The 72,089-nt window shown below is 40.7% G+C and overlaps 1 protein-coding gene and 5 non-coding genes across 6 annotated transcripts; 3 read left to right on the top strand and 3 right to left on the bottom strand.

Moving 5' to 3' along the window:
- Positions 1–3,643: 3,643 nt before the first annotated feature.
- On the bottom strand, positions 3,644–19,490 carry SCAND3 (SCAN domain containing 3). Its single transcript, XM_007973341.3, has 4 exons — positions 18,480–19,490; positions 11,434–11,581; positions 6,951–8,443; positions 3,644–5,842 (listed from the first exon to the last, which is right to left on the bottom strand). The coding sequence occupies exons 1-4, from the start codon at positions 18,897–18,899 to the stop codon at positions 3,926–3,928; spliced, it is 3,978 nt and encodes a 1,325-aa protein (XP_007971532.2). The 5' UTR covers positions 18,900–19,490; the 3' UTR covers positions 3,644–3,925.
- A 2,094-nt stretch (positions 19,491–21,584) lies between these two features.
- Positions 21,585–21,656, top strand: TRNAQ-UUG (transfer RNA glutamine (anticodon UUG)). Its single transcript has one exon. It is a non-coding gene; the product is annotated as a tRNA-Gln (tRNA).
- A 7,972-nt stretch (positions 21,657–29,628) lies between these two features.
- On the bottom strand, positions 29,629–29,710 carry TRNAS-GCU (transfer RNA serine (anticodon GCU)). Its single transcript has one exon. It is a non-coding gene; the product is annotated as a tRNA-Ser (tRNA).
- Positions 29,711–38,788: 9,078 nt separating this feature from the next.
- TRNAA-AGC (transfer RNA alanine (anticodon AGC)) lies at positions 38,789–38,860 on the top strand. The gene has a single exon. It is a non-coding gene; the product is annotated as a tRNA-Ala (tRNA).
- Positions 38,861–60,240: 21,380 nt separating this feature from the next.
- Positions 60,241–60,312, bottom strand: TRNAA-UGC (transfer RNA alanine (anticodon UGC)). The gene has a single exon. It is a non-coding gene; the product is annotated as a tRNA-Ala (tRNA).
- Positions 60,313–71,234: 10,922 nt separating this feature from the next.
- On the top strand, positions 71,235–71,306 carry TRNAA-UGC (transfer RNA alanine (anticodon UGC)). Its single transcript has one exon. It is a non-coding gene; the product is annotated as a tRNA-Ala (tRNA).
- The last annotated feature ends 783 nt before the right edge of the window (positions 71,307–72,089 follow it).

Genomic DNA, 72,089 nt, shown 5'->3' on the forward strand with positions numbered 1-72,089 from the left:
AAAATACAAAAATTAGCCTGGCATAGTGGCACATGCCTGTAGTCCCTGCTACTCCGGAGGCTGAGGCAAGAGAATCGCTTGAACCCGGGAGGTGGAGGTTGCAGTGAGCCGAGATTGTGCCAGTGCACTCCAGCCTGGGTAACAGAGTGAGACTCTATCTCAAAAAAAAAGTCATGCAATCCTTAACAACCTCAGGCTTTTCCCCTTTTTATAATTGTAATAAGCCCAAGGTTTGATTATTAAAACAACTTACTCCTAAAACTCTATCAATCATAACAAATTGATCATAAATTCAATTTAACACACATGTCAGAATACAAAGCACATAGTATGTTCTTTGAACCAGTAAATAAATGTCTTATTCTTTATCATAATAATTTCTAATTGTATAATGTTTGAAACTTTTGCAATCTTTCTATCTTGGTGAACACTGGCAAAGACATCCTGGGAGTTATTCAGGAGAGATCCACTGCAGAAAGTACACAGCCATATATCAGAGAAGGGACACTTTCTAACAGGGATCATTTTAGAACCTGACTCAAGATTCTTTTGCCTTTGAAATATCTAAGCAGCCAGCCAAACCAGAAGAACCAAACTCCAAAAGCCCAGAGTTTGACTGCATCACTGAGATCACTCAAGTAATCTCTACCCTTCTCTCTCTGCTATAAAAGCCCCACCTTGGGTTTCCCCTTCACTTTGGTTCTTTCTCAAGTTTCTCACCAGCAGAGCTGAAGGAGAAGTGGTCTTCCACTCAGGTGGCTGGGGCAATACAGAGGAATCTGGACATAAAATTGCACAGGCCATCGGGCCCCTCAGCTGCAATTCCCTCTTGTATCCTGCTTCCTCAAACCAGGGCTAGACCAAAGACTTCAAAACGTGTGTGTGCGCGCACACACACACCCCAAGTGTAAATGTGTAATTTGCCTTCTAAGCCCCGGAATTCAAGCTTTCTCATTCTTTCATGAGGAGCATGTGAGAATTCTCCAAGGTATTTGTGGGGGCCTTACCCACAAATATATACATAGATAGAGAACTTAATGGCTTTCACCTCCTTCAGCTGTCAATAGCTATAAATGCCCACGGGCTTTGTTGGAGAGTTCTCCAGGCAGGACAGTTTTCCTGAATGTGCCACTAGCTGAGAGGTCAGAATTAATTACATTCCTTGGTGTCACTTGACCCACAGGAAACTTGCATATCTTTGCTACCCCAAATTGTGGGAATACAGACTGAACTACTGCAAGTCTAATCACCTCCCCTCCCCATCCCCACCTTCCCTTTTATTTTCCTGATCAAGTAGGCAGAAAGCAGATGAACAAGTTTGCTGCCTAAATTAACATCCAATCTGGAAATAAAATACAAGTCTCTCCTTCCTGAAGGCATCTTCAATCACTACCAGCGATTCCTTGGCAGAAAGCACTATGTTGGGAGCTAGTTCTACCACTTCTTAATCACCCTTCAAGTTAGGTCTGGGTGCTGTGCATGAGGGCAGTGGGTGGTGAGGCTTTCTGATTCTAGTCATTGTCGAAAAAGTGAAGTACTTAGCATCTTCTTGACCCATCGTTGACTCCTCCCTAGTTGCTTTTCTTTGAGTAATAGGAAAAGCCCAACACAACCTCCTGTTATACATAAATACAATTTTTTTAAAAACCAGCACATATATACATGATAGATGGAAATAAACAGTACTGCATACAGTAGTCATAAGTATACACAAACAAGGTACCTTTGCAGTGTATTCATATACCACATGTTTATAGACATGTGAACTTGCTGCAAAACAAGCAGAAAATAGGAAGAGAAAATCAGGTTATCTACAGAATCACTAGTCATCAAATTCACGTTAATAGGCAGTAAGATTTCACGGTCTCAATAAAGCTGTTGCCCTAAAAAAAATGTACAGTGACACAATAAAACAGGGAGGGAAGGGAGGAAAGACAAATATTCCTATGTCTTGAAAAAAAGGTAAAGCAAGTTAGCCTCCTGGTACTGAATCATTTGCAGAAAAAAATAAAAATAGGTGTTCAAGTATATGAGAAGGCTTTGTACCAATCTCAGATATCCAATACTTTATATTTCTTAGAGAGAACGTGAAGGCTTTGTACCAATCTCAGACATCCAATACCTTATATTTCTTAGAGAGAATGTAAGGGAATTTAGTTCTCTTTTAATATGTAGCCTTAATTCCCTCTTAGTTTATTTCTTCCAGATTACTTTAAGTTTTTATAGAAACAAATATAAAATCACCACGTTGCCTTTTGAAATTAAATATGGGAAACACAATACTTTATTCAATCAATAAAACAAACAGTAAAACATTTTAAAATCCCTTAGTTCCAAAATATGGTTCAAAAGAGGGCATATAATTTGTAAAATCCCTTAGTTCCAAAATATGGTCAGAAAGAGGGCATATAATTTGTCGGTGGGAGAAATTAAACCACTATCTTCTAAATATATCCACCATTATAAGGTTTTTTGTTTTTGAAAAGTTGTAAGATTTTATTAAAACAAACACACGATAAAACATAATCCAATCAAGGTTTCAGGACTAAATATGAACCTTTCCTCTACTTTCAAAGGTTTGGAGGATCCTTGAAACTTTCATTACCAAAAGGTTAAACTATTAGTAACATTCTGAATCACTGAATAGCCTTCCTTTTCTTAACTTTGAACATTACATTTATTTGAAATGAAGCACTTACTGTAAATTGCTACCCTGTCTAGGAAAAGATATTTTCTTCATGGATTCTGTCATGTTTTTATGCTAAAGAACCTGTCTTATCTGATTAATTTGCTTTCAATCATTTTAAGTGAGTTCACAGACACAAGAGCAGATGTTTGTGGCATTTTTCTGAATCATCTCCAAACAAAATAGAGGTTGTTAAATCTAATTCAGGAGCCAATAACGTCTGACTTTGTCCCAGAGCACCTTAAAGGCAATCAGCTCTAGCAAAATCTAGAAACCTTGTCAGTATGGTCCAATCGCCCATCCTTATGAAATCAGAATTTATTGGCCGGGCGCAGCGGGTCACACCTGTAATTCCAGCAGTTTGGGAGGCCGAGGTGGGAGGATCATCTGAGGTCAGGAGTTCGAGACCAGCCTGGCCAACATGGTGAAACCCCCGTCTCTACTATAAGTACAAAAATTAGCCAGGCATGGTGAGGGGTGCCTGTAATCCCAGCTACTCGGAAGACTGAGGCAAGAGAATCACTTGAACCCGGGAGGTGGAGGTTGCAGTCAGCAGAGATTGCACCAGGGCACTCCAGCCTGGGTGACAGAGCAAGACCCTGTCTCAAAAGAAAAAAAGAAAGAACGAAAGAAAGAAAGAAATCAGAATGTATTAATATGAATCCAAGGTCATAACACCATTACAAAATAAGTGTTTCCTTCCATCCCACTCACACACTTTGTCTAAACATGCATCTACAAAACAAACTTAACATCAACTTCCAACCTAACCACTCTGGATCAGCTTAACAAACTTCATATCCTAGTGACCTGTCCCCTGCATTTGAATTCTAAGCCTACCCCCTTGAATTCACTTCCCTTTACTGACCTAGTCTATTTCAAAGAAACCATCCCCCATCCTGAAGTTTTCCTACAATCTTAATGTGCTAATGAAATACAATAAGAAGACACAAGATATATGATCAAATGTTTTAATATTAGAATCAACAGATCTAAAATTATATTTTAATAAATATGACAAATACAACAGGAACAATAAAAGAATTATAAAAACTGTACAGTCTTAATTGAAAATATACATATAGGCAATTTATATAGAAAATTGCTGTTTCACTCATAACTTCATACTTCCATAACTGTAACTAGACAGAAAGTTTAAAGCGAAATAGCAAATTCCTCACACTCAATGCTTATATGCATACTTTGAACAAATACCTTACATATCAATATTTAAAGCTTTTAATGTGATAAGTGAGCTTGCTTCTTGCTTGTTAATTTGTCTAATCTAGGTTGGATTGATGACAATGCTACCCTCAGGGGATAATGTATATTTAAACTGTTTCTATGTTTTGTTTTAATAACACTTAAAGTAGAGAATCCGGTCTCACAGAGGTACGTTGAGGGAAAAAGAAGAAGCGATTTTAAAGCAATCTCAGCAAGCTCAGGATATTCATTTTTAGCTTTTATCCAAAATGAAGGAAGAGATGCTGTATTTTCAAAACTGATTTTCAATCCTTCATCGGTAGCCAGCTTCAACAACTTATCCTGTAGAGTTACAGTTAAATTTAAGTTATCTTTTGATGAAAGAAATGGATTTTGGATCCACAAATTTCCTATGCGTGGATCTTCTTTTGATGGAAAATAAAATTCAAAACATTCTAACAAATTTGTAAGATGTTCACTGATAACCATTCGCAGATGTGCAATATCAAGATCATTACCTACTTCATTGATAATTGTTGTTAAATTATGAAACATGTCATAACAATCTGTAGAAATTCTGTTTTTCCAAGCTTCTAACTTTTGTTTTTGTCCTTCAACTTTATCTGCCATTGAAAAATAAGTTGCATTCTTCCCTTGCATAGAAGTATTAAGATCATTAAAAATACTGAAGATATCAGACAAATAAGCAAGTCTGGCTGTCCAATTCACATCTTTAAAAAGCTGGGACCAAATGGGTTTCTTGCCTTGCAGAAACACTAAGAGTTCATTTCGTATTTCAAACATTCTTGACAGAACTTTTCCCCGTGATAACCACCGTATCTCAGCATGCAGTAACAGTTGCTTATGATCAGCTTCCATATTATCACATAATAAAGAGAATAATCTTGAATTCAATGCATTAGATTTTATGTAATTCACAATTTTTACTATATCATTAAGTACACTATTTAGTTCAGCTGATATTTTTTTCATAGCAAGACTTTCTCGATGAATGAAGCAATGTGTTGTTTTACATTCTGGTGCAAGTTCCTTAATCTGGGTTACCACTTCAGAATGTTTTCCTGTCATTGAAGCTGCACCATCAGAACATACTCCTACACAAAATTTAAATTCCAAACCACATCTGTTAACAATATAATTCTTTACAGCTTCATATAGTTCTGAGCTAGTTGTGTTTGTAGGCAAAGAGGCTGAAAAAAAGAACTCTTCCTTTATATCATCATCATGTTCAAACCTCACATAGACTAAAAGAATTATCATGTTAGCAATATCTCTGCATTCATCAAGTTGCAATGAAAAATACTTTGCTAGTTTTATTTGTTCTATAAGTTGATCTTCCATATCATTAGCCAGTTCCTGAATACGTCGAGCTATGGTGTCATTGGAAAGTGGTACCTGAGCTACCTTCTTCGCTGCAGATTCACCCAACATTTCCAAGCAAACTTCTTTGATGCAGTCTTTCACTAGTGTCTCAGCAATTGTGTATGGTGTTTTAGACTTAGCAACCGGAAGTGCTACTTTATACGAAGCCCGCAAAGCACTAATGTTTATATGAGAAACGTTGAACACCTGCTTTGGTTGGCTTTTCAATTCACTACTCTTTCTTTCAAAGAATTCTTTTGGTTGTGAACTTATTTCTTTATGTTTTGAATATAAATGTCGCTTAAGCTTTGATGGTTTCATTGCTTCATTAGCCAGTACATCTCCACAAATAATACACTGTGGTTTTAGTACTTCACCATCAATTACAGCTACAAAACCAAACTCAATATATGAAGGATCATATTTCCGAGTGAAACTAGCATGAACTCTTTTGGTTCTCCCTTCTTCAGGATAACTTCTATTGTTAGCATTTCTTTTATTACTACTACTGTGTTCAGAAAAGGCATGTCTTTTCTTGACAAAAAAGTCCAGTGAAGCTTGTTTCGCCATCTGAAATTAGGAATAAAGGTAAATAATATGAATTTTACTTTCCTCCTTTAGCTAACAATGTTAAACCACAAGTTAAAAACTAGACTTGATTAAAATAAAAAATTATTTTAAAGTTAAGTTATAAAAATAAATAAATGCCTATATTTTCTCAGTTTTATACATCTTTGGGTTATGGCTGATAAACTAAGCATAAAGTATCACAGGTTGTAATGGGGACCTACTGAGTTTGACTAGAGTGTAACTGCCACCACATGTGACTCACCTTGAGAGTTTAACAATACCTAAATTGGTCTATATTCTATTCAGTAAGTAAGTCCATTAATCATTTGCTTGAATGTTGCAGTAATGTCAATTGCTATGTTTCTAAATACTTATGCTCAAGTTTTATACTTATTTCCTTACAGACTGGAGTTTTTATACCAGTACTGGTCTACTGATCACACTTTGAGTACCACTAGTTTAAGTCATGAGTAATCTCCATATTTCAAAACATTAACCCTACCTCATAAAGCCTACTGATTTTACATTTTTTTGGTTCTATTTCATACTCTCCAATTAAATTCCCAAACTGAAGTATTTCCCAACACAAACCCTTATCTTCCAAGCAAATTTATCATCCCCTACCCCTACAAATACTTCTTCACTTGATTTGAAATGTTTTTTCTTAGCTTACCCCCAACCCAAACTCACAATTGAAACAGAGAAACATTAAATTCATCTGTTACCAAATTCATTCTCTGTAGAAACATACTAGCATACACACTATTTATTCCCTCAATCTTAGCTTCCTCATTCTCCCAAGAAATGCGTGACATCAAAAAGGAGTAAAAGAGATACTATTCATCACCCCCAGAATAATAAAAAACTTAACTTTGTACGGAGATCCTGATAATGCATAATAAAAAAGACAGCATTCAAGGTTACAACTTTACAACTTCCAACTTGGGAAAAAAGAGAAGCATTAAAAGTAATTAGGCCTTCTTTGGGGGAAATATATCCAAGGTAATAAAAATGTGTTTTCATATACCTTGTCACACAACACTTATTCACAGTAAAGTGTAATGAGATTCTTCCCCTGCTTTCATCTATGGCAGATATGCAATCTTACCCAATCTCCTACTTTGTCTGGTGAAATTGGTGTCCCTGATGGCTTTAGCATTTTGGAAGGTTGAACAGGCAAACTTCTTTGAATCTCATCACGTTTCCTTTTCATTGTGCTGGTTTCATAGCAAAGGCTACAAGTTATTTGCCGACCACAGCCCTCAGTCTCATGTTGAGAGGGCACTCCACAAATTGCATGGATATTTCCATCACATGATATACAACTATTAACACCTGTGCATTCTTTTTCACAGACTACACAGGATAAAAATCTTAGTCTCCTCTCAGGGGAGCTTTTTTCAGCCATCTTAGGAGTGACAGAAAGATTCTCTTCAATATCACTACTATCTGTTCCAGTCTCAATGTTTTCTTCATACTGGGCTCTTAAAGTATTTTCTAACTCTTTGTCGGCCTGATCTAATTCATTTTCTGTATGCAAGCTGGCAACAAGTTCTTCAGTTAACTGAGAATGGGACAAGCCCAGTTTAGCTTCAGAGCTAAATGTACTTTCACATGGAGTCTGTTGCATGCTTCTGTGATAGGGTTGATTTTGGGTCATCTGAATGAACCACAAAAATTCAGCCCAGTGTGATGAGTTGTTAGTTTGCATCCAGGAGAAAATCCTCTTTCGGATATCCTCAGTTTGTTCTGCAGAACTCTGGCTTTGGCAGGTCTGAGACTTCCCATGGACAATTTTCAATTCTGGCCAAATATTACTGAGTTCACCGACAACCTGGCTTGAAAATTCCCTCCCACTGTCAGATTGTAGGACACTGGGTGCTCCAATAATTGTAAATATATCTAAAAGAGCATGTGCAACTTCCGTAGGTCTTTTAGACTTTAATGACCGCAAAAAACTTAACTTTGTACGGAGATCCTGATAATGCATAATAAATTTATACTCCCCATCGGGATTCAACTGCATGTCTATAAGATCTACTTGGCATCTTGAACTAACTTCCTTAATTGGTTTTGATGTTAGAACCTTCTTGAGTTTTGAGTTTTTCTGTTGGCATGGTTTACAGAGGGTCAGATATAGCATTATAACTTCTTTTGTGATGTTCTTGTATTTCGCTTGTAACTCTTTCTCCATGCGAGTACGTCCACCATGTCCAATGCTGAGATGTGTATTATGCAGAATGTCGAATAAGTCCTCACTGTGTAAGTAATACCGTATTTTATCTGTTTCCCCATTTACAGCCTCAATTAGCTTCTCATTTCCTTGTACAAGGATAACATCAAACCTAGCCAAGCGACGGTAGTCAACTGATTCCTTTTTCGCCTTAGCTTTAGCTTCTTTCACTTCCTTTATCAACTGACAGTACTTTGCTTTAGAAAATATCTTAGTATTATTACTTTTGTTTTCCAGTAACATTGCTAAGCTTCTGAAGAACTTTTCTCTCATGTTTTCTGGTTCAATTTCTGCTTCATTAGTATCTAAGCTACTGAGGTTATCATCACCCATGCTTTGAGACATCATGGAAAACCACAAAAATGACCCTAAAAACAAAGGAAAAAAATCAATTAGAATATTCAGAAATATAATTTAAAATACATATATTGTCAAAGGAGCCAGTAGTGCTTGAGGTAGAAGTAGGGATTATGGGCACACAAAAGGGGGTACCATTTTCTTTCTTTTTGAGACAGGGTCTCACTCTGTTGCCCAGGCTAGAGTGCAGTGGCACAATCTCAGCTCACTCACTGCTTCCCAGATTCATGCAATTCTCCTGTCTCAGCCTCCTGAGTAGCTGGGATTACAGGCGCACCACAACATTTGACTAATGTTTTTATTTTTAGTAGAGATGGAGTTTCACCATGTTGGCCAGACTGGTCTTGAACTCCTGGTCTCAAGCAATCTGCCTGCCAGCCTCAGCCTCCCAAAGTGTTGTGATTACAGGCATGAGTTACTGCACCAGGCTAGGGGGATACCATTTTGATTAAGGAATCCAATCTTAGTGGAAGGAAGAGCATAAATGACGAACTCCAGCCAGTAATAAAAAGTTTCACACAATAAAGAGTAGAAAGCCAGGACATGACTTTCCAGAGCAGTTTTCAGGATTGAAGCATTGTTTTGCATAAAATAGGATGCAAATTAGCATTTATTTGTTTGTTTACTATGCAAAGACTTTTTTTTTTTTTTTTTTTTTGGAGGAACCTCAGCAAGCCAATAATAGATTTTTTAAAAAATCTCCACACTACACATTTTCTCTTTTATTCAGTCAGGTTAGCTATTACATCAACATTTGAGGAGTAAGTTCCAACCTGATATATTCATATCAGCTCCCTTTCAGGGCTATTAAGTACAAACTCAATAAAAATAGCTTAATTACTAATTTTAATAAGAGTAGTGGATAAGTCTAAATTAGTGAAAAATTTTTGACTTAATAAAGCTTATTAAAAGAAATTTCTAGAATACTCATAATAACAGAAACACTAAGAATGCTTCAAATTTGGCTAAGTGTTAAGAAAAAAACTATTTTGGAAAAAATAAAAAAGAATAATTTAGAATTAGCACAACATCTCTAGATAGTTTTATAGTTGCTTGGAAAAATACTTTCACTCAAGTCAACATTATTTATACTATCAATTTGCATACCAAACAGTGAGACAGAACAGGGACTCCTCTTAGGGGCCTGACAGCCACCCCTAACCCCAAGCATGGTAATAACAGAAAATCTTGAGTTCCTTCAAGGGAAATTCCACACATCTAACTATCTCTAAGAAGTAAACGAGCAACTTGAGAAACAAGAAGGTAATACCTTAAAACAACATCCAAAAAGTTAGTTATGAGATGTTCCCTATATTAACTAAAGATAACATCTTAACATATATCCCTAAGTTGTTTTTCAGAAACCCATACCTCCACCAAATGGATCCACTGGTCTGAAGACCTCAGATAAGGGAGAACTGAGGACTGAACTCCAACTGCTGCTTTGTTCTAAAGTTCTTCCTGTGGGGCCTGGAAGAAGTCACACCCACAAGCCAGAGCTAACCTTCTTTTCTGCTGATCCCAAATTTTTAGACAAAGCTTTGCCTCCTTAACCAATTGCAAATCAGAAAATCTTTGAATCTATCTATGACCTGTAAGCCCCTTGAGATGTCCGTCCTACCTTTTTAGGTCAAACAAATGTACAGTGTCCACATATTGATTTATGACTTTGCTTGTAACCTCTGACTCCCTTCTTTTAAAAAATCCTTACTTGCAAACCATCGGGGAGACCGGGTCTTAATTTTGAGGGGCCCAATTCTCCTTGCTTGACACTCTGCAAATAAATGCCTTCCTTTCTCCTACTGATATGGATGTTTGGCTTTCCTGTGCCAGGCAAGTGAACCATAGTTTGGTTCTGTAGCAGTAATGAACTAGTAAATTTAAATCATCTAAAATGTTTATATTTTCTAAAACTAGGTTAAAATTAATGATATGTTACTGTGTAGTTTGGCCTCATTTAACTCTCAATTGTTCCAGTAAGGCTTCTTTGATCATTAAATTGAAGCTCACAGTGAGTTTTCCTTTCCTGAAAATCATAATCTATTTATAACACAAGTTAGCCCTATAGCACTTTCTTCTTTAACTGTTTTATAGGTAGATGCAAAAAGACTAAGTTTCTAAAGAAACAGAGATCACTTATTTCTCTAGTATCTTTCACATTATCTAACACGTTACTACATCGAGTGTTCAATAGAAAATTGTTGATTAACTTTATAATAAAATAACAATAATGGTAAGTGCTATCTCAAAATGTGATTGAAAAAGACCATCGTATGGATAGCATTTCTTTCCATGCTGATCCATTTTGTGCCATGCTATAGAACTAGAAGCATAGAAGGAAAATAAACAAGAATGAATTAGAAGAAGAAATACAGGGCAACGTCGAGAGAACCAGGAAAATATGAGCCCCATAAGTTTTTGAAACGATATTAATGTCTAAGAAAATTGTTAGGACTGTAAGAGGAGAAAAACATTGTATCCATTTTACCTAACCCTTTTTAAACGGAAAAGATAGCTGTTCCAGAACCAGGCCAGACTCCACCTCTACTACACATTATACCAATAACAGACCTTAGAACACTAATAAACATAGACTTCAGAAATTCCATATTCTAACGTAGAATTTTCAAATAGTATTTCCAATGTATACACAGTCATTACGTGACAAAAATCGTGGTCAGAGGCTACAGCAATGGGACCCAAGACTACACTGCCAAGTGCTCAGTATTTACATACAGAGGTATCTGATTTATCCACAGGTACTTACCAACTTCATTACAAAGTATCCATGAAAAATCTTGGGTTCAAGTATTTTCGACATTATTACCTGACTGCTTTAATTCAACTCCCTTAATAACACTACACTATACGGGTTGACTTTTCCTTCAACTATTAATACATTCAGTAGAAGCTGAAATGGAATGAAGTTTGGTAACTTTCAATACTAGACCCTTCACTCTCCCAAGTCTCATCCTCTTTCTTAGAACTAAATTATTCTCACCATTATCTTGAAGTGGGTGTGGCTCTGGAGATTCACATTCCATTCTATCTTCCATAGACTGAAGCTGGGTGCCTAAAGACTCCTTTGCAGAATCCAGAGGGGCTATTTCTTCTATAGAAACTTCCTGACCATATGTGCCCTGTGAGACCTGTGGACAAATAGGTGCATTTAGTAAACAACATAAATAATTGTAGTTTGTCATAGCTAAACTTGTATTTTTCCATTAAAATAGAATGTAAGAAGAAAAAACATCAGTCTTTACTGAATTCTTAAGTACAAGATAAAATATGAAGAGAAATGAAAAATGCTGGGACTAATAAAGCCAGAGCCATACAACAGAAACTGATGTCTTTATAGAACAAGAGTTAAAATGCATCCCTTTGGTTTATGTTTCTGGGAATAACAATGAAAGCATGTTAAAGAAATATCCTCTAAACTGTGATGACTAAAAAAAATTGTAAATGAGTTTCAGAGTGGTTAATTAAAAGTAAATATTGGGCCGCGCGCAGTGGCTCACACCTGTAATCCCAGCACTTTGGGAGGCCAAGGCAGATGGATCACCCGAGGTCAGGAGTTTTGAGACCAGTTTGCCCAACATGGCGAAACCCTGTCTCTACTAATAATAATGCAGATTCACCAGGCCTAAGAAAATGTTCAAATGGTTAAAGGATTACAAAGTTGTTAATGGTTACACTTACTCTACTACATCCAGTTGGAAAATGTCCAAGGATAGTGAATCCCAAAATTGCACATAAACCAGAATATTCTAAAAGGGAATATCCAATGACATAGGAGGAGATGAAAGCCTACATATTCTTAGAATATCATGTTGCGATTTAAGATTCTGTGTCACGCTCCTTTCCTCCAACTTGGACACCACATTATAAATTTATTTTTGCTGGGCATAGTGGCTCACGCCTGTAATCCCAGCATTTTGAGACTAATAAAAGGAGGCTGAGGTGGGTGGATCACCTGAGGTCAGAAGTTCAGGACCAGCTTAACTAACATAGTGAAACCACATCTCTACTAAAGATACAAAAATTAGCCGGGTGTGGTGGTGCATGCCTGTAGTCCCAGCTACTCAGGAGACTGAGGCAGGAGGATCACTTGAACTCAGGAGGCAGAGGTTGCAGTGAGTCAAGATCGTGCCACTGCATGACAGAGCGAGACTCCACCTCAAAAAATAAAATAAAATAAAGTAAAATAAAATAAAATAAAATAAAATTCTTAAACTGTGCAAAGGACATTTCAAAAAATCAATTTTCTCAAAATTCATAAAATGGTTAAGCCAGTTCCCTTTAGTATGTTTTTCCCTTCTCTGAGCTTAGTAAGGTATCTTATGTAAATTGCTTTGTATAATAAAATAGCATGCATTTCAATTTGCCTAAATCTTTGCATAACTGCCAGAAACAGATTCTGTGAAAGAAGGCCACCTGCTGTTTATAATTAAACAATGTATCAGTTCTGTAATGTTGGTATACACAATCTCAGCTTTTGGAGCAACTAAGAAACAAAATATGGATATGGTTCATTGTGTTGAATTCTTCACTGACTCTCCCCCACCCCCCATACACTCTAAGCACAAACACAAATCTAGCTTCTTGATTCCGTTACTTTTCCACCAGCTGCACTGGACCAAAATGGGCGGGCCTGGTCTTAGAACTGGGAGGAACTCCACCTCTGTCTCTACCACAGAAGTTTGAAGTGTACCCTGGGGGGTGGTAATAAATTACAAAACTGAAGTTACTTCAAACGACAGTCATTAGTCTTTCACTATTCAATTCCTGGGTTTGATTTTTTTTAATGCTGGAAAGAGGTTGAGCGCAGTAGCTGACACCTGTAATCTCAGTACTTTGGGAGGCCAAGGTGGGAGGATTGCTTGAGCTCCGGAGTTCGAGACCAGCCTGGACAACATAGTGAAACCTCATCACTGCCAAAAATACAAAAAATTAGCTGGGCATGGTAGCACATATCTGTGGTCCCAGCTACTCAGGAGGCTGAGTAGGGTGGATCGCTTGAGTCTGGGAGGTGGAGGTTGCAGTGAGCCAAGATCGTGCCACTGCACTCCAGCCTGGGTGACAGAGTGAGATTCCATCTCAAATAAATAAATAAATAAAAATGCTGGAAAGAAACTTTTGGTTGTAATATGGTAAATATTGCTGTGTTCATTAGAAATGCACATATTTCCAATAAGTTAGAACACCTAACTTATAGTGGCACAAATAGGGGTTTATTTTTGTTACATAACAAGAAGTCTAGAAGAAGGTAGTTGCTGGCACCAACTCATTTATCTAACAGTTTTGTTAGGGACCCTAGCTGTCTTCATATTTCTGCTCTGTCACTTTTAACACTAGCATTTGGCCTCAGGTTTACCATCACTTAATGGTCACAAGATGGCCAGATATCACATTAGTGTTCAAGACTGGAAGTGGGAAAAGGTGAAACTAAACTCATCTCCCCTATTTTATCAGGAAAATAAAAGCTTCCCCAGGAACCTCCTCCCCGAAATATGCTTATTTCTCCCTGGCCAGAATTCTGTTGCACAGTTAACTCTAGAACAAGGAAGCCTGGAAAAGAATTTAATCAGATACACTGCCAGTATGAACAAAACCAACATTTTGTCGGGAAGAAAGAAGGGTGGAACAGACACTGGATTGGCAGCTAAACATGTCTGCCACAGTGGTATTTCCCCTGTGGGGGAAATCACACAAAAACAAGAAAAATGAGAAACATTTATACAAACTTGATCTTCAACAAGACTAAGAGATATTTATAACTCTGACCACATTAAAAAAAAACTATCAAATATGATCAGCATATAACCTGAACAATACCCAAGTCCTACCAGCAGCTACAGTTTTCAAAAAAGCTAGAAGGGGAAATTTTAAAGCAAGCTTGTCCACCCTGCAGCCTGCGGGCCACATGCAGCCCAGGACAGTTCTGAATGTGGCCCAACACAATTTTGTAAACTTTCTTAAAACATTGTAAGATTGTTTTGTGATTTTTTTTTTTTTTTTAGCTGATCAGTTATTGTTAGTGTTAGTGTATTTTAGTGTGGCCCAAGACAATTATTCTTCCAATGTGGCCCAGGGAATTCAAAAGATTGGATACCCCTATTCTAAAGTAACAGGCATACCTTAAGGGTGGTGGGGGGAACCCTGTATTTGTTATTTAAAGCAAAAGGAAAAGGGTGTGCTGACTAGACTTGAGAAATTGCTTATATAGGCGTTTGTGCTGCAATGTAATAGATGAATGTATTAAAAAACATGCTTTCTGCAAAACTGCAGAAAAGTGACAGGATTTATGGGGAAAATACGGTTAAAGGGTGGACTATTTTAACACCTACACAACTTTGTCAGCAGAGCACTATTAAAACTATAACAACTCCCGGCTGGCGCGCGGTGGCTCACGCCTGTAATCCCAGCACTTTGGGAGGCCGAGGCTGGCGGATCACGAGGTCAACAGACCGAGATCATCCTGGCCAACATGGTGAAGCCACATCTCTACTAAAACTACAAAAATTAGCTGGGCGTGGTAGCGCATGCCTGCAAATCCCAGCTACTTAGCAGGCTGAGGCAGGAAAATCCCTTGAACGAGGGAGGCAGAGGTTGCAGTGAGCCGAGATCGTGCCACTGCACTCCTGCCTGGCGACAGTGAGATTCCGTCTCAAAAAAATAAAAATAAAATAAAATAAAACAAACACTATAACAATGCTAGTAAAAATATAAGACGTTAATAAATCTTACTTTAAGTATAGGATTTTACCTTAGAAAGGTGATGTTATCTTATTAGAAACAAGTGTGAGGAAAGGGCGAGGCAAGGGTGGAAGGATATAATCATCAAAAATTCAAAGGTGGGCCAGGCGCGGTGGCTCACGCCTGTAATCCCAGCACTTTGGGAGGCCGAGGCGGGAGGATCACGAGGTCAGGAGATTGAGACCATCCTGGCTAACACGGTGAAACCCCGTCTCTACTAAAAATACAAAAATTAGCCAGGAGTGGTGGCGGGCGCCTGTAGTCCCAGCTACTCGGGAGGCTGAGGCAGGAGAATGGCGTGAGCCCCGGAGGCAGAGCTTGGAGTGAGTGAGCCGAGATCACGCCACTGCACTGCAGCCTGGGGGAGACAGCGAGATTCTGCCTCAAAACAAACACACAACAACAACAATAAAAATTCAAAGGTGGAAAGATATAATCATCAAAAGTGAAGTGAAGAGGCTTGAACATTTGATGTTACATCCTTCCACCCTTGGATACAGTGATACTACAAGAAACATGATGTGGGTTCCGGTCCATCATCTTGTTTTTACTTCTTTGACATTGGCTTATAAAAAGATGCCCAGTGTTTGCTGTTTTAACACTCCTTCTTTCATAACGAAGCTGTTTATATGGCTCCAAATAGGACTTTATGTCATAAAGTAAAATCATGCTGCGTTCTGCATTGTAGTCATTATCTTTTATCCACTCCAACTGCTTCTCTATCATACTTGAAACAGAAGATAACTGAGCAGTGAAAAGCTCTTGGGACGCAGCTTGTAGCTTGCGGAACTGCATGTTCTTCTTCTTCCACACCTTCCATTTGTGCCTCAGCAACTAACTTGCAGCTCTTCTATAGAAAGATCCTGTGTGTCAGACTGCAGCGCTCCGCATTATCCTCACTAGCATCTTCTTCAAATCCAGCCCCCTTTGCAAGAGCAACACAGCTTGGGTTGGTTTTGGAGAGCTCTTCTGAAGGCTCAAAGGCTTTGGAATCATAAATTAAATCAGGGAGAATTGTATATCACACCCCATGCAAACAGGCTTTTGTGAAATCATTCCAGGCGTCTACAACAATATCAACCATAAGTTTAATGTTGAACGATTTACATAATTCAAAAACTGTTAGGGGACTGTCACCCCCTGTATAGACAATCAGTACCTTGAATGTTTGCTTTAAATAATAAGCTTTAAAGATTGCAATCACACCGTGATCAAGTGGCTGCAGTAAAGAAGTTGGATTGGGAGGTAAAATGAGAACTGTGATATTTGAAGAAAGCTCAGTAACTACTGGAGGGTGGCTTGGTGTATCACTGAGAATTATAAGAATTTTAAAAGACAATTTTTTTCTCTTGCAATGCTTTTTTTTTTAAATCTACAAAACAATCACCTAAACGATCAGAAAATGTCTGCCCTGTCATCCAGTCTCTCTTGCTAGACATATAGTAGGCACCAAGGCTAGTCTTTACAATTCATTTTAAAGCTTATAGACTGGCAGAATGATAATCAGAGGCTTTAGCTTTAAAATTCCACTGGCATTTGCTCCAAGCATCACCATCTGTTGATGCTTTGTAGCCTTAAACACCACAGTGTGTTTCTAGAGTACTTCCAGTCCTGCTTACTCCATTCTGGATCCATGCACCCAAATTCTCCACATATCCCCTTGAGGGCATCTGCTTCCAATAGAAACTGGTTTCATAAAAACTAAAAATCTGAGCCAGGGGATGGCCTTCTTCATCAATCTAATTTCTTAATGCTGGGGGAAATGTCTTTGCAGCTTCTTCATCTGCACTTACAGCCTCGTCTGCACAGTTTAATACTGTGGAAACTACAGTAGTTCTTGAAGCCACTAAACCAGCCACTACTTCCACTAAATGAAGGCACTTCTGCGGGATTTTCATCTTTTTTTTCTTAATGTCTCCATACATTGTGATGGTATTCTCTTTAACTCTGAGAAACACTGCATTGGATTGCTTCCTTGTTTGGTACTCAATCCACACACTTAACAAATGCTCCATTTCCTCCATTTCCCTTATGCCTTGTTCCAATAGATTTCATAACACTGGCAGTTGTTCCAGCTAGATAATTTTCTTTTATTTTTCCCATCATTGTCTCCAATTGTACATACATTTACTCCTTTATGCCAGTTGCATGACCAATCTCAGTTTCTTTTCTTTCAAAACACTGTACAGTTTCAAACTTGTCTTCAATTGTTAAAGTTTTTCTTCTTTAATACTCACTAGCAGAAATTGTATCACAAGCACACTTCTATGGCACTTGCAAAACCCTCTGCTTGCTCCTTTTCTGGAATACAATACAAAAAAGTTTAGCAAAAAATACACAAAGATGGGAGGGAACAACGTAAATAGGCGCTTCCGAGACAGCCAAGGAAGGATGGGGGGGCAAATGGGAATTATATACAGTATTGTATGTACTCAGTACTTGCTGTGCTCAGCTAAATCAGATACTCTGAATTCAGCCACTCCCACTTGGTGGCCCCAAACATCAACTTGCTGGGAAAACTCATACATGAGCCCTCACAATTTCAGCTTTATAGTGACTCACTTATGGCATACTGACCTCATTTTAAAAGATTTTGCATTCCAGAAACATGCATTTTTAACAGATCAGACTGTATACATAAGGGTTCATATTCTGAAACAGTTCAGATAAATGTAGGAACAGTATCACTAAAAAATATAAGAATGGCAATATCCATAATGTTCTAAAATTACTGTCAAAGAAGGTAAATGTACTCCTTTAGAAACAACTTCATTGTAATGGCAAAAAGCTTTTAAAATTCTTCTAAAAATAATTTTGAGCTCAAAACATTTTACATACCAATAACTCTAGATACTGAAAAGAACCAAAGAAATCATGCAACTAGTATTTTCATTGTACAGATGAAGACATTAATGTTCCAGAGAAGGTGTAATATCCCCAAGGTTACACAGCTAATTAGTGACAAAGCCGAGATAGCTTCAAAAGACAGTAATTTAAAAAAAAAAAAATTACTATTGTATATTTCTTTAATCTCATAGTCACTACATAAAATATATTTTCTGGTAAAAAATAGATCAAGGTTTTCCATTTGGTTAAATCATTTAATTATTTGTATCATACACAAGACTGTTATCTCATATGCATGAATCTATTCATCTACACCAGTGATCAAGTAAGAAATAATGCCCCAAACCAGGGTTTGGAACCACCAGTGTGAAATTACTCCCATTGCTCCATTCTGGATCCATGCACCCAAATTCTCCACAGAAGATGGCACCTCCAACTTCTCACCTGCTGTCTAGGTTCATCGAGCTCCCTCTCCAAATCTTCCAGCAAAGTTACCACCTCTTCTCCACTCTCAGGATTATGCTCCCGCACCCAGGACTGGAGCTCCTCAGGCAGGATGGTCAGGAACTGCTCCAGCACCAACAATTCCAGGATCTGCTCCTTGGTATGTATCTCTGGGTTCAGCCACTGACGGCAAAGTTCCCGCAGTTGACTCAGAGCCTCCCTGGGCCCAGGTGTCTCCTGATAGCAGAACTGCCTGAAGCGCTGACGAGAGAGTTCCCTGGTATAAGACAAATTCCTAGGTAGGCCTGATTCCTGATCCCAAGTATGGTCTTCTTCTTTAACCTTTACTTTGATAATCTCCCCTTGTTCTTCTGGAGCCTGGCCAGCCAAGGCTGGGAAGACCCTGGAGACTGCTTCCATCCCGAGCTTAGACAGCTCAGGGAAAGGCTCTCTCCAGATGGGGTGTAGGCAAATGGGTGATTTTACTTGAGCTCCTTTTTTGTTCTTGGTGAGGAAAGTTTTTGATATAAGAAAACACTCAACACAAGACAACTACAGACTCAGTTTAAAAGGACTTGTTTACGTGACAACACAGGTCAGTTACTCGGGCAATTCCATTGAAAGTGAAGCCATCCTCTGAAAAGATCAGAAATAGTGAGCACAGAACGACTCACTAAAGCTTCAGAGTCACAAATTGAGCGGCAAGATACTAGCGAGACAGAAAACTGAGGTTATGAAGGATACTTTGGCCCTAAATAAAGCCTGGGTATATGAGCCTAGGCAAGGAAACGAAGATCGGAGCAGCCTGGGCGAGGGCGGAGAGGGAGAGGGGCTCACAAGCTGCCTGGGGAAGAGGCCCGATTGTCGCCGCGCACAAGCACCCTTCCCTCGGCCGCAGCTCCCACCTCTGAGGAGCTCAGACCCTGTCGAACCCGGACTAGTGGGTCGAGGGAAACACTCCACGGCTCAGGTGGCGGTTCCGCGGACACACCCGCAGCTGTGCCCGTAGGTTCCGGCCGGGCCCGGTGAGCCACGCTCACTTCCGGTCCGCTCTAGGATTCCAGGTGGTGCAGTCTTCTCACTGGTTGTGCAAACACCTACGGTACCAGTAATTCTGGAGAGGCGAGTACTCTGGAAACTACGGAGAATTAACTCCGGAATTACCTAGTTATATGGCATCCCAGTGAAAAGAGTTTCACAGTGTGAGTAGTGCTGGCGTAGAGGCTGCTGATCTGTGTTTTCCTGTCACCATGATAAACTACCGCTGGCACTCAGACCCGCGTTGCTCACCGCGGCGACCTGAAACAAAACGGAGAGGAGCATCCCTAAGGACTACCACGTCAGTGAATCTGTAGGCTCCTCCCCCGCCTTTCCTCGTTAATTTCGGGCCACTTTCACCTTTCCCTTTCACCCTAAATCAGACTTAAAAAGAAATGTAAGAATTAGTCTATTGTTTCCGTTTTACGGATTGGAAAACCAAGACCCAGCGAGAATGAGCCTCAGTTGTTTATTCACGGAGCACAGAGCCGTGACTAAACAACTGTGGGGAAACTGGTCCCAGAAATCTAACAAAATCTGGACCGTTTTAATCCAAAATCTGGATCAGCGCCTAGCGAATCACTGGAGTGCAGTAACCAGAACATTCCCTTCAAGCAGTCACTGGGTTCATCCATACCTCTGGTAGCGCAGAGATGCCACAGGAATATTTGTTGAATTGCTGCCTGGTTCCCTTCTCCATTCTCTGTTTCCTTCTGCTTTGGTCCTTATGTTGATTTCTCACATTTTGGCATTTCTGAGTAGAGAAGCTTTGAATAATCAGAACATTTCTTTCAGAAATCTCTAAAAAAAAATCTTATGCTTAGGGTCCGTGGATGGTCTTGAGTAAATCGCTAAACCTAACGAAATTGTGTATAAAATGTTTGTCTGTGTGCCTGTGTCATCCAACCCAGAAAGGATCATTTTCTCAGCCACTATTAACGTGCTGAATTTATCTTTTGTGTTTCCCCCCTAACTATCCTTTGCAGTCAGGGATTCTACTACCTTTTCCTCATTCTGCAAGGCAGGGATCTCTGCCATAGTGAGCACAGTAGGCAGTTAACATGGAGTAAACATGACTTCTAAGTCCTCTACTGACGAGCCTTACTCTTTGTTTTTGGTTTTGTTTTGTAGATTTGCATTTTTTAATTACTACAACAGTGATACACATTTATTTAAAAAGTCAAATATTCAAAAAGTCAACATGGCAAAAAATGAAGTTTCTTCATCCTCAGTTCCATTCCTCAGAAAAATTCATGCCAAGAGTTTGTTGTATGTACCTCCAACCTATTTCTAAAATGTACACATAAAATTGAGTACAATATTATTATGTACAAATATAACTGAGTCACAAGTATAACTCAAAATTTGCAAAACTTAAATCATACTAGACTACTATTCAGCAAGTTACTGGCCTTTTTTGTTTGTTTTAAATTTAAATCCTCCCCCAGAAACTGCCAAGCCAAGATGTGTTAGGTGTATCTATCCCATTCTTTTTAGTGACTGTAGAAGAGACTGTTTTGATGATATTGCTACAAAATTTGCACCCCAGAGAGATGTTTATCAGGAGTCTCGGTAAAGTGTGTTAAGATCCTTTCCTTGCACTGTGCTTTCCAAGGCCTTGGGAAGAGGTTGCTCTGTATGAAACATATTTTGTAAAATTTGCAAAAGTATGCTATTATAATGAAAATTAGTTAAGACAGCTGCCTCTTCCTACTCCAGCTTACCCTCAGCTACATCATACAGGCCTTAGAGTACCCACAATTTTATGTTGATAACAGCTATTCTTTTTCTTAAAAGAGGATTTTCTAAATTGTTAAGTTTCACACCTCACAAATCTGCCCCGGTTGATTTCTGGAAGCTAATTTATGCTAACAAAAGCGCAGGAAAGAGTGCACAGATCTCCCTGAATTTTATTTTGCTAGTTACTCCTCCAGCAACAAACAGCTTTCCTATCAGCGTGGTCTCACTGAAGCCTGACCTAACTCTTCCGGATTGGAACAACTAGAAAGTTTATTATCAAGGAGGTATTTAACCACGACTGTATATACTTAGTCTACTCTTGTGGTTGGTCCCATGGTGTAATGGTTAGCACTCTGGACTTTGAATCCAGCAATCCGAGTTCGAATCTCGGTGGGACCTTTCAAAGGTGAACGTTTTACAGTTCCTGGATGGCCTCTGAATGTGGGAAAAACTCGTTCCCCCACTTCCTATCGAATTCCCTTCGAAAACGCCTTTGTGGCCCCGTGCACGGTATTGGACTCTCCCCTTCTATCCAAACACAAGTACCAAGCGCCTTCGTCTAGAAGAATGCTTTCAAAGCGTAGCAAATTCACTGGTTTGGAGACAAAGAGAAAGACGCTGCTCCGACTGACTTATGAAAACCTTCAGCAGCAACGTGGAAACCCAATTCCTGTGATGGAGACAAACGCTTCCTCAAAATTTCCTAGTGTTCGAAGCCCTCCTCGCTGCCACAACTAAGTCCTGCGTGTAAAGTAGCTGAGCCTTGGTCTCAGGCGTGGTTTTCTGTTTTGTTTTGGTTTTTGGTTTTTTTTGCTGTGGACCTCGCGCCCCGGGTTACTTCTCGCCCCTTTTCCCCATCCCCCATCTCATGACACAATTCACCCTCATCTGCTTTCTCTAGTCGCCTGTCCTTAGTCTCACCGCTCACCCCGACTGCAACGTCTGGAAATCCCTTCAAACCAGCAGCCCCGGAGGGCTCGGGTCCCTGGTATCCACGGCGTCGGGCCTTCCAGCCGGACAGAAAAACTCACCTCGGGACCGGACCCGGGCCTCGCCGCGCCGGGAGCTGGCATTCCCAATTCAGGACCACACACGGTGGAGGGGTCCTACAACTTGTGTGGGAGACAAGGGAGATGGGGGTAAAACGACCTCTGCCTTCGGCCGTTCGCCTGGCATCTCGCCTCTTCAGCTCCTAGTGCCAGGGTGAAAGGAGGGGACTCCCTGACCGAGTCCTCCCCAGACACTACCAAATACTCGGTCTGAAGCACCCAGGAAACAGTCCCTTGGAGCTGAAGGTCAAGAACAGAAAATGTACCCGCTGTCTCGCCTCCCCGAACTCTGTGTGTAGACCAGGATAGAATTGGAGATAGAGTTGATGAAACCTGGAAGGTCCGGAAAATTCCTGATAGACACTCATTTAGCTGTTAGAATGAGGTGGGAAATGTGAGGTGGCAAGGTGAGGGAAATATGTGCCCTAGAGGAAAGAGAGGACAAGAACTAAATTAGAAACAAGTGTTTGTGTTTCGTACGAATTAATCTCTTCTATGATGTAAAGGCAATCTTTAAATCCAATTCTTTATTTTCAGATTTCTTACTTTGACATTTTGATTTTCTCATACATACCTAAAAACCAAGTCAAATCCTGCTTTCACCATTAAACTATTAATAATTAATTAGCTCATATTATGAATTACCATTGGTTACACAGAGACTCTGTAACTAAGTTTACAAAATTTATGAAAGCATTATTTTGGTTCCTATTATATGTGCTTGATTGTACTTCGTATAGTCTGTAATGGTGCTAATTGCAGAGGGAAATAACATTTTCTTGTGGTGTTGCCTTAGCTAGTGTGGCCCCACCTTCTTTCCACTTTGTTCATGTTAGCGTGATGAGATCTCACCTAAAGTGTTCTCCCTTTTTCTAATGGCCTAACAGCCTCTTCTACCTGTTTGGGATGCTTATAAGCCCAGCCATCCTTCCATCCACCACCATAGCCAGCCTGTGGTACTGTGCATATTCATTATGATCACATCCATCATCAAGCATCCACTTATCCTAGCTCAAACCAGTAACTCAGACTTTATCCCAAGCCTCTAAATTAAGGTAACGGACAAGACCTGATTGGAGATGGTGCCTGCACAACGTGACCCAGAACTGAACAGAAGACCAAGGAGCAACGGCTGCGAGGAGGCAGAAGCAGTCACCCACACTGGGATAGGCTGGGAGCATATGTAGATTCTCCCCCTGGTGGCTTCCATGTTCTTTGGGTCTCCAATTCCTTTAGGAAGCTGAGGAAATTCCTGTGGGTGTTTATAAAAACTCCATCCTTGAGCAAACTTTACTTAGGTTCCTCTGAGCCCTCCTCTCAACTAGGTCCCATCCTTGGCTTGTCCAGCCCCATTTCAGCAAATAATCCAGTTGCACCTAGTTTTAGGAAGAGTCCTACTAAGCCAATTCAGTAAGAATTCCTCACCTCAAAATCCTATCAAGTTTCTGTTTTTCTGCCCTTGATATCTAAACAAGTTCCTCATTGTCATTTTCTATCAAATGGTTGTCTTACCCTGGCTATAGATCCCCAGATGTCCCTGATGTATCTGGATTTGAGTTTACTTAATCTCTCTCCCCTATTGCAATTGTCTGGAATAAAGTCTTCCTTGCCTATTTAACTCCATCTGGTATAATTTTTCTTTGACAGTTTATAATTTATAATTTTTAATAATTTTTATAGTTTATAATTTATAATTTTTCTTTGACAGTTTCATCAAAGAATGTATAGGCATATCCTGGGAAAACTTCTTTTCCAAAGAAGAGATCCAGCTAAGGATTGAGAATATGATTAGCTGCCCAGAGAAGATGTGTCAGAATTTCCTGAGGAAATAAAAACAGACTTTAAAATCTGTCCATATCAAAAAATGTGTTATACCACATTAACAAAAATGAAGGATAAAAACCATGTGATTATATCCATAGATACAGAAAAAGTATTTGACAAAATTCAACACCCTTTTGTCTTAAAAATTCTCAAAAGATTAGTTTTATAGGGAATGTACCTCAACACAATAAAAGCCACATATGACAAACCCAGAGCTAACACCATACTTAATGGTGAAAAGTTAAATGCCTTTCCTCTAAGATTAGGGACAAGACAAGGATGCACACTCTCAACATTTCTTTTTAACATGGTACTGGGAGTCCTAGCCAGAGCAATTAGATAAGAGAAAGACATAAAAGTCATCCTAATAGGAAAGGAATTGAAATTAACTCCATTTGCTGATGACATGATCAGCAAATATAAAACTCTAAAGATGTTACGGAAAAGTTAGAACTGATAAATTCATTAAAGCTGCAGGATACAAAATCAACATTAAACAATCAGTAGCATTTCTATATAATGATGAAGTATCTGAAAAGGAAATTAAGAAAACAATCCCATTTACAATAGCAACAAAAATAAAATAAAATACTTAAGTGTACATTTAACAAAAGAAATGAAAGACCTGTACACTGAAAACTATAAAAAATAAAACGACAAAAACACAAATAAATGGAAAATATTCCATGTTCATGAAAGAATTAATATCATCAAAATGTCTACCCAAAGCTATCTACAGATTCAATGCAATCCTTGTCAAAATTCCAATGTCATATTTTACATGAATAGTGTATGGAACAGCAAAAGACCTCAAATAGACAAAACAAGCAAAATAAAGCTGGAAGCATCACACTCACTATATCTATTATAAAGTGATTGTAATAAAGCATGGTACTGACATAAAAACAGACACACTGACCTTTGAAAGAGAGTAGAAAGCCCAGAAATAACCATGTATTTATTGTTGATCGATTTTTGACACAGGTGCCAAGAACACACAATGGAGAAAGGACAGACTCTTTAGTAAATGGTGCTGGGAAAACTGGTTATCCACATGAAGAAGAATTAAATTAAACTTTTATCTGACACCATAAATAAAAATCAACTCAAAATCTATTAAAATACAAGACTGGAAACTATAAACCTAATATTGAAAAAAATAAATAAATAAATAAGGGAAATGCTCCATGACATTGTCTGGGCAAAGATTTTTTTTTTTTTTTTTTTTTGGCTCCGAAGCACAAGCAACAGAAGCTAAAGCAGACAGATGGGATTGCATCAAACTAAAAGAAGTTTCCACACTGCAAAGGAAACAGCAAAGTGAAGAGATAAACCACAGAATGGGAAAACATTTGCAAACCTTATATCTAATAAAACGTTAATATCCAAAATACATAAGGAATTCAAACATCTAAATGACAAGAAAACAATCAATCTGATTACAAAATAGGTAAAGGACTTGAACAGACATTTCTCAAAAGAAGATATACAAATGGCAATACACATGAAAAAAAATGCTAAGCATTGAGGGAATGAAAATTAAAGCCACAATATCACTTCACACTCATTAGAATAACTTTTTTTTTTTTTTTTTTTTTTTTTTTTTTTTTTTTTGCCGGGCGCAGTGGCTCACGCCTCTAATCCCAGCACTTCGGGAGGCTGAGGCGGGCGGATCACCTGAGGTCAGGAGTTCGAGACCAGCCTGGCCACCGTGGTGAAACCGCATCTCTATTAAAAATACAAAAATTAGCCGGGCGTGGTGGTACGCACCTGTAATCCCACCTACTCGGGAGGCTGAGGCATGAGAATCGCTTGAACCCGGGAGGTGGAGGTTGCAGTGAGCAGAGATGCACTCCAGCCTAGGGGACAAGAGTGAGACATCGTCTCAGAAAATAAATAAATAAATAACATTTTTTTGTTTTGCTTTTTGCTTTGTTTTGCTTTTTGTTTTGAGACCGAGCCTGGCTCTGTCACCCAGGCTGGAGTGAAGTGGCAAGATCACGGCTCACTGCAACCTCAACCTCCTGGGCTCAAGCAATCCCCTTGCCTCAGCTTCCCAATTAGCTGAGACCACATGCATGCGCCACCACGCCCCGCTGATTTTCATTTATTTTGTAGAGACGGGGTCCCCCCTATGTTACCCAGGCTGCTCTCAAACACTTGGGTTGGAACTCCTGGGCTCAAGCGATCCTTCCCCCTCGGCCTCCCAAAGTGCTGGGATTACAGGCATGACCCACCACACCTGTAACAATCTTTCATCTTTTTGACAAAATCTTTTTGATAAATGCCAGCTTTTATCAAAAAGATGAAAGATGATAACAAGCGTTGACAAGTCCATGGAGAAAAGGCAACTTTTTTTTTTTTTTTTTTTTTGAGACGGAGTCTCGCTCTGTCGCCCAGGCTGGAGTGCAGTGGCCGGATCTCAGTTCACTGCAAGCTCCGCCTCCCGGGTTCACGCCGTTCTCCTGCCTCAGCCTCCCGAGTAGCTGGGATTACAGGCGCCCGCCACCTCGCCCGGCTAGTTTTTTGTATTTTTTTAGTAGAGATGGGGTTTCACCGTGTTAGCCAGGATGGTCTCAATCTGCTGACCTCGTGATCCGCCCGTCTCGGCCTCCCAAAGTGCTGGAATTACAGACTTGAGCCACCGCGCCCGGTCAAAAGGCAACTTCTGTACATTGTTGGTGAAAATGTAAAGTAGTACAATAATTATGGAAAATAGTACATAGATACCTCAAAAACTAAAAATAAAATTACCTTATGAGCCAGGAGTCCCACATCTAGGAATATATCCAAAGGAATTGAAATCAATATATCAAAGAAATATCTGTACTCTCGTGTTAATTGCAGTATTATTCATAATAGCCAAGATATGGAATCAACCTAAGTGTCCATCATCAGAGGGATATATAAAGAAAATGTGCTAGGCCAGGCGCAGTGGCTCACACTTGTAATCCCAGCATTTTGGGAGGCCGAGGCGGGTGGATCATCTGAGATCAGGAGTTTGAAACCAGCCTGGCCAATGGTGTGAAACCCCATTTCTACTAAAAATGCAAAAATTAGCCGGGCATGATGGCGCATGCTTGTAATCCCAGCTATTTGGGAAGCTGAGGCAGGAGAATCACTTGAACCTGGGAGACGGAGGTTGCAGTGAGCTGAGATTGCGCCATTGCGCTCCAGCCTGGGTGACAAGAGCAAAACTAAAAAAAAAAAAACAACAAAAAAAAAAAGGAAGAAGAAAAGCTATATATACAATGAAATACTATTCAGACTTTAAAAAGAAAGAAATTCTGTCATTTTTCACAATGTGGATTAACCTGGAGGACATTATGCTAAGAGAAATAGCCAGATCCAAAAAGACAAATACTTCACCATCTCACTTATATGTGGAATCGAAAAAAAAAAAAAAAAGAAGATTGAACTCATAGAAATAAAGAGATTAGAATAATGGTTACCAGATGTTATAGGATAGGGTAGGAGTTGGGGAAGGAATAGCGTGGTTAGTCAAAGTGGTACAAAGTTTCAGATAGACAAGAGGAATGTTTGGAGATCTATTGCACAGTAGGGTGGCTATAGACAAAATTTAAAAAGTGAAATTAAATTTAAAAAAAAAAAAAAACCTGTCCAAGTTATGAGATGTGTACCTGGAAACATCGAAGACAGAATCAGGCCAGGAGCGGTAATCCCACCCCTGCAATCCCAGCACTTTGAGAGGCTGAGGGGGGCAGATCAAGCCTAGCAGTTCAAGACTAGATTGGACAACATGGTGGGAGGATTGCTTGAGTCTGGGAGGTGGAGGTTGCAGTGAGCAGAGATCACAGAGATTACGCCACTGCACTTCAGCCTGGGTGATAGAGCAAAACTCAGTCTCAAAAAAAAAAAAAAAAAAAAAAAAAAAAGAACAAAAGAAAGAAAAAGAAAATTATAGATGAATGGATATAACATGTAGATACCTCAGCCATGTACAAGCCTGAAGACCAAGATAGGAAACATCTGAATACTTGGTTAAATCATAGATTCAGGAACACCACACCCCCACCAATCGCCCGGCCACTGAGGTTATAATGCAATAGATCATGATCGAGGCCCAGAATTCTTCATTCATAACAAACACTTCGGGTCATTCTGATGTAACAGCCCAGAGGAGAGTGAGAGGAACAAGAATTTTAATCATTACTGGTGAAGACTAATAAAATCCTTTTGGAGGGCCATTTGGCAATATCTATAAATATTTTACACTTGTGTATCCTAAGACACAGCAAACTCACTTCTAAAAATTTATATTGCAGTTTTACAGATATATACATTCAAAATTTTATGTATGTATATATAAAGTTATTTGTTGCAGCATAGTTTATAATAGCAAAAGATACAGAAAACCCAAATTGTCCAATAGAGAACTGGTTAAATAATATATGGTAACGTATGCATTGGGATACAATGCATCCTTAAAAAAGAATAAGCTTTCACTTTTTTGATGATAGGGAAAGCTCTCCAAGATATATTGGTTAGGGAAATGAGGCAGGATAAGGAACAATGTTCATAGTATGTTGTCATTTGTGATTTTTTTGAGACAAAAATAGAAATATGTATTTTATGTAATATATATTCATATGTGTTTAGTATAATCCTGGAAAAATTAACAACAGTGGTTATCAGTAAAGAATGTAATTAGGTAGTTGGGGAATAAGGATGGGTGCAAGATTTTATAAAGCTTTATACTTTTGAAATCATGTGAATGCAGTGTCTATTCAAAACCTTAAATAAAATAAATAAAATAAAAACTATATTTTTTTTCTCCGAAGGCCCACGATGGAAATCACAAGTAGAAACTGTTTAATATGGACATTCCTCTCTGTCTTGTTTATGGAGGCATCTTTAGATCTAACTGGGAATGTTGTATGGAGTATATTTTTCAGCTTTGTGGCATCTTTAAGTAGAGACAAATCCTCCTCAAAGCTAGAGATCAGCAGACAATAATGGTTAAGTATTTTGTTGGGGATGGACACTTTAAAGTTAGCAAACAGTAAAAATTTCAGTTAAACTTAGGCTGAAAATACCTGCAAAACATAGTATCAATAATTTGTTGTACATATTTATGTGGATGATTTTTATCATTTACTTTAAGTTTATTGACAGTATTTTTCTGTAGCCCTCAATTAATTATTCAGTTGCTCCCTCAGAAGAACTGGAAACTCTATGGAGAACATAAATATTTCTTGCCCTTAAGAAGGTTACCATCTGGAGGGAAAAGTAAACGCTACCCAAAGTGGTGTCTCAACTGGCTAATTTAACTTACAAGTATGATCAGTGTTGCTGACAAGGAATGGTCGCCAAGATTGAGAGAATCTTATACTCAGAACCGAAAAATTAGCAGAGGCCAGTTAAGATACATTTAGTAATTTACTCGGTTTCTTGGCGAATTAATCTACCAAAGATAAATGCTAACTATACAGCATTCAGACCCATCTTTTTAGAGGGTTAAATAAAACCTCACGAAACGACGAGGATGGGATTCGAACCCACGCGTGCAGAGCACAATGGATTAGCAGTCCATCGCCTTAACCACTCGGCCACCTCGTCACATGTTAAGTGTGGCAAAGTCATTTTCTTCCTCCGCACAGTTAGTCCTGTAATAATGCTATTTTTAATTTTTTTTTTTTTCCTGGCTTAATCCTGATTCAGTCCTTACAACCACACTGAGAATCGAGTATTTTTAGGTACATTTCGCAGCAACCACAAAAGTTATAAATGACACCTAGAGTGGTTCAGTTACTCGGCACATATCAAACGAACAGATAAAAACAGTACGCGTACGTGTTAAACACGTAGATCCTTGCTGAACACCGGAATGAATGGACATAGGATTTGAACCCTGATTTGCTGACCTGGCTCCAGCCAGCTACTCTGTGTTCTCCTTTTGGAAGGACCAGATTATTCCTTCTCCTGATAAGAACATCTCCAGGGATTCCTGTTTTCTGGGAGGTGCCAGAAATTAGTAAATAAACTACAACGAACAACAAACCGGCTCTGTGATTCCCTTATACGTTTTTGCTTCTGAAATATGCCAGACAGCAAGGAGACGCTTTCATCTCTCTTTTATTCTTTCTCTGGGGTTTGGAATTATTGTGTTGCTACGATATGCAGCAATGGGTCAAAACGGGGTTGGAAAAAAAGTAGAAAGACTCCCCGATGTGAGCATTTTCGTTCTAGAGTAGTTTGGAATGTTACTGCGTAAGATGAGTTAGCCTGGCTGCCACCAACACTTAAAGGGTCGGGTCGGGAAATCTTTCCTAGAACAGGAGCCAGCTAGCTTGGGTCGGGGTTCTGCCCCACTCACCATGTGACCTGGGCGGGCTACTTCACCAACTTCATCCCATAATTTTTATCCATCCAGGAAAAAGCTGACTTTGACAATTTCAAATAAACCCAGCACCAAGGAACCCATCTACTCAACTAGGGCTTCTCGGCTTTTCTGTATCTGGTGGAAAAAATTGGAGAGATTATTTCTTGCCCAAATGCTGGGTTTTGTTGTTGTTGTTGTTGTTGTTTTGTTTTGTTTTTCCTTCCTTTCAAACCTTTACTTCTGTTTAGGCAGAAGGGACTGTCTTCTCTCCCCATGAAGTTCCTTTACCAAATTTCATATCTCCATCCTCACCATACAACTACCCAGCATGGGAAACTGACCTGTGATCCCTGGGTTAGAGGACTAAAGATTTGTTTATTTAATGATTCAAACAATCGTAGTTATCTATTTTAATGAGGCCAGTTGTTATGATTTTCCGGTCCGAGGTGGGTGTATCACTTGAGGTCAGGAATTTGAGACCAACCTGGACAACATGGTGAAACCCTGTTTCTACTAAAAATACAAAAAAAAAAAAAAAAACCATTAGCCGAGTGCGGTGGCGCACGCTTGTAATCCCAGCTACTCGTGAGACTGAGGCACGAAAATCGCTTGAACCTAGGAGGTGGAGGTTGCGGTGAGCTGAGATCACACCGCTGCACTCCAGCCTGGGTGACAGAGTGAGACTTTGTCGAAAAGAAAAGAAAAGAAAAGCAGAAAGTAATTATAGCAAGGTTGCAAGATACAGGGTTAATATATAAAATTCAATTCCTTTTCTACATACTAACAATACTTATTTGGAATTTGAAATTAAGAAAGCAACACTATTTATATTAGCACCAAAAAAAGAAAAGAAGAAACAGGAAAGAAAACAAAAAAGAAACAAGATACTGAAATATAAATCTAACCAGATATGTACAAGATCTGTGTGAGGAAAGCTACAAAACTCTGATTAAAGCGATCAGAGAATCCAAATAAATGGAGAGATATTCCATGTTCATGGATAGGAAAACTCAATATTGTCAAGACATCCGTTCTTTCCATTTGATCTATAGATTCAACACAATCCCAATCAAAACCCCAGTGAGATACTTAGTTTTAGAAAAAACAAAAAACTCAAAATTTACATGGAAAGGCAAAAGAATCAGAATAGCCAACACCATGCAAAGGAACAATGCTGAAAAACTAACACTACCCAATGTCAAAGGTATAGTAATCAGGACAGTGTGGTGTTGTGATATGGTTTAGGTGTGTCCCCACTCAAATCTCATCTTGAATTCCCACGTGTTATGAAAGGGACCTTGTAGGAGGTAATTGAATCATGGGGGCAGGTCTTTCCGTGCTGTTCTCATGATAGTGAATAAGTCTCATGAGATCTGAAGGTTTTAAAAAGGGGAGTTTCCCTGAACAAGCTCTTCTCTTGTCTGCCACCACGTGAGACATGCCTTTCACCTTCCACCATGGAAGGTGAGGCCTCCCCAGCTACATGGAACTGTAAGTCCAGTAAACCTCTCTCTTTTGTAAATTGCCCAGTCTTGGGTGTGTCTTTATAAGCAGTGTGAAAATAGACTAATACAGTTGTCAAAATAGAAAAATAAATGAATGGGAAGAAGTGAGATTCAGAAATAGACCCGTAGTAAACTTATCCTTGACAAGGAAGCAAAAGCAATTCATTGGAGAAAAGCATGATTTTTTTAAAACAAATTTTAATAAAACAATTGGAGATCCATATGTTAAAAAAAAAAAGACTTTAGACATTGACCTTAACATTTTCATAAAAATTAACCCAAAAATTGATTATACACCTAAATGTAAAGCACAAATCTATAGAATTTCTAGCAGATAACATAGGAGAAAATCTAGGTTGTGTTAGCTTTGGCAATTAGCTTATAAAGACAACACCAAAAGCAAAACATCTGAAAAAAGAAAAAAGTTGGATTTCATTCAAATCAAAACTTCTCTGTGAAATATACTGTTAAGGGAACGAAGAGAAAATGTACAAGAACTCTCAAAAATTTAACAAGAAAACAAACGACCTAGTTAAAATGTAGGCAAAAGATTCGGACACTTCACTAAAGAAGATGGCAGTTAAGCTTATTTATAGATTCTCAACATCATACGTCACTAGGGAATTGAAAATCAAAACAGTAGGTGGGGAGTGGTGGCTCATGCCCATAATCCCAGAACTTTGGGAAGCTAAGGCAGGCGGACTACTTGAGGCCAGGAGTTCGAGACCAGCCTGGTCAACATGGCAAACCTCCATCATTACTAAAAATACAATAATTAGGTGGGCACGGTGGTGTGTGACTGTAGTCGCAGCTACTTGGGAGGCTGAGGTTAGAGGATTGCTTGAGCCCAGGAGATTGCAGTGAGCTGAGATCCTACCACTGTTACTCCAGCCTGGGTGACAAAGTGAGACTGTGTCTCAAAAAAGTAAAATGTAAAAATGTAAACAGAGATTTAAGAAATTTATCACCTAGAAACAATATATGAACCTACTTTGGATCATATCGAACAACTCACCCATAAAAAAATTTTGCATAACTGGGAAAATTGAACATGGACTAGGTATTAGATAATATTAAGAATTTTAGTTAAATATTTTAGAAGTGATAAAGTTATTAAAATTATGGTTTTATTTGTTCATTCTTTTTGTTTTCTGTGATACAGCCTCAGGAGGTCCTCACAACATAAGCCCATTTTTTAAAATGTTCTTTTCTCTTAGACCTATACTGAAGTATTTAAACATCAAATTACATGATGCTTAGAAGTAGCTTAAAATACTTCAGTGGAGAAAAGGAGGGATGAATGAAATAAGAACGGTAAATGCTAATTGTTGTTGAACCTGGTTGATGTGTGCATGGAAAGTCAGTACACTATTCTCTCTAACTTTACGTAAGTTTGAAAGCTTTAATAAACAAAACTAGAAGAGCTTTTTTCAATGCAAGCGTTAGTTGTCAACTACCTGTTTTTGTCAATGATATTCAAAATTACTCTCACTCTTGTTTTGAGAGGAGGAGGGGGACAGGGTCTTGCTCTGTCACCCAGGCTGAACTGCAGTGGTGCGATCTCAGTTCACTGCAGCCTCTGCCTCTCAGGCTCAAATGATCCTCTCACCTCAGCCTCCCAAGTTGCTGGGACTACAGGCATGTACCACCACACGTGGCTAATTCATGTGTGTGTATTTTTAGTGGAGATGGGATTTTGCCATATTGGCTAGGTGGGTCTCGAACTTCTGACTTCAAGTGATCCGCTTGCCTCTGCCTCCCGAAGTGATGGGACTACAGATGTGAGCCACTGCGCCCAGACAGAACTCTCACTCTTAAGGCTCCACCGATGTTGAAGTGTTTGAGGTGGGAAAACTCGTTGTTCTGTGGGACCCTGGTACTAAGACACGATCTGGGTGACCCCTAGCTCTTTCCTACTCACCCACCCCTCTATGCTCTCCATTTCTCTCTCTCTTCTGACATAATGAGGCATTCAGGCCTGAGTGAAGGAGTACCTTCTGGCAGCTATGGGAACTATGGCTATGCTGATAGTGCATATAATGCCTGTGAAGAAGAAAGAGAGACTCACTGAAAGTTTGACTTGCATAGGTCCTTTGGTTTATTTTTTAATTTAATTTAATTTTTTTTTTTTCTGATGGGTTATCTTTTCTTACATATGATGATGATAATTCATGACACTTAAATAGTGATGTTTTGTTTTGTTTTTGACACAGAATCTTGCTCTGTCACCCAGGCTGGAGTGCAGTGGCATGATCTCAGCTCACTGAAACCTCAGCATCCCGGGTTCAAGTGATTCTCCTGCCTTAGCCTCCCAAGTAACTGGGACTACAGGTGCTCACCACTACACCCACCTAGTTTTGTGTTTTTAGTAGAGACAGTGTTTCACCGTGTTGGCCAGGCTGGTCTCAAAACTCCTGAGTTCAGGTGATCTGCCCACCTCGGCCTCCCAAAGTTCTGGGATTACAGGCGTGAGCCACAGTGCCCAGCCTCTTTTTGCCTAAATCTTTCTAATAATTTTTGATGATAATGACCTCTCTTTCTTCTCTGCCCTAATACCTCATTCTTTAAATAAAGCTTATGATTTTGGCATGTGTCTAGTAGGGCCCAATTCATATATGTATTAGTCTAGTCACTGTTTTATATTAACTTTATAAATTCCATTGACTTGGCTTATAATAGCTTTATGATTTTTGCTACTTCGGTAGGCCATTTGATTATCGTTGGTGACAGAATAACGTAATTACTAAACTCTGAATGGAAATAAAGTATTCAATAAACTCAAATTGAACTTGGAGTATTGTTGCTTTAATTTATGGAAAGCAAATCACAAAGGTGGACTGCTGAGTAAAAGAAAATATTAAAATAATATTAAATACTCTGTATTGCTGCTACTTTGGGATTTATCCATTTATAGGCACCAAAAATACATTTTTAAATAAAATTTTAAACACTTTCTCATCCTTAAAGTTTACTTTGATGGGTACACAAGGCTAGATTGGCAATTATTTTATTTCAATATTTCCAAAATATATTTTATTGTTTCCTGGATTTTACCACGAAGATGCTTGTTAACATTCTAATTGTTCTTTCTTTGCAGAAAATCTACACATTCTCTCTGGCTGATTTGAGATATCCTCTTATGTTTGGTATAACACAGTTTCAGTATGAGGTGTGTAGTTATAGTTGTTTCTCTTTAACTTGCTTGTGACACATTTGCTTTCTGACTCTCTAAGTGAAAATTTTCTCTCCAATTTGGGAAATTTTCCAGGTATATTATATCTAAATATTACCTCACTTACATTTTTTTCTCTTCTTTTATTCCTGAACTCTAATCGTGTATACTTCAGAATTTTCACATAATCTTCTATTTCCATTATTGTTTTTTTTAAAATCAGTTTTCTGTGGCTGTGTAATAAAGTACTCCAAACCTGGTGGCTTAAAACAACATAGAACTCAGGTGAAATGTATCATCTCATCTCCTTGTGAAATCAGCTGGATTTACAAATTAATGTGAGTTGGCAGGTCAGCTGGGACTTGCTGCTCCTGGATGCCCTTAACGCCTGGATGTCTGATACTTGGCAAGGGCTATTTTCTGGAGTTCATCAGTCTTCCTTCATGTGATCTCCCCAACAGGACTGCCCAGCTTTCTTAGACAGTGATAGTGTCCCAACATGTTGAGAACTGAAGCTACAAGCTTTCTTGAGACCTGCACTTAGAAGTAACACAGCATCACTGCCACTGTGTTCCAATGGTCAAAGTAGATCACAAAGGCAGCCCACATTCCAGGGTTAGGGGAATAAGATTTGGCTCTACCTTCTGATGGGAGGAGATGCAAATAATTCGCAGTCATGTTTACCTATCTCAGCTTGCTTCATATGTTCCATGTTCTTAACCATTTTTGCTGTTTTCTGGGTTAATGTTTTGTCTTTGTCTTTCAGCTTAGTAATTCCTTCCCCAGTTGTAGCTAATATGCTATTTAGCCTTGTCCATTAGGAATTTTTTTTTGGCCGGGCACGGTGGTTCACGCCTATAATCCCAGCACTTTGGGAGGCCGAAGCCTGTGGATTACCTGAGGTCAGGAGTTCAAGACCAGCCTGGCCAACATGGTAGAGAAACCCCATCTCTACTAAAACTACAAAAATTAGCCGGGCGTGGTGGCACACCCCTGTAATCCCAGCTACTCGGGAGGCTGAGGCAGGAGAATTGCTTGAGCCCAGGAGGCAGAGGTTTTAGTGAGTGGATATCGTGCCACTACATCCAGTCTGGCTAACAGAGCGAGACTCTGTCTCAAAAAACAAAAATCTTTTTTTAACTATTGTGTCTTTATTTATCGAATCTACATTTTTACATAATTTTACTCACTCTTTTGCATACTTCCATTTGTAATCATATCCTTAATTTATTGATATATGTCATACATAGCTATTATACATTTTGTATCTTAAAATTTAACATCTACAGTTCTTTAGGTTTCAATATGACTTTTTTGTATCTGTTGAGTCTCAAGCATAGTAATTTACCTTCTTAGGTTTGTAGTAATCTTTATTATTAACCTTATTTTGTGATCTTAACATAAGAGTGCTCTGCAGGCCTAACTCAGGGAAGTTTTCTTTCAGGGAGGATATAGTTCTACTTCTGCCAGGAGCTAGGGGACAAACTTGACCCTGAACCACTTGGTCTCACTACAGGTTTTGCCCCATAACAAGAGTGTCGGGCTCAGCTCCTCCTCCACCTCTCTGCTTTTCTGATATTAAATATTCATCCTCACAGTTGCAGTATTTCTATTGGTATCTGATTTCAGGTTAAACCCACTCCTCTGTTGGTCCAGGTTGGCTTCCAGCAGTTCTTGCTCCCAACTGTTCTAACTTCCAGGAACTTTAGGCAGAGTTCCAACAGTTACGGCTTTGACTACTCACTACCCTGACCTGGGCTCCAGGTGTTTCTAAGTCACTTTAGCTCTCAGAAAATATTCATTTATTTTTGTTTTGAGTGACCTCTAAAGAATTCCTTAATCCTTTGTGAGACCAGAAATGTCACAAAAAGTGTACTATCAAGAGACTTTGTTGGGAAGATTTTTTTAAAGCAAGAACCAGAAAGTACAGACTAATGGCTGAAAAATATATAAGCATGCAAGATTATTTAGTATTCCAATGAATAACTATACCCTGAGCCTAGTCATAAGAAAGTATCAGTCAGTGAAAGACATTCTATTTTTAAAAATGAAATGAGTCCCGGGTGGTGGCTCACGCCTGTAATCCCAGCACTTCGGGAGGCCAAGGAGGGCAGATCACGAGGTCAGGACTTTGAGACCAGCCTGGCCAACATGGTGAAACACCCGTCTCTACTGAAAATACAAAAAAAAATTAGCCAGACGCAGTGGCGGGCACCTGTAATCCCAGCTACTCAGGAGGCTGAGGCAGGAGAATCATTTGAACCCGAGAGGCAGAGATTGCAGTGAGCCAAGATCGCGCCATTGCACTCCAGCTGGGTGACAAGGCAAGACTCTGTCTTGGAAAAAAAAGAAAGAAATGAAAATAACACTATTTTTTAAATGACATATCAATGTCATGAAAAATAAAGACTATGCAAATATTCTTCATTAAAGAAGACTAAAAAAGATATGACAACTAAATGCAACGCCTGACCCTAGACTAGATCCTGTATGCGAGGAAAACATCAAGTCAATTGGTCAACTTGAAATGCAGACTGTAGATTAAATACAGCTATTGTATCAATGTTAAATTTACAAAAGTTCCTAATAGTACAGTGGGTATATAGTAAAATACTTAGTAAAGGAAATGGACGTGATGTATGCAACGTACAGGAGAGAGAAGCAGCAAATGATAAGGCAAATGGGGTAAAATATTAATAATATCTAAATCCGAGTAAAAGATAGAAGGGTATTTTTGTATTATTTCTATTTTTTCAACTTTTTAGTGAGTTATAAATTGTTTCAGAAAGAGAGAGCGAGAGAGTTCAACGGAGGTGCCTCAGAAGTCAGTAGTTGTGAATCTGGGTTGGGCTGGGCCAGCTCTTTAAAACGTAGGAAGCTTCCCCCACCTCCCCTCACCATTCGAGAAACCAATAATTTTTCATTGCTCCATGGTTTCCTACAGATCGGTCGCCAAGAAACAGATGCCAGCCCTGCCTTACCTAATTCATCTTTTTTTCAAATAACACTACTACCCCACCCCCACCCCCACCAGCTTGGCTTAGCAGGGGACCCTCAGAGTTTTGTCGGAGGTAAAGTACTCTAGAAGTGCCGATCTGGGTGCCTACGTGATGCCTCTCACCCGGGCCCAGGTTTCCCGTTTGTCCTTGTGATTGATTCATGACATCTTGAGCTCGCAAGAACGTTCCCTGCCATCACCACTAAATGTTCAGTGGACGTTATGGGCTTTTGGAAACCGAAGTGATTTGAGAGTATTTGTTCCAAGAAAGGCGGCGCTGGGCGCGGGGACTGGAATTCGGTAGGCGAGGATCCCCTTTGATGCCCCCCTACAGTTCCCCTTCAAACACGTAGGTCTCAGCTGGTACTGCGCTACTGGCTTCAGCCTCCTGGGGCCTTATGGTTGAAAAGAGCAGGAAATCAAGCTGGAAAATGCGAGAGACAACAGATTGTCTGCTTTCAGGCTCCTTCCTTTGTAATTTCACTGTGTTGCTTTCTTTGGACGTTGCTTGTGCAGGACCTAGGCTAGCTGTTTCACAAATTGCGGAGTTTGCATTCATGATTTCACTGCAATTTACTGAATCTTTGAGAAATACCGATTATAAATCATGAAAGAAATGCAAAGCAAGCTGCCTACGGTTGGGGGTGTAGCTCAGTGGTAGAGCGCGTGCTTAGCATGTACGAGGTCCCGGGTTCAATCCCCGGCACCTCCACCAGTTTTGGGAGTGAGCACTTTCTCCCCCGGCTTTCCACTTTCATTTCTCCCTCCCGTTAAATAAACCTGGTCTCACTCACTCAATTTTCTGCTTGTCTGTACAGCCTTTGCGGTGTTCAATATCTGTATCGATAGATAGCATTGCCACACCAGGAAGTTTTGAACCCTTTGTAACAAGCATTTTTGCAAATTAATCGGCCTGGTTTCTTTGGATTTCATGCTATGGTATTACTGAAAAATAGAAAAAAACAGAAAAAATATAAAAATAGGAGACCCTTTGTTTTATTCACTGTTTTTTTCTTTTCTTTTTTGAATTCTGAAGAGTTCTTGGAGCAAAGAACAGCATGGAAATTTAATAGCAGAAACATATCTTATTGATGTCTTTCTTCTGAGCTTCCAACCACCCTATACCTTACCTTTTCTTGAATCACCAGATATGGAAGCAGTGGGCCCTGTTAGTATCATGTGGTGATAGGTACATGAAGGACAATAAAATGCTGTCTGTCATAGCATAGGGTGCCTCCCAAGTCTAACCTGAGTGAGACAGATGGGATTGGCTGATTAAATGAAGCCAGAAATACTGCCCCTTTGCTGAAATAGCTTAGTGGGAGTGTGAGAGACCAGGCATCCAAATATCTCTTGTTCAAGAAAATGTCATTAAACATAAATGACATGTTGTTGGGAAAAGGGCTTGTGGGAAAAGAGCTTGTGGGGTGCCTGCATAAACTGGCCATAAAAATATGAGACAATAAGTTGTGGAAAGCCACAAGAGGCCTCTGAGGAGGAAAGCCTCCTAATTGCCATCATGTTCCCATGCTCAGAGCGAGACCCCCTCTCTTATCTGTAAACACTGTGTTCAAGGAAAAAGACACTCCTTCGAAACACTGGAATGTGGACAGATGTGCAGGCTCCTAGTTAAGCCTGCTCCCACTAGCTACTCTCTGATAAGTTAAAGATATGCTGTTTGAGCACAAAGGAGTTTCATTTAAACCACTATTGCTATAGATTATGGCTATGACGCACTGCCACCTATTCACTTTTTTGCCCCGAACATCTGCTTGTTAGATCTAAGTGATTGTACTCTTAGCGTGGAGATCAGAGCTCTGAGCCTTTTGCAGCCTCCATTTTGCAACGGGCCCCCTGGATCCCCACCTTTACTCTTAACTTGTCTCTTCTCAATCCTTTGTCACCACCGGACTTTGGGTACCCTACGGGTGGTGTTGAGGCTGGTCCCCAACACATGTTGAACTCATTTTACAAACATATTTAACTAGATATGTTAACTAGTTAAACATATTTAACTAAGGCCACCTCCACTGCCCCTAACACAAAAAAAGTCTCCCACAACACCTACATATGTTAATCAATCCAAATTAAAGGTGATTTGCCTATGCCAGAGCTAGTATGAAATATTGATCAAATATATAGTATGAGAGGAAAGAAACCAGTTTTTCCCTTTTTAACTTATTGATTTCTAGAAATTATGTTTTATTCTGATAAATAATTCTGTATAATATATAATGTTAATAGATGTTTATGAGGCTGGGCATGGTGGCTTATGCCTGTAATCCCACAACTTTGAAAAGCTGAGGCAGAAGAATTGCTTGAGCCCAGGAGTTCCAGACCAGCCTGGGCAACATAGAGAGACCTCATCTCTACAAACAATCTTTTTTTTTTTTTTTTTATTAGTAGGTCACGGTGGTGCATGCCTGTATTCCCAGCTAGCTACTTGGGAGGCTGAGGCAGGAGGATCACTTGAGCCCAGGAGGTTAAGGCTGTAGTGAGCTGTGATTGTGCCACTGCACTCCAGCCTGGGCAAAGAGAGCAAAACATCATCTGAAAAAAAAGGGGGGGAGGTGTTTATGGTATATATTCCCTATTTAAGTCTTTTTACAGTATTTTGTGATCAAATGCATTTAAATTATTTTTTCATGACAAGACAAGTATATTCATTATCTTCACTACTACTAAACATTGTAACGGAGGTATTAGCCAAAGCATTTAGACATGAAAAAGTAATTAAAGGATTAACTGTTGGATAGAATGGGATAAAGCTATCTATGTATCTTGGTAGGATTATATATCTGGAAGCCACCCCTCAAAATGAAAAACTAATTATAAATAGAGAATTTGGTAAAGAAGTTGGATGCAAAGTTAGCATAAACATACACACTCATACACACACACACACAAAATAGCTTTTCCATATTCAACCTTTGAATGTTTTTGAATATCAGTTTTATTTTGAAAGCTAACAAATGAAGGAAAAGAATCAAGTATTTATCCTATCTCTCCTGTATGGAATGTATTTCAGGATAAACATATAGTTGATGAGGGAAAGATTTTTCTTCTCAGGAAATAACAGCTAATAAATGCAGGAGGGATTACGAAATTAGAGTCAACATTTTGCAACTGGTATTGCTGTAACGCATCCAGGTCACAATTGGCAATGGCTGCTATAACCATGAGGTGAAATTGGATGAAATACTCTAGAATGGTTGGAGCAGGCTGATGTCACCTAAAATCAAGCTAAAATTTATATCATCAGATGTGAGACAACCACAAATCATGTGACCCATAATAAAGTAGAACATAACCAGGACCGCAATAAAATCCTGGTGTTGAAAATTAAATTTCTATAATCAAATAGATAAAAACCATTTGTTTAGAGTAAATATTGGAGATACAGAAATGTGTTTAATAACATTATAATGATGCAATCAGCTAAATCCAGAATGTGGAAAATTCTCCTGGACAAATTGACCTTCAAGAAAGAAATGGCATGGAGTCCGGGCATGTTGGCGCATGCCTGAAATCCAAGCGCTTTGGGAGGCGAGGAGGGCTGATCACTTGAGGTCGGGAGTTCAAGACCAGCCTAGCTACATGGTGCAACCCCGTCTCTACTAAAAATACAAAAATTAGCCAGCTGTGGTGGCAGGCGCCTGTAATCCCAACTACTTGGGAGGCTGAGGTACAAGAATCGCTTAAAACCATTAGGGCTTTTTATTCCCCAGGTTTTTAAAATAACCTTTTTTTTTTTTAAAGGTAATATGTGCATTATAGGAAATTAAAAAACACAAGAGGCCAGGCGTGGTGGCTCATGCCTGTAATCGCTGCACTTTGGGAGTCTGAGGTGGGTGGATCACCTGAAGTCAGGAGTTTGAGACCAGCCTGAGCAACATGATGAAACCCCGTCTCTACTAAAAATACAAAAAAATTAGCTGGGTGTGGTGGTGTGCGCCTGTAATCCCAGTTACTCAGGAGGCTGAGGCAGGGGGATTGATTGAATCTGGGAGGTGGAGGTTGCAGTGAGCCAAGGTCACACCACTGCACTCCAGCCTGGGTGACAGAGCGAGACTCCAAAAAAAGAGAAAGAAAGAGACAGAAAGAAGGAAGGAAGGAAGGAAGGAAGGAAGGAAGGAAGGAAGGAAGGAAGGAAGGAAGGAAGGAAAGAAGGAAGGAAGAAAGGAAAAAAAAACACCCACAAGAAACAAAGAACAAAGTCATCCACAATCACAGGTAGTTTATATTTTGATGTGTCCTTCTAGGTCCCGTGTGTGTGTGTAGACATAACATCCAGTTATATGGGATTGAGATTGCACAGTATATAGTATATATTATGCTTTTTTACACATTATAAATATTTACCAATTCAGAATTGCAAAGCTATATGAGTATTTTGATGACCAAGAATATACAGCGCCAACTCAGTTTGTTAGAAAAAAAATGTAATCCTGCTTTTTTGGGGGACAAAAATTTTATAGAAGGCAAAAATGGCAACATGCCTCTCGATAAAAGCATTAGCAGAGTTCTGATTAAAATACTGCATTCCCTTAGTGCTCAATTTAAAATAAAACATAAAGCAACTGAATATACTAAGTATAAGGTTTCTAAGAGAATTCATTAACAGATCTATACCATTAAAATATTAGAAAGAAGATATGTTTCCCTTGAATTATTTCATGTATTCCTATAGTACAGCCAAAGGAGATGTACACGTATCAATGGTTCTTATCAAAATGGAAATATGGACACATCTGCATTCATCTCTCCCTTTATACTTCCTTCTGCCCCTCTGCTGCTAACCTGATGAACAAGTCCTGATATACACTACCAAGTGGTGGTTTCACAATTCCATGTCCAAGATACATCTTTTCTAAAGATGTTTACTGAAAAGTAAAGTGCTCATATAGACATATGGTTATCATCTAAAACCATGTTCTAGATAATGGAGATACTAGCAAAAAGCCTTTCCCTTCACCTTTCCTCTTCTCCCTCTTCCACCATCCAAGTGGCTATGTCCAGCTCCAAGAGGTGGATTAACAAAGGTCACTCCCAGAAGACAGGCCTTCCTAAAAACTAATAAAAGGATATAAAGGGATTGTTTTACTACCTCTACTTCCAACACACTTTGAGAAAAAGGACTTACCTTTTAATATACAACAATATTAACTAAAATGCACATATAGAACAATGGTTAGACCATCTGAACTAATCTAACTCACCTGTACAGAACTCTTCCCCCTACATACTTCTTCCTCCACAACTTGCCACTACCCAGTGAAAAGTCAGTATACTCTCCAAAACATCAAGTTTAACAATTCCATTCCCAAATACAACCACTCCTAGGCAATTTTGGTGAAAGGTGTTACTTAGTCTCTACTTTTAACCTATGTTGTGTGCTTTTACACATCTAGAAAGACAAGATGTTTCAGATCGGAGTTGTTTTCCACTGTATATACAGTAGCATTGAATAAATGGTGCACATACATAGCACAGGATATAATTTAAGTGTCTTCTAAATAGGAACATTATGGCCTAGAATCCTTCCCCTTCTCACCTCTAAATTAACCCTGTGGACAGGTACGAGCATCCAGAAGAGGTATAAGCATCCAGTTAGAGATTTTAACAATTTCACTTCTGTGAGGGTTTTTTTGTTTTGTTTTGAGACGGAATCTCACTCTGTTGCCCAGGCTGGAGTGTAGTGGCGTGATCTCGGCTCACTGCAACTTCTGCCTCCCAGGTTCAAGCGATTCTCCTGCCTCAGCATCCCGATTAGCTGGGACTACAGGTGTGTGCCAACATGCCCTGCTAATTCTTTTGTATTTTTAGTAGAGACGGGGTTTCATTGCGTTAGCCAGGATGGTCTTGATCTCCCGAGCTCGTGATCCGCCCGCCTCGGTCTCCCAAAGTGCTGGGATTACAGGCGTGAGCCACTGCGCCCAGCTCACTTCTGTGTTTTTAGGAACACTCTATGAATTTTAACACAAACTGTACTCAATGTATCAGTTTACTAACTCTACTTTTGTCACACACTAGCAACCTCCTTAACATCTGGAAAGACTAGATGTTGTAAATTAGGACTCCTTTGTGGATTTATATACACTAGATACACAGCACAGTAAAAGACCATAAACACACTGGTATAAAGCCCTTTGCACTTTCTTCTCCTTCCTCCCTGAACCAGCACAAATATAATAATGTGTACTGCTCAGGGAAGTAGTTTGATCAATTTTCAAAAGACAATATTTCATATGAATCAAAAGGATATCTACAACGTATTTTGTGCACTTCTAAACACTTAGAAAGCCTAGACTTTTCAAATAAGGACTTAAGTTTGTCCACTATATACACAGTAGTGTTGAATAAGCTACATACACGTAACAGTGGTTATATCTGAAAGTGTCTTCTAAATTGAAACATTCTAGTCTAGAATCTTTAATTTCTTCCAACTCCTCTCCACCACAAACCCAGTGGATATAGGCACATGTGTCACTTAGCCGATGTTATCATTTCATTTCCAAAAGTCCTTTTCAGAAGACAGTCTTTACATGAATTTTAACACAAAGTGTACAAAATGTGTTCGTTTATTAACACTACTTTTGTCATAAACTGGCAACCTCTTTAATATCTAGAGACTAGATGTTATAAAAATTAACTAGATATTATAAAGTTTAATATCTAGAGACTGTATATTATAAAATACACACTTGACAACTCATTTGTCCAGTATATACACAATATGCACAATATAGAAAAGTTAAATGAAATGCACATAACATATAAGGCAATGAATAAGCTGAAATTTTCTAGTACTAACAACACACCTTTTGCAGTTTCTTTCCACCCACCTCCCTCAACTCAACGAACAAGTAGAGAGCACACTGTTCAGAGAGGTGGTTTAACAATTCCACTTCCAAACACAGTATTTCCCATCAGTCTTTAAAAGCTATTTAAAAGTGTTATTCAACTACTTCTACTTTTAAATACATCAAGCAGTTCTAAATAGCTGAAAATACTAGATATTTCATACGACTTTTCCACCATGTACACAGCACTGTTAAATAAAATTGCATACATGCAACAATGTAATCTGAGGTATCTTCCAAATATGATAATTTTGGTCTTGAACCATTCCCTCCTCACTTCCTTCTCTCTGACTTCAATTCAGTGGACATGTACAGACACATGTAATGCTTAGAGATGGTGGAACAAATTTGTATCCAAAAGTCATTTACAGAAGACAAGCTTTCCTATGAATTTCAACACAAAGTGTACAAAAGGTGCTAATTTTACTGAGTACTTTGTCATACACTGGCAACCTCTAACATCTAAGGGACTAGATGTTGCAAAATTATGACTCATTTGTTTATTATAAAGTTTATACACTGCAAAACAAAATCCACAAAACATACAGAAAAATGGTGTCTAAAAAGTCCAAGTATAAACACACTAGCATATTACCTTTTGCAATATCTTCCCTCCCACTTCCACTAAACCATTAAACAAGTATAGACACTACTATACCGCTCACAGAGGTGGTTTAACAATTCCACTTTCTTTTCTTTTCTTTTCTTTTCTTTTTTTTTGAAATGGAGTTTTGCTCTTGTTGCCCAGGATGGAGTGCAATGGCATGATCTTGGCTCACTGAAATCTCTGCCTCCCAGGTTCAAGTGATTCTCTGTATTCCCAAGAAGCTGGGAATACAGGCATGTGCCACCATGCCCAGCTGATTTTATATTTTCAGTGGAGACAGAGTTTCACCATGTTGACCATGGCTGGTTTCGAACTCCTGACCTCAGATCATCCACCCGCCTTGGCCTCCCAAAGTGGTGGGATTACAGGCGTGAGCCACCGCCCCCGGCAACAATTCCACTTTCAAAAGACACTGTTTCTTATGAATTTCAGCAAAAAGATATTTTTAAGTGATTATTTTACTCTTACTTTTACAATAGAGGTTAAATGTTACCTATACATTTAACATATGCCAGGCACTTCTAAACATCTAGATAGGCTAGATGTTTCAGGCAAGGAGTATATTTGCCCACTATATACAAAGCAGTCTTTTTTTTTTTTTTTTTGGAGACAGGGTCTTGCTCCATCACCCCGCCTGGAGTGCAGTGGTATGATCTTGGCTCACTGCAACCTCCACCTCCCAGGTTCAAGTGATTCTCCTGTCTCAGTCTTCCAAGTAGCTGGGATTACAGGCGTGCAACACCACACCCAGCTAATTTTTCTATTTTTAGTAGAGATGGGGTTTTACCATGTTGGCCAGGCTGGTCTTGAACTCCTGGCCTCAAGCAATCCACCCACCTTGGCCTCCTAAAGTGCTGGGATTACAGGCATGAGTCACCGTGCTGGTCCTGCAAAGCAGTCTTGAATAAACTGTACACATGTAACAATAGTTAAAATCTGAAAGAGTCTTTCAAATAAAAATATTCCAGCCTAGAACCCTTCCCATCTCAACCCAGTGGCCAATAATGTTCAAATTTTCAGAAGACAAACTTCCCAAGGAATTTTAAAACAAAATGTTCAAAATATATTAGTTTACTAACTCTACTTTTGTCATATACTGGAAACCTCTTTAATGTCTAGAAAGTCTACCTGTAAATTAGGACTTGTTTTCCTCTATAAACACTGTATAAACAGATAAGGAAAACAAAGTGAACAGACATAAGAGACAATAGCTAATCTTGCCTCACTGTAAGCACACTGGTGGCATAGGGGTGTCTGCACAGCCTCCTTCTCCTCCTCCCCTGAACTAGCGTATAAACACAACGTGTGTTACTGAACTGGTGGTTGGCCATTCTCCTCTTAAAACATTTCATACGAATTTTAACCAAAAGATATTTACCAAATGCGTTATTTTACTATTTCTAATTTTAACACAAATTAGACACTTCAGAACATCTAAAAAGACTAGACATTTCCAGGAGCAGTGGCTCAGGCCTGTAATCCCAGCATTTTGGGAGGCCAAGGTGGGCAGATCACTTGAGGTCAGGAGTTCAAAACCAGCCTGGCCAAATGGTGAAACCCTGTTTCTACTAAAAATACAAAAATTAGCTGGGCATGGTGGCACGTGCCTGTAATCCCAGCTACTTGGAAGACTGAGGCAGGAGAATCACTTGTACATGGGAGGCGACCACGATCGTGCCACTGCACTCCAGCCTGGGCAACAGAGAGAGACTCCATATCAAAAAAAAAAAAAAAAAAAAAAAAAAAGACTAGACATTTCAAAAAGTACTTGGAGTTGTCAGCTACATAAACAGTAGTGAGGAATAAAGTGCACACACAAGACAATGATTATAATATGTAAACGTCTTCTAAATACGACCAGTCTGGCATAGGACCTTCTTCTCTTCCTTCTCACTTCTCCATGTCCTAGTCTAACCCACTGAACAAACGTGTATGTGTCTACTCCTGGTGTTGCTTCCAGAGGTGGTGCAAAAACTCCATTTCAAAAAGTCATCTAGAGAAGATGTTTATTTTCTACGATTTTTTTTAAACAAATGGGAACTTACAATATGTGTGATATTCTTACTGTATCATACGTCGGCAGCTTCTTTCCATCTGGAAAGGCTAGATGTGGCAAATGTTATCTTGTAAAAGTTTTGGGGGAAGCTGAGAGCAGCTTTCTCACATTATATACGCAGACCTTCTATAAACGCCGGTACATCTTCCCAAAGCGTGGGCATCTCCAAAGCGCCAAATGGGGCCTGTTACTCCAGTTCTCTCTTCCCACATCAAGGTCTGGTAGAAGGAGGGTCAACCGCCCCACGGCCATTACCGTTCCACTCGTCCTCATCCGGGACTCCGCTGACCTTCCGGCCGTTAAGGCCGTTGTCCGTTGTCATCAGGACCAGGTAGGTCTCGCCCGACTGGGACAGAGCGGTTGCCCGAGGACCGGATCTGCGCCGCGCCGTGGCCTAAAGAGGTGGCCGAGCCCGTCCCTAGCTCCGTCTTCCGGGGCCCTGCGCTCCAGTGGCCTCTGCGCGGTTCTTCCCGCCCCGCACACACGCCACCATCCAAAGGCTCTGTGTCCCGGCAGCCACCAGATCACCGAGGTGTGAAGAGAGGTTTCCCGCCGCTTCCAGCCGGGCCTGACAAGTGGAAGGCGAGGCAGCGGCCTCTGCTGGAGCTCCGGAGCGCGAGTCGGGCTTTCTTAAGAGGCAAAGCGCGGGAACTGACATCAGGGGTAGGGCGTGCAGAGCGGCATACCTACTAGCTCTGGTTATCTTGAGTTAAAGGGCCACCCTGTGGTCTGGCCGGAGGCAACAGACTGTAAATCAATCGATTGTTCAACATTCCTTCCCAAAGTGGGACACTCGGCAGCCGCGGTTGTCTCCTAAGGTCAGTTCCTGGAATTCTTTTAAATGCATGGTTCTAACATTATGGCGTCAGTGAGGCAGTGGGGTAGATTTTGTGATCAGTGGAGATGCATGAAGGAATGGCCTAGTAGGGGTAGGCTGAAGCCAAACCCCCTTCCCACTCTGACTCATTTTATTCTATTTTTATTTCAGGTAGATTTAAGATAATCATGGTCTTATCTTCTCTTCCACAGCAGTTTGTAGAAGGCTCCTCTCTTATTTATTTATTTATTTTTAATTTTTATTTTTTGTTTTTTTAGATGATGTCTCTGTCACCCAGGCTGGAGTGCAGTGACACGATCTCGGCTCACGCAACCTCCGCCTCCCGAGTTCAAGCGATTCCTGAGTAGCTGGATTACAGGCGCACCAGCACGCCCGGCTAATTTTTTATATTTTTGGTAGAGATGGGGTTTCACCATGTTGGCCAGGCTGGCTTTGAACTCCTGACCTCAAGTGATCTGCCCACCTCGGCCTCCCAAAGTGCTGGGATTACAGGTGTGAGCCACAGCGCCCAGCCTATTTATTATTTATTTATGTATCTCGGTTCACTGCCACTCGACCTCTTAGGCGCAGGTGATTCTCCCACCTCAGCCTTCTGAATAGCTGGGACTATAGACATGCACCGCCATGCCCCGCTCATTTTTTTGTATTTGTTGTAGAAATGGGGTTTCCCCATGTTGCCCAGACTGGTCTCCAAGAGCCTCCCACCTGGACCTCCCAAAGTGTTGGGATTCCAGGCCTGAGCCACGGTGCTCCGCCTATTTGTTCCTTTTAAAAAAATCTAATTTTCCCTTTCTTGTCTCAGATTTCTCCCATAATTTGAATGTATTTAGTGTGCCTTTTTATTTGTATGTCTTATTGTAACTTGTGTTGCTTTTGTGCATATATTTTTAATAATGTAAATGCTGTGATTTATAGAGTTCAGTATTATTTCTTACTCTTTAAACATGATGCTTTGTATGTTACTACATGTATATTTTCTTCACTGTTCTAATTGTTTCTGGACCAAACTAAGGGTCTGGCTGCTGTTTCTCCATGCCCAATAACAAGATGCAGATGAACTGGGGAGGAAGAGGGTTTTTATTCCTGTAACCAGTTACAGGTAGAAGGCCTGGAAATTATTGCCAGACCAACTCCAAATGTCAAAGTTTTCCAGAGCTTATATACCTTTTAAGCTATATGTCTACCTGTAAGTGTGCATTCATCTAAAGACATAAGTGATTAACTTCTTTTAATCTATAACTAAGGTCTGAGTCTTGAAGACTTCCTCTGGAGCCTCAGTAAGTTTACTTAATCTAAATGGGTCTAGGTGCTGGGGTGATTACCCTTATCTTGTCTCCTGCTAAATCACGGAGGTTTGGGGAGTTCCTTCAGACCTCCAATAAACTTGTTTGTGGAGGCCTGGGGAGTTTCTTCAGACTCCCAGTAAAACTTGTTTAATCCTAAATGGGTCCTGTTAAGAACTCCTTCATTATTTTGTCATGCTTTAAGGCCCACAGAAGTCCCAGGCAAAACTGAGGGGCTTTTGTTACATTCTAGCCTTTGTATAAGGGCACTGGCTTTTTTAAGCTTTTAATATTTAACGTAACCACTCGGTCAGTACTGAAACAGTTGTGATGCAGGCCTGAGTTGGTGAAACCTGGCCTGCCACATAATGGATGCCACATAATGGATGTTCGTGTGTAGGTCTACCACTATGATATTTTGATATAAGAAATACAGACCAGCACAGTGGCTCACGCCTGTAATCCCAGCACTTTGGGAGGCTGAGGTGGGAGAATTGCTTGAGCCTAGGAGTTCAGAGATCAGCCTACGCAACTCCGTCTCTACCAAAAATAATTTCTTTAAAAATTAGCTGTGGCTGGCTGTGCGCACCTATAGTCCCAGCTATTTGTGGGGGGCTGCAGTGGGACTTCGCTTCAGCCAGGAAGATCGAGGCTGCTGCGAGTTACAGTCATACCACTGCACTCCAGGCTGGGTGACAGAGACCCTCTCTCAAAAAAAAAAAAAAAAGAAAAGAAAAGAAAAGAAACATATATATTATATATATGTGTGTGTATATGTGTGTATATATATTATATGTGTGTGTATATATGTGTATATATGTACATATATGTATATGTATAATATATATATATATCTGTGCCCCTGGTTACTGACATAGAACTTCTGAAACCCTTAGGTGGGCAGTAGGAAAATCTTTTGTTCTAATATTTGATCTTTGACCCCAGTTCCTGACACAGAGCTCCTAAGACCTTTTTTTCTAATGAGGAGACTCTTGCTGGGCTCCTGGATAGCCTCAGGGGCTGGTTGTCAGGGAAACCGACCATGTGATCAGAGGGATAGAACTTTCAGCTCCAACCCCAAACCTCCAGGGAGAAGAGAGGCACTAAAGGCTGAGCTGATCACCAATGGCCAATGATTTAACCAGTCATGCCTATGTAATGAAACCTCCATAAAAACCCAGAAGGAGAGAGTTTATAATAATACATAAATACAAATTATATATACTAATATATAAATATGTATACAAATAAAGATGTAATATATAAATATCTGATAATAAATGATGCAATACAAATCTTTCCTCATGTCCCTGTACATGTATGTGTAAGAGTTTTCTTACAATTTTCCACATATACACAGGAGCATAGTGGCTTGGTGTCACAGGTTTGATTATCTGTGAAGTGGACCTTGAGATAGAGTTGTTTTGTTTTGTTCTGTTTTGTTTTGTTTTTTTGAGACAAGGTCTCACTCTGTCACCCAGGCTGGAGTGCAGTGGCAAGATCCCTGCTTACTACAACCTCCACCTCCCAGATTCAAGCGATTCTTGTGCCTCAGCCTCCCAAGTAGCTGGGATTACAGGCTCATACCACCACGCCCAGATAATTTTTGTGTGTGTGTACATTTTTTTGGTAGAGCTGAGTTTCACCACGTTGGCCAGGCTGGTCTTGAACTCCTGACCTCAAATGATCCACCCACTTTGGCCTCCCAATAAGCGTGAGCCACTGTGCCCAACGAGATAGAGTTTAATGTGCAGGATGTTTATTATGCAGTATCTTTGAGATCCACATCTGTGGAAGGCAGAGAGTAGACTCAAGATTGAGAAGAAGTCAAGCTAGGATGCATGCAAGGTAGGATGCATGCCTGACAGCCTCAGCTAACACCATGGGGAGTTCTGAGGCTAAGGGGTCCATCTGATCCACTTTGGGGCCTTAATATTCTTGCCCCTTCTGCTGGGCACGGTGGCTCACGCCTGTAATCCCAGCACTTTGGGAGGCCGAGGTGGGCAGATCACCTGAGGTGGGGAGTTTGAGACCAGCCTGACCAACATGGAGAAACCCCATCTCTTCAAAATTAGCCAGGTGTAGTGGCGCACGCTTGTAATCCCAGCTACTTGGGAAGCTGAGGCAAGAGAATTGCTTGAACCCAGGTGGAAGAGGTTATAGTGAGCCAAGATCGCACCATTGCATTTTAGCCTGGGCAACAAGAGTGAAACTCTGTCTAAAAATATATATGTGTGTGTGTGTGTGTGTGTGTGTATATATGTATATATATATATATTCTTGCCTCTTCACTCATTTGATGTGAACAGCCTCAAAAAGGATGTGATCTTGGGCAGGCAGCTCTGCAGCTGAGACAGTTCCTGAAAGTCCTGACAGTTGTGGATTGTCTGCTGAATGCACTTGTGTTAGCTGAGGCAACAAGTCCTTCCTTGCAGGTAGATCTGGGCAGAGCATCTGCGTCTATTACATTTGGTCATAGAGAATGTGTTAACATGTTTGCCTAAATACTAGCCAATTTCTCTGAGGATGGCTGTGTGTTATTCTGCACTTTACCCAGCAGTGCAAACCAAAAACAAACAAATAGAAAGTCAAATAAGGATATAAACACACATTTACAAAAAGAAAATATACAAGAGGCTAATGAGGATGTGAAGATGCAGTATTAATTCACTAGTAATCAACAATAAATAACAATAAAAGTTCATTTCACACTACTGAAACAAGCAAAAGTTAGAAGTCTCAATAATTTCATAGCAAAAGAAAACAACAGAATAAAAAGGTAACCTACAGAATGGGAGGAAACATTTGCACATCATATACCTGTAAAGCAGCTAATTTTCAAAATATATAAAGGACTCATACAACACAATACCAAAAGAAGAATACAAACAAAAACCAAATAACCTAATTAAACAATGGGCAAAAAACTTGAACACATTTCTCAAAAAAAGACATACAAATGACCAACAAGTATATAAAAAGATGCTCAACATCATTAATTATCAGGAAAATGCAAATCAAAACTACAATGACATGTCATTTCATACTTGTAAAGATGGCTATTGTAAAAAACAACAACAAGAAAGATAACAAGTGTTGGCAAGGATGTGGAGAAATTGAAACCCCTGTATACTTGTTGGTGGGAATGTAAAATGGTGAAGCAGCAATGGAAAACAATATGGAGGTTCTTCCAAAAATTAAAAATAAGACTACCATGTGATCCTGCAATCCCACTTTTGGGTATATTTCCAAAAAAATTGATATTAGGATCTCAAGGAGATATATGCACTTCCATGTTCCTTGTAGCATTATTCACAGTAGCCAAGAGATGGAAAAAACCCGTATCCATTGAGAGATGAATGAAAAAAGAAAGTGTGGCATATATATCCAATGGAAAATTATTAGGCCTTAGAAAAGAAGAAAATCCTGCCATTTGCAACAATACTGATGAACCTGGAGGACATTATGAGAATTGAAATAAGCCAGTCACAGCACAAATACTGCATGATTCCACTTACATGAAGTATGTAACAGTTAAACTCAGAAACGGAGAATGCAATAGTGGCTGCCAGGGGCTGGGAGGCTGAAGAAGATGGGGAATTGTTGCTCAATGGATATATTTCAGTTATGCTACACGAATAAGTTCTAGAGATCTGCTGTACAACATAGCACCTATGGTTAACACTAAAGTATTGTACGCTTCAAAATTTGTTAAGATGACAGATCTCACATTAAATGTTTGTACCACATACAAAAAATAAAGACAAAACAAAACCAAAAAAACCCAAAGAGACATAAGGAAACTTTGGTTGGTAGATATGTCTATTACCTTGATTGCGTTGATGGATCATGGGTATTTCCCTATGCCCAAATTCAACATATTGTACACATTGTGTGCAGTTCTTTGTATACCAATTATGCTTCAATAAATCTGGTTTTTTGTTGTTACTGTTTTTCGTTTTTGAGACGGAGTCTTGCTCTGTTGCCCAGGCTGGAGTGCAGTGGCATGATCTCGGTTCATTGCAACCTCCACCTCCTGGGTTCAAGTGATTCTCCTTCCTCAGCCTCCTGAGTAGCTGGAATTACAGGCGCCTGCCACCGTGCCTGGCTAATTTTTGTATTTTTAGTAGAGATGGGGTTTCACCATCTTGGTCAGGCTGGTCTTGAACTCCTGACCTCATGATCCACCCTCCTCGGCCTCCCAAAGTGCTGGGATTACAGATGTGAGCTACTGAGCCCAGCCAATAAATGTTTTTTTAAAATAAATCTAATGTCAAGAGTTGGCAGATTTGTTATTGCTTTGCAATTGTTCTTTGTATATTCTAAGAATGATTTCATTGCTGGTTTTAAATATTGCAAATAACTTCTCCAAATCTGTCATTGTATTAGTCCGAGTTCTCCAGAGTAACAGATTATATAGGTATATATTATTATACATATAATGTATTATATGCACATTTCATAACATTGTAGTATAATTATAATTAGTATATATTATAACATGTCCTAACATAATGAACAACATTGTGTTACTATAATAAATATTATGCATATGCATTACATATATAAGGAGACTTATTTTAAGGTTTTGCTTTACACAATTCTGGAGGCTGAGAGGTTCCATGATCTACCATCTGCAAGCTGGAGATCCAAAAAAGCTAGTGGTATATTTGGAAGGCCTAAGAGCTGGAGGGTGGGTGGCATAGATTTTTATCAAGTCTGAGGGCCTGAGAACCAGGTGCATCAAGGGCAGAATATCAGAGTTCCTGCACAACCTGTCAAGCAGAGGGAAGGTGAATCCAACCTTCCCCCTCCTTCTGTTCTATTCAGACCCTCAATGGATTGGATTATGTCCACCCACATTGACGAAAGCCATCCGCTTTATCAGTCCAGCAATTCAAATGCTACTGTCTTCTGGAAACACCCTCATAGACATACCCAGAAACAACGTTTAAACACATGTCTGGGCATCCTGTGACCTAGTCAAGTTGACCTATAAAATTATCAGATTCATCAATGTGTTAATTTGGTTCTAAGGTATTCTTTGTCTCTAAGGTATTCGAAATCTTTAACAATCTCCAATTTCTTTAAAACTAAAGGCTTGGCTGGGCGTGGTGGCTCACGCCTGTAATCCCAGCACTTTGGGAGGCTGAGGCGGGTGGATCATGAGGTCAGGAGATCGAGACCAGCCTGGCTAACACAGTGAAACCCCGTCTCTATTAGAAATACAAAAAATTATCCAGGCGTGGTGGTGGGCACCTGTAGTCCCACCTACTCGGGAGGCTGAGGCAGGAGAATGGCGTGAACCCAGGAGGCGGAGCTTGCAGTGAGCCGAGATCGTGCCACTGCACTCCAGCCTGGGCGACAAAGAGAGATTCCGTCTCAAAAAATAAAATAAAATAAAATAAAGTAAAATCAACCTAAAGGCTAAAATTAATTTTTTAAATACATTTTTAATTTTGATTTAATCAAATTTATCTCTCCTTTTTTTGACTTTAGGGACTGTGCTTGTTAGCGTGTGGCATGCCAATGGATAATAATGATCATGAAAACTATGATGATGACAAAAATGATAATGATGATAGCATGTAATTTACTGTGTGCATAATAGGGAAGAAAGAATTTTTATTATTATTATTCCTTATTAAATATCTTATTTCTTTTAAAATTGTGTCTTACTATTTCTTATTAAAACTGGGTTGGCCAAGCACAATGGCTTACACCTGTAATCCCAGCACTTTGGGAGGCCGAGGTGGGTGGATCACTTGAGATCAGGAGTTCGAGACCAGCCTGGACAACAAAGCGAAGCCCCATCTCTACTAAAAATACAAAAAGTAGCTGGGCATGGTGACGTGCATCTGTAATCCCAGCTACTACGGAGGCTGAGGCAGGAGAATCGCTTGAACCTGGGAGGTGGAAGTTGCAGTGAGCTGAGATCGTGCCACTGTACTCTAGCCTGGGCGAAAGAGTGAGACTCTGTCTCAAAAGTAAAAAATAAAATAAAAATAAAACTGGGTCATTATTATAAGTTATTATGAAGAAACAGAACCAAACCGTTAATCACAACAATGCAGTAACAGCCGGGCATACAATGGCAGCCCTTGCCTATAGTTCCAGCTACTCAGGAGGCTGAAGCATGAGGATCACTTGAGCCTGAGTTGGAGGCCAGCCTGGGCAACATAGCAAGACCACATCTCTAAAATTTAAAAAACAAAAATGGCAAAACGCAATGTAATAACTCCTTTGCCTACTGATAGGGCAACCAGAGTGGAGTGAATATGGAAAGCTAGTTTACATATTGGTATGATTTGGCTCTGTGTCACCACCCAAATCTCACCTTGACTTGTAATAATCTTCACATGTCATGGCAGGTACCTGGTGGGAAGTAATTGAATCATGGGGGCAGGTTTTTCCCCTGCTGTTCTCGTGACGGTGAATAATTCTTATGAACTCTGATGTTTTTATAAAAGGCAGTTCCCCCCACATGCCTTCTTACCTGCCACCATGTAAGATATGCCTTTGCTTCTCCTTTGCCTTCTGCCATAATTGTGAGGCCTCTCCAGCCATGCGGAACTGTAAGTCCATTAAACCTCTTTCCTTTATAAATTACCCCGTCTTGGGTATGTCTTTCTTAGCAGCGAGAGAACAGACTAATATATATGTTCAGTTACCTTTCTCATGAGAAACTTTTTGTTTCCTTCTGAACCAGTTCTCTTCATTAAAGTCTTGTTTTAATCTACCATGAGAATTCATTCTACTTCAGCTTATGTGTGTTCCATGGTACATATATTTTAAAAGCAGTTGGCTTCAATGGGAAACCAGGAAGAGGAGAAATTAGAATAAATGACATAGTGGCAACAATCATAGTGTTACTGAAAGACAAATGGCTGAGTGGGATACACACCCATGCATTATTCTCCCCTATCCTGCTCCCTCCACCACCAAAAACTTGATGGAGCCAGAGGTCCTAGCATTGCAAGCAGTGTGGCTTTATTTCACCATCTGCATGCACTCCTATTTAAAACTAAGATAAAGAAAGGTGGTAGTGACTTAGTTGCTTTACATTTAAATTACTTAGAAATGTTCGATGTTTACATGTCATAGAACACAAGAACTCAAAGGCATATAGGGTCAGTATGATATCAGTAATTTGTCAAGTTCTTATCCCTTAGGTCAACAGCTGGTACACCAGAGCAAGTGTGCTATACCGAAAATAAAATAATAGGACAGGCCGGGCACGGTGGCTCATGCCTGTAATCCCAGCACTCTGGGAAGCCGAGGTGGGTGGATCACCTGAGGTCAGACATTTGAGACCAGCCTGGCCAACATGGTGAAACCCCGTCTCAACCAAAAATACAAAAAAAATTAGCTGGGCATGGTGGTGGGCACCTGTAATCTCAGCTAGTTGGGAGGCTGAGGCAGGAGAATTGCTTGAACCCAGGAGGCGGAGGTTGCAGTGAGCCAAGATTGCGCCATTGCACTCCAGCCTGGGTGACGGAGTGAGACTCTGTCTGAAAAAATAAAGAAAGAAAGAAATAATAGGACAATAACCGAAAATAAAGAAATTTCTTTGCTGGAATCAAAAGGGAGAAAACATTCATCATGTGACATTAGACAAGACATAAAGAGATGCTGGGAGCTTTGCAAAAAAATCAATTAAATTCACCACACAAGGCTGGGCCTGGTGGCTCACGCCTATAATTCCAGCACTTTGGGAGGCCGAGGTGGGCGGATCACGAGGTCAGGAGATAGAGACCATCCTGGCTAACACAGTGAAACCCCGTCTCTACTAAAAGTACAAAAAATTAGCCAGGTGTTGTGGCCTGCGCCTGTAGTCCTAGCTACTTGGGAGGCTGAGGCAGAAGAATTGCTAGAACCCAGGAGGGAGAGGTTTCAGTGAGCCAAGATCATGCCACTGCACTCCAGCCTGGCGACAGAGCAAGACTTCTTCTCAATAAATAAATAAATAAATAAATAAATAAATTCACCACACACAAAAAAGAGGCCCTTGCAAAGATCAAAAATCCACTCAGTATCAGCATCTAATCTACTAAGCCAGCCAGCACATGGAATGATACATCAATAAAAAACTAAATAAACATATGTCTGTATTTAACTGCCTCAACTTCTGGTGTTTTAACCTATTTCCAAAATTGTTAAGGGGAGAAAGACAAAGGCCTTGTTTTGTTTACAGAATTCATGCAATGTCTCACTCTTTAAAGAGGTAGGTGGGAAGAGGAAGTTCTGCGGATCAACTCTGGGTCTTCCAATCTTTACCACTGAACCACATCCCCACTGTAGGTATTACTGACTGTTCTGATTGTTGACCAAAATTGCCACAAAAATGGCGTCTTCATATAGTTTCTCGGAGAGTAACTACCAGGAAGTGGGAATGAAGACAGAAAGTAAACACCAGCAGTGACATCGAAAGAGGAATGAAATAACCTATGAATAAACAGAACAGGTTTCGCTTCATTTGTTCCTTGTGGGGAAGACAAAGTGGAGATACCAAGGATCAAATTGGGAACCCTAGGCATGCAAATTGTAAGCTCTACCACTTGTTATATCCTTGCAACCACCTCTGTTCTCCCCCCAATCTTGAGTCCAAAAAATTCTGTAAACATAATTTGCATAGTTGTTTCTTCAAGATTGTGTCAATAATTCAGGTCTTATTTTTTAGAAGAAAAAGTTACCCTTTAGGTCATTCTGATGGCCTTAAATTCAATTGAACCAGACCAGGTCTCATTCAACAAGCAACTGAAAAAATAGCTTACAATACAGCATATGCTATATAAACCAATACTATAGATTGTATATATGACAGCCCCCCCCCACCAAGAAAAAGTAGCATATTGGTGAAAAGACCAGGGTAATAACCGCAGAAAAGGTATCTTAAGGCAAATAGTTCAGACAATTCCTGATATAAAGCTCAAAGCTAACTTTTTAAAAGTGCTTCAGTTGTATTTAACACTTAAGCAAAACATTTTTGACTATACATCTCTATAATGCACAGTACTAAAAAAGTACAAAATTTTTATCACAAAGATGGTTATGAAACTGAATACCAGAATGTTTGTAATGTGGTATTACAGTTTATGAAGACAGTTTTTGTTTTTTATTTTTGTTTTTTTCTGAAAGTTTTTTGGACGTTAACAGGTGCTCAACATCTTCCATCTACTCCTTTCTGAACTGGCTCAGACTGCTTAGCACATATGCAGACGGTGTTAAGAAGATCGTAAAACACCACAATTCCAACAGCCATATTTCCGTGGCATACATGGGCTGGGATGGAGGCTCAGAGTGGGCAAGGCAGGGGTCGGACTGCAGGGCAAGCACAGCCACACACTGATGGTGGCAGAGTTGAGGACAGAGCCCGGGTAGGCGAGACGTGGCGCGTCAGGTGAGACAAAGCCAGGCAAGCTAACGGGAGGGACAGCACGAGTGAGGTGAAGCCAAGGGGCGCGAGCTCCAGGGCTGGTGAGGCAGGTGGTTTCCTCTGGAGCCCCAGCCACGAGGACGCGCCTGCTCTGCCCTCGCCCCCGCCCAACCCTTCTGCCTCAAAACTCGGAGTCTCGCTCTGTCGCCCAGGCTGGAGTTCAGTGGCGAAATCTCGGCTCACTGCAAGCTCCGCCTCCCAGGTTCACGCCATTCTTCTGCCTCAGCCTCCCGAGTAGCTGGGACTACAGGCGCCAGCCACAACGCCTGGCTAACTTTTTTTTTGATCCGCCCGCCTCGGCCTCCCAAAGTGCTGGGATTACAGGCCTGAGCCACCGCGCCCGGCAAAGCTAACTCTTAAAAGATGATCCCTGTGGCTGAGAGAAGCTGGCGGGCGGATCACAGGTCAAGAGATCGAGCCCATCCTAGCCAAAATGGTGAAACCCCGTCTCTATTAAAAATACAAAAATTAGTTGGGCGTGGTGGCGTGCACCTGTAGTCCCAGCTACTAGGGAGGCTGAGGCAGGAGAACGGCGGGAACCCGGGAGGCGGAGCTTGCAGTGAGCCGAGATCGCGCCACTGCACTTCAGCCTGGGCGACAGAAGGAGACTCAGTCTCAAAAAAAAAAAAAAAAAAAAAAGATAATCCCCGTGGCTGAGAGAAAAAGGTAGAATCATCTTCAACTGTGCTCTAAATAATTGTGTTTCTGGTTACAAATCATGTACCTTCAGTCATAACAACGTAAACCCAATTTTGTTAATGAGTGATGAGATTTAAAGGTGTTTTAAAGCAGCTAGCAGTTACAGGATTTTGACAGTTGTAGAAAGTTTGACAGTATACAAGTGTGCCACGTTAAATACATCTGACCTTCAAAGCCACCGACCCATTTTCAAGTATTTGAAGACGTCAGGACGCTCTGCCCAAGCCTAAAGAAAGAGAAACAACAAACCACCGTTCTCATCCTTCAGCTTACTAAGGTGAAAACGCCGGGTTTCTTCAGCTTACTAAAGTGGAGACGCCGGGGATCGAACCCGGGACCTCGTGCATGCAAAGCACGCGCTCTACCACTGAGCTACATCCCCCTAATACTGAGATTTTCTTTTCCCTTTGTTAACTCATATAGCTCTTAACAACACAGAGCAGCGCTACACAATTCCGTCGGCTTTTTCAATTTATATTCATAGAAAATCAAGTTTGTTCAACAAATTATTATTAATACTATACATAACTTCCCTGTGCTTTCCCTAAATTTCATTTACCACAAACAGTTTATAAGTGTCGATTTATGTTAAGTTTGTTCCCTTTTTCTAGTAAGATAGCTTCTGGAGGGCAGAGGCTCATTGCGCTCGCTGGAGGGGACCGTTGAGTATTTCCCGGAACAGTTTATTAGCTCAGCCTTGGACATAAGTCCTTTTACCCTTCAGCAATAAAAACATGGCCCTTTCTCCCCGCTCTCGGGCGGTTAATTTTAACCCGCAGATCGCAGTTTCAGCGAACTAACACTCCTCGCAGACCATGCCAAGCCTCTGCCTTCTTAGGATTCAGCTTGGGGTGGTCCGTTGACTTCTCCGGTGAGCTCCTAGCGTTTGCGGCCGCGTCACATCGCCAACCTGTGCCTCGCCCTGCCTCTCATCCCGGTTTTCTTTCCTGCCCGCTAAGTGTGGCGGACAGGGATCCTATTCCCTGCCTTCCATCCCGCCCCTTCCTCCTCGTCGCGGACTCCTTGTCCTCGCAAGTTCACCTCCCCGTGGAGGATCTCCTCTCTCTGTCATTGGAATAAGCCTTGCTCGGTCGTCAGTGTGGATGTCCCCGGGTACCCTGGAGCACTCGAAATCTCCCCAAAAATACCAGAGAGCAGCGGTGGGTGCCCTGCCCCTTCCTGTTGTACCCCTCTGGCCGCAGCCGTGTTGAGGAGGGGAAGAGAGAATAGAAAACCAATGTGAACAAAAAGGCAAAAGCTAAGATGAAACCTTTTGAATCAAGTAAAAGAGGCCCGCAAATAAATAAATATAAATCTCTAGAAATAAGCAAAGAGAGCCGAACTGGAGGATAAAAACTTTGGCTCTTTGCTTATTTCTCCTGCCGCGCTTCTCTGCATCCCAGACTAACTCTCTTCCACCCACCACCTGCCGCTCCTCGCTGCCGCAAGTGGTTCCTTAACAGACCGCAGCGGGTGGCGGAGAGATCTGGGTCACCTGACTCGGGCGTCCATCCCCCTGCCTGGGCTGCGGGACACGCTGGTAACCAACAGGCCCATAGAGGTTTAGCCCTGCGTGTTTAGTGAAAGTTGCCTAGCACCTCGAGTCGTCCCTGATTCTCCTGCTGCCTGCAAAGGGCTGGTCTCTCCTCGGGGGGATGGGGAGCAGGGACAGCAGCCGTCGTGGCACCGCAAGCCAACATGCAAATGTGTTAACTCTGTCCGCCCCAGCAAGGTGTCGGGGTGTGCTTTTGAGGCTAGAAGCCCTCCGCAATGTCCGTGGCAGCGGCCAGACCGCAGCTGCCTCTTCCTCTTCGTCCAAATTCCACCCTTCCCGCTTCCTGCCGGCGAGGAAAATGTATCTCAGAAACCCCAAGAGAGGAGGAACACCCAGGGCTGGGAGACCTTTCGCTCCGCGGCTGTGCGGTCGCTCTCCTCTAGCGGTAGGAAGAAGATCTGCGGCCGCAGTTTGCCTTGGGGGCCATAGTTATCTCTTCCAATGGAACCACCGCTTCCCTCCTTGCTTCTCTCCCGCCTCGGTCCGGGATCACCAGCCTGGTCCTTGGAACATCTTGCCAGCGGGGGCAGTCGGCGCCGGGACTCTAAGGGGGCACGTGCTCGAGGTCACTCGGCTCTGATATGGGGTAGTGGTTGGGCTTGGGAGGCGTTGCGAACGTTGTTTGGGATAAGCTTAGTTGAAATTTTGGCATCCGAGCGCAAGACACCTCCTCCTCGCCAAAGGGGCAGAAATCTTCTGGAACCCAGAGGCAGAGGCCTCCCCTCCCGCGTGCGTTTGCAGTGGCGCTGAATGTTCTCCCGGCTTCTTTCGCTTTGTGGCTGGGGCTCCTTTGATGCTGGGTCAACTGTCAGACACGTGTGTCCCTTCCTCTTCTCCCTGCTAGCAAGTCTGACTGATTTATCCTTTTGGGTCACAGGCTTGTCTCAAAGATGAAACCTGCACGATTGAGAACACCTGGCGCGGACAATGAAAATGCGAATGGTTCCCGGACTCTCTTGCTCCTCTCCTACTCAGATCGCCCTATCAATTTCCAAGCTAAAATGGCTCGACAGGTGTGAATGGGGGATTCAAGAGGTTTTGTTTTGCTTTGTTTTACCCCCAGAGGAAATCATCTTAGCTATAACACGATGCTAACCACCCTGTTGGCTTGTATCGGCCTCATCCAAGATCTTGGGAAGGCTCCCAGGCAATGTGTTCATGTGTTCAGCTGTATACATCTGCAAAATTTGTGACAGCAAAATTTTAACCATAACCAAGGTTCGATTCCAGAAGCTTATACACGGGCTGCCACATCCAATAAAGGCGGCAGGAGTGCAAATGACCTACTCCCCACCCGGACACGAGGGAGTGAGGGGAGAATCACAAGTGGAAACTTTGTTGGCCCTGTAGTTGGAGGGAAGCACACTTTAAATCCTTCAACTAAGATCCACTGGAGGGCAAGCCGGGTGCTAGCAGTCAGTAATACAGCCTTAATACCGCCTTAAAACCATACATTAAAATTGCCGGAGCTAAAGAAGGTAGTAGTTGGATCTTGGGAGGTGTTCTTCAAAGCAGGCCTCAGTGGCCTGGATACAGCAGCTACAGAGTAGCTCTTGATTCTTCCTTATTGATTTGCTAACTGAGGGCATGATTAAGAGAAGCAGACCTTAGTGTTCCTAGAATGCTCCTAGACTGATGTTCTTGGGCTAGGGTAAGACAGATCAGAACAAACCTCAAGAACATTTTCAGTAATGAAGCGTGGAAGACAGAGAACCAAAGAACATCAAACTCCCTTCTTAGCACCGAGAGTGGAAATTGACTGGTGCACTGAGGCCTTATTCTCCTAGCCTTTTCTGAGAAGGCTGTCTTTGGTTTCCAGTAAGAGAAGACGAAAGGGCACCACCAGGAGGGAAGCCTGCAGCTTTGTTGGACACAAGACCCTGACATTGAAAAAATGGATGTGCTGTTACCTCTTTCTCCAATCTACGTGTGGTAGTATCTGGCCATTTTTAGTGGTGGAGTAGTGTTTCTGATGAATTCTGATAAGGAACAAGACTAGTACATGATAACAATTACATGACCCTCGTTGACCCCCAAATGGTCAATTCTTAGTTTCCAGATTCTTAGTGGATCAGCATCCCTCCCACCCCCAAGATTGAGCACTGCCAGGTCTAAATGCCCATCAACATGTGTACTGCTTTGACTCACCTGGGAGTTGCTTACCTTTAGGCCTCTGAATTCCATTCAAGGTGGGGATTTGGGATTGCAATGATCCCCCACGTATAAGGCATTCCTTGCAGGTTGGGCCGGGGCATCATAAACTTCATGATTTAGACCATGCCCTTTGTGCCATGGCTACTAGCGATTGGATGGTTGAGTGAAGTCTTGCACTGGACAGTTCAGCTTAGAGCCTGGAAGGAGCGAAAGAACCATGGTAGAAAGTGTGCTAAGAGCAAGGAGAAAAAAATGTATAGAGTCTGTGGTTAGTGGCACTTCATATGTATTGATGAAACTAAACTGACTTTAAGAAATGTTTTCCCAGAATTAAGCAAGCCTAAATCCCCTCAGCTAATTTTGTTGTTGTTGTTTTGTTTTGTTTTGTTGTTTTTGAGACAGAGTCTCGCTCTGTCACCCAGGCTGGAGTGCAGTGGTGCAATCTCAGCTCACTGCAACTTCCATCTTCCAGGTTCAAGCGATTCTCCTGCCTCAGCCTCCCGAGTACCTGGGACTGCAAGCACCCACCACCACACCCGGGTAATTTTTGTATTTTTAGTAGAGACGGAGTTTCGCCATGTTGGCCAGGCTGATCTCAAACTCCTGACCTCAAATGATCCACCCACCTGGGCCTCCCAAAGTGCTGGGATTATAGGCATGAGCTACCACACCCAGCCCCCTTAGTTAATATTTTGAGAGAGACTTTGGTAAAGATTAGAGAACAAATCTTCCTTCCTGCCTCCCTTCCTCCTTTCATCCCTTTCTCTCTTCCTTCAGTGTGACTTGGTATAGAGCATATGGTTCGCAAGCATGAAGTCTTAAGTCCAATCCCTGGTATGCTTGCATTGCAGGGCAAATACCTGTAGATCTGCTTTATGTCGCTTTTTGCTTTTTGAAAAAAACCAGTTTTGTTTATTTTAGGAAATGAACACGTTTGGGAGGTTTTGGGGGGTTGGGTTGTTTAATTGTTTGATTGTTTTTTCCCCAGCTGGAAACAGGACAGCTCAATTTCTTAATGATCAAAGGGAAGATGAGGGTGTAAACAACCAGAGTCTTCAGTAGCACTCTGTTGTCTCCAGGAACTTTTGTCTCCCTCCAGGTTCCTGCAGCCCCTCTGGCAACCAAACTGAATGGATTGGAGGTTTTGGGGTAGAGGGGGTTAAGCCCCTGTCCTGCTGCACCTGCACTGGGCTGACCCGGAGAACTACATGTTCAGGAAGAATGAGTTCCTGTCATCTTGCACTTATCTCTCCACCTGGCCAAGTCTGGTGGGTTCCATTCCTAGTTAATCTTGCTTGTGAAAACCATCGCAGTTTTGGATTGTGGGTCTGTGTCTTCACACTAATCCCTAGCTCTCAAACTGCCTCTGTGTGGAATTTTTTTCAACTTCTGTTCTTCCTTTTTCAAAATATCTGCACCCTTCCTTGTTCTCCCCTTTATTCACTACTGCAAGGAAGGTTTTAAAGAGACCAGTTGTGGCAAATGGGACCACATAAAAGGCACTCCAAAGGGCAATGTCCCACAAAAATTCTCTCACTAGCAGGAATTTGAGATATCAAGGGAAATTCAACCAACACAAGTACATTTTTAGGTTTTTAGCTTCATATATTAAAATCTGCCATTTTGGGCCAGGCGTGGTGGCTCATGCCTGTAATCCCAGCACTTTGGGAGGCCAAGGCAGGCAGATCACGAGGTCAGGAGTTCAAGACCAGCCTGACTAATATGGTGATAGCCTGTCTCTACTAAAAATACAAAAATTAGCCGGGCATGGTGGCACGCACCTGTAATCCCAGCTACTAGGGAAGCTGAGGCAGGGCAATTGCTTGAACCCAGGAGGTGGAGGTTGCAGTGAGCCAAGATCATGCCACTGCACTCCAACCTGGGCAACAGAGCGAGACTCTGTCTCAAAAAAAAAAAAAAAAAAACTGCCGTTTTAGACAACTGTGATGCATTCTAGGTCTGAAAGGTCTTAGCTTTCCTTGTTTTTGGTTTTGTCTTTTTGTTGTTGTTGTTTGTTTGACTTTGGTTTTTTAGACTTTATTTGTTTGGAACAGTTTTAGGTTCACAACAAAATTGAGAGGAAACCACAGAGAAATCTCATATAATCCCTGTCCACACACACACATAGCTCCCCTCTCATCAACATCCCCAATACAGTGATGCATTTGTTAAAATTGATGACCTAAATTGACACATCAGTATTACTCAAAGTCCATAGTTTACAATAGGGTTTACTCTTGGTGTTGTACATTTTATGGGTTTGGATAAATATATAATGACAGACATCCACCATTATAGTATACAGAGCATTTTTGCTGAGCTAAAAATCCTTTGTGCTCCACCAATTAATCAGTTCCTCCCTCTCCCTCTAACCCTTGGCAACTTCTGATCTTTTACTGTCTCTATAGCTTTGCCTTTTCCAGAATACCATATAGTTGGAATCATACAGTATGTAACTTTTTCAGATTGGCTTCTTTCACCTAATAATATGGTATATGTTTCCTCCATGTCTTTTCATGGCTTGATAACTCATTTCTTTTTTTTAGCACTGAATGATATTCCGTGGTCTGGATGTGCCACAGTTTGTTTATTCACCTACAGAAGGAAATCTTGGTTGTTTCCAAGTTTGGGCAATTACGAATGAAGCTGCTATAGACATATATGTGTAAGTTTTTATGTGTACATATGTTTTCAGCTTCTCTGGTTAGAGACTAAGGAGTATAATTGCTGACTTGTATGGTAAATGTATATTTAATTTTGTAAGAAACTGCTAAAGTCTTTCAAAGACGTCATACCATTTTATATTTCCATCAACAGTGAATTCGAGTTCCTATTTTTTGACATCCTCAACAGTATTTGGTATTGTCAGGGTTCTGGATTTTGGTCATTCTAATAGGTGTGTGTGTTGTCTCTTGTTTTAATTTGCACTTATCTGATGGGATATGATGTGGAGCATCTTTTCACAGGCTTAGTTGCTACTTGTTTTGGGTTTGTTTCTTTTCAGTCTTTCTTCTCTTTGCTTTTCGGTTTTGGAAATTTCTACTGATATATCCTTAAGTTCAAAGCTTCTTTCTTCAGCCATATGAAGTGTACTAATAAGCCCATCAAAATCATTCATCATTTCTGTTGCAGCATTTTATTTTTATCTCTAGCATTTCTTTTTGGTTGTTTCTTAGAATTTCCATCTCTTTGCTTACATTGCCCATCTGTTCTTGCATGCTGTCTACTTTATCCGTTAGAGTCCTTAGCATATTAATCATAGTTGTTTTGAATTCCCCATCTGGTAATCCCAAGATCCCTGCCCATGTCTGTTTCTGAGGCTTGCTTTCCATCTTCAGGCTGGTGTGTTTTTTTTGTTTGTTTGTTTTTTTGCCTTTTAGTTTGCCTTGTAACTTTTTTCTTGATAGCTCAACATGATACACTGGGTTAAAGGAACTGCTACAAATAGATCTTTAGTAATGTGAGGTGCAAGATGCAGGGGGACAGGAAGATTTCTGCAGTCCTCCAATTAGGCCTGTCTTTTAGTAAGCCTGCGGGTCTGCACTGTGAATCATACAAGTGTTGCTTAGTTGTTTTTCTCTTCCCTTAAGGGGACAGGATGGCTAGAGTGCACTGGAGTTAAATATTTCCCTTCCATGACTTGGAAGGTTAGAGCTGTCTGGGTTGGGTATTTTCCTCCCCTCAGAGCTGATAAAACCTCAGCAGGTTAGGCTCTGATTAACCAGTTTCTCCTGAGGGCAGAACTTATTAAGACAAACAGGTGCTATTCAAAATAGTCCCTTTTCCTCTCCCCATGTGGAAGCACAAGGGGATTTTTCTCTAATATTTACCGTGATAATCTGGTCAAGTTCCTGTAAGTAAAACACACAAAAGCATGGGGGCCTTGCTGTGACTGGGTCCCCCTGGAGTTTTTAACTCTCAGACTTGTGTACACCTAGCCTCCAGCAATTCGTTGATTAGAATTCAGGTTTTCTTACCTAGGCAATGGTTCCCACAGATGTTTCTGCTCCAGTGTGCTGTGATTTTCGGTGTCTGTCTGTCTCTCCAATTTGGGGGGGCACCAGTTTCCTCTGTGACCTATCTTCTTTTATGAATCTAAAAAGAGTTATTGATTTTTCACTTCCTTCAGCTTTTCAATTGTTGTTAGAGCAAAGTGGCAACATCCAAGCTGCTTACATGCAGAACCCCAAACTGGAAATCCAAACTGTTTTTACTCAGTTTTATTTTCCTCTCTTCTCCTCTTTCTTTTTTTTTTTTTTTTTAATCCCAATGAATTGTACCTCTATTATATGTACTGTTGTTTCAAAGAAAAAAAAAAAAACATGGATGGGCACGGTGGCTCACACCTGTAGTCCTAACATTTTGGGAGACGGAGGTGGGCGTATTGCCTGAACTCAGGAGTTCGAGACTAGCCTGGCCAATGTGGTGAAACCTCGTCTCCTTTAAAAATACAAAAATCAGTCCGATGTGGTGGCATGTGCCTATAATCCCAGCTACTCGGGAGGCTGAGGCAGGAGAATCACTTGAACCCGGAAGGCAGAGGTTGCAGTGAACTGAGAGCCTGCCACTGCACTCCAGCCTGAGTGACAGAACAGAACTCCATCTCAAAACAAACAAACAAACAAACAAACAAACTCAAAAAACAAAAGAAACAAAAAACATGAAAAAAATGTATTTTGAAGTACAAAGGGCCAAAGCACTATGGGGCAATATTGATATTTGTATACATCCAGAAATGTGGCTAAAAGGAGAAATCTGACAGCCCCTGAAAATTTCAGCATAACGCAAATTGACTTGTTTTCAAATAGATTTGGTGATTTTTTTTTTTAATGCAGGTTTTAATTTCAGCCTTCTATTATCACATACCTCTTTTTAAGATTTCCAGTTCTAGGCCGGGCGCGGTGGCTCGCGCCTGTAATCCCAGCACTTTGAGAGGCCGAGGTGGGGGATCACTTGAGGTCAGGAGTTGGAGACAAGCCTGACCAACATGGTGAAACCCCCTCTCTACTAAAAATACAAAAATTAGCCAGGCGCGGTGGTGGGCCCCTGTAATCCTGGCTACTTGGGAGACTGAGACAGGAGAATTGCTTGAACCCGGGAGGTGGAGGGTGCAGTGAGCCAAGATCGTGCCACTGCACTCCAGCCTAGGTGACAGAGCAAGACTCCATCTCGAGGAAAAAAAAAAAAGAAAGATTTACAGTTCTAGTCATAACAAGCTTTCTGTAACACTCATTGGATTAGGCAAAGATTGTGTCAGTCATTTTGCAAATGTGTTAATCTTTAAAAATAGGCTATAAAAGTACAAAACTCTAAAAACAAAATCTAGATTATGTACATGTGACTCAGCTGTGAACAGAAAAAAAGGTCAATAGTGTACAGTTTCCTGATACAAAGCACTTCATTGCAATGCCAGCAGGCTGATCTCAAATGAGATCTCCCTTGTAACACAAGAGCTAAGATATATTAGTCTGTTCTCATACTGGAACAAAGAACTACCTGAGACTGGGTAATTTATGAAGAAAAAAAGGTTTAAATTGACTCACAGTTCCACATGCTTAACAGGAAGCATGACTGGGAAGCCTCAGGAAACTTACAATCATAGCAGAAGGTGAAGGGGAAGCAAGCACATCTTACCAGACAGACCAGGTAAGAGGGGTGGGGGAGGTGCCACACACATTTAAATGATCAGATCTCCAGATCTGATATCACTATCAGGAGAACAGGAAGGTGGAAACTGCACCCATGATCCAATCACCTCCCACCAGGACCCTGCTCCAATTCCACGTGAGATTTGGGCTGGGACACAGATCCAAACCATATCACAAGACTTCTGTCAAGGACACCTTGTATTGCATAATTAAAATAAAAATAGGATTATTTTACGATTTTATCCTTGCTCTATGGAGAAGAGCAGAGCCAGAAAAATTAACAGTGAAAATTTATTTTTTAAACAGTTTCTTAGTAAAATATTTTGTGGTTGCTAAACCCATGTACTACTGCATAAACTCAGCCATGGTCAACACTTTAAAGAAACAAAAGTTTAAACTCTCTAGGAAGCCAGCAGGTGGACATCCTCTCTAAAGCCCAAATTGCATGTGCACTGAGACAAACGTTGCTGCTTCAAAACAACCAAAATTGGGAAAATAACTGAGGTCCAGAAACAAATTCTCTCTCTCCTGACTCCTCTTCTCCTCTCAATATGGTGGATAGATTCTTTAATGTTCAAAGGCTTTCAAATATAAACAGAAATATCTGCTACTGTTTGTCTAATACACAAGTAATTTTTAAAATAGTCACTATTTTCACAATATATTAAAAATCACTTTTATTTCCCTCACAAGTTTAAATGTTTTAATACACACACATAAAAATTCAGGTCTAATATGTCAAATTATTTTATTTTAAAATGCTAGAAACACCTTAGTACTGTGTTAATGTTAGAAAATGAAACAGCAGGCCGGGCGCGGGGGCTCACACCTGTAATCCCAGCTCTTTGGGAGGCCGAGGTGGGTGGATCACCTGAGGTCAGAAGTTCAAGACCAGCCTGGTCCGCATGGTGAAACCTCATCTCTACTAAATATACAAAAATTAGCCGGGCCTGGTGGCAGTCGCCTGTAATCCCAGCTACTCCAGAGGCTGAGGCAGGAGAATTGCTTGAACCCGGGAGGCGAAGGTTGCAGTGAGTCAAGATCGCGCCATTGCACTCCAGCCTGGGCAACAAGTGCAAAAACTTCGTCTCAAAAAAAAAGAAAGAAAGAAAGAAAGAAAGAAAGAAAGAAAGAAAGAAAGAAAGAAAGAAAATGAAACAGCAATGTTGTATTCATCACTACCTTACATCAGCGGTTCTCAAACTTAAGCATGTACCAGAATCACCCTCAGGGCTTACTAAAACATAGATTATTGAGCCCTACTTCCACAGTCCCTGACTCACAGGTCTGGAGTAGGCCCAGAGAATTTGTATTTTTAGTAAGATCCTAGGTGATGCCGATGCTGTTGTTCTGAGGACCACACTTTGAGATCTATTGCCTGACACTGAATTCTGTTTCTCACATTTTGTAACCCAGATTTATATTTGAATATTCACATTTCTCTTATGCTTTTTATTCAACAAGATACAGATTTACTCATCCAATCTACTGAGTGGGATTTTTCTTTTTAGACTAGGCGGAGGGTTGGTCTGTGGATAATTCCAAGACCAAAACCTAAGACTGGGTATGCCTTACAAGATGAATCTATCCCAGTAATTTTAACCCGCCGAACATCAGGAAATTTCCCAGTGGTTTGCTGTAACCATCTATGGTTCTACTTTTTTTTATTCTGCCCTTTTCAAATGACTGGATCTGAATGACTTACATACATAGTCCTGCTCGGATAAAAGCCAGTTTTGCAACCACTTGTTCTGTGTTGGGCCTTGTGAGTTTCCAATTACTCTAACGGATTTAGTGACATTCATTTAAATCTTCTTTCTCACACTCATAACCTGCAAAAATTCACACAATTCTTGCACGAGAAACTATTTAAAACTTATTTTGGGGGAAAAAAATTGATCGAATACAGTATATTTTAAGAAATTTTGTTGGCCAAGTATTCTTGCTGGGGATGTAGCTCAGTGGTAGAGCGCATGCTTTGCATGCATGAGGTCCCGCGTTCGATCCCCGGCATCTCCACTAGGTGCAGAGCTGTTGATTCTTGTATGTGCTGCTGAGCAAATAGTTTGCTCACTATTATTGCCAAGGTCTCTCAGGCTGTGGTGCTGTAACTCCTTTTCTGGAAAGTGGGAGGGGTAAGAAAGGAGGTTAGGCAGAAAAAAGGATTGGTTTGTTTCCACCTCTGCCCTTTGTTTTTTCAACAGCTCTTTGATCTTTTCACAGTACTTCTAGGTTTCCAGGCTAAAACCAAGTATTTTATTTTTCATTCCTTCTATTTTACAAGTGATCATATTTAAACCATCTGTTGAATAGAAAGTACATTACTGGGTCCACCGCGGTGGCTCGCGCCTGTAATCCCAGCACTTTGGGAGGTCAAGGGGGGTGGATCACGAGGTCAGGAGATTGAAACCATCCTGGCTGACACGGTGAAAAACCCGTCTCTACTCAAAATACAAAAAATTAGCGGGGCGGGGTGGCGGGCGCCTGTAGTCCCAGCTACTCGGGAGGCTGAGGCAGGAGAATGGCGAGAGGCAGAGCTTGCAGTGAGCTGAGATCGCGCCACTACATTCCAGTCTGGGCGACAGAGCGAGACTCCGTCTCAAAAAAAAAAAAAAGAAAGAAAGTACATTACTGGTAAAGTGGGTAAAAGTATGGCTAATTTCTTTCTTTTTCTTTTTCTTTTTTTTTTTTTTTTTTTTTTTTTTTGGAGACAGAGTCTTGCTCTGTCGCCCAGGCTGGAGGGCAGTGATGCGATCTCAGCTCACTGCAACCTCCACCTCCCTGGTTCAAGGAATTCCCCTG

Source organism: Chlorocebus sabaeus, chromosome 17 (genome assembly GCF_047675955.1).
Source record: "Chlorocebus sabaeus isolate Y175 chromosome 17, mChlSab1.0.hap1, whole genome shotgun sequence".
NCBI lineage: Eukaryota > Metazoa > Chordata > Mammalia > Primates > Cercopithecidae > Chlorocebus > Chlorocebus sabaeus.

Coding starts and splice junctions, on each gene's coding strand:
- SCAND3 (XM_007973341.3), bottom strand. CDS start 18,899: ATGGAAGCAGTCTCCAGGGTCTTCCCAGCCTTGGCTGGCCAGGCTCCA. Junction 8,444..11,433: donor ACACCCACTTCAAGATAATG/GTGAGAATAATT, acceptor CTTTGTTTTTAG/GGTCATTTTTGTGGTTTTCC. Junction 5,843..6,950: donor CAGACAAAGTAGGAGATTGG/GTAAGATTGCAT, acceptor TCCTAATTTCAG/ATGGCGAAACAAGCTTCACT.